Raw genomic sequence first — 72089 nt, 5'->3', positions numbered from 1 at the left:
ACTGGACTATATAATAAATAGGATGTTAAAACAGAAGACCAGAATGTGAAACAGATTACTACTGCTGTTTAGGTACTGAGACAGAAACCGTAGACTTGAAAAGGTAAATACTCCATTTGTGTTTCTTTCTTTCATTAATTTAACTAGTGCAGTGCCCGTGCAAAATCAGTTTTTGTATGTGTTTTTAGTAATTGTTGGTTTGGTGTGTTCGAGTGCTCATTGTTACAATTAAACAGCAAAAGTTCAGTGACATTTTTATTTGTGCATGGTAGAAAGCAAATACTGATACTGACATAATGACATACAATTTATAATGGTGATATTAGGTGACATGTATTTGGGTATCTGTGTACAGGTAGCAGGAGTTTAGATTAGATTAAACATTAGTTTCAACTTTGTCATTGTGCAGATTATTGAGACAATGAAAGGCAGTTAGCGTCTAACCACACTCTAAAAACTAATTCAGAGGACCTTTAGTCATTACTTAAATATATATATATTGTTGTGAAATAAAAAATCAAGTTCTGAGATGCTATTAGACTTTTTACTTGTAATTGTTATTTTATTGAGCTGGGATGACACATAAATTATGCCTATTGATTAAATATACTATCATGACTTGTCAGAGTTTAACATTTTCAGTTAATCAAAAATGTATTTAATTTTAAGTTCTGTTAATGTAAAAAACTATTTGATGATTAAACAGTATAGACAGTATAAACAGTATATGACATATAGTGCAGTGTAGACAGTAATATACAGTTAATGAAGTGGTACAGTAAGGATATGGGGATTTGCCGTCACGATCGGTAAGAGGAGAGTTAACCTCGTTTAAGCCTACATAGGCTATCCTGTTGAATAGGCAGGGCAACTATTTAAGACACCATATTCAACATCACATTATTACAGGCTAACTTCAGCGCACATGACACAGAGTAATAACTTAGCATTGAGACCAGGCTATGCTTGAGCAAACAGTTTGTGAATAGGCTACTACAAATGATGGCCGTGAAAGAGACTGTGAATGCATTGAATAGGATATTTAGTTGGTGAATAGCATAAGCTACTATTACACAGTAGCGATAACGTTAAAGGTTGTATCAGTGATTTCAGGCCTCCCCCAAAAAAAGAGATCACATTCATCTAATCTTTCCTAACGATCCGCTAGCTGCCCGCCCCATAAGCATGCCGTCAAAAAAAAAAAAACGCGTCTCTGTAGGCAGCCTAGGCTTTGAGATCTGCAAACAAAAACAATTGGTTTCACCAACCACTCAAAACCAAAACAAACAGTGTTCCAACCAATCACCGACAGGGGGTGGGTGTTGTGAGGTTTTCTTTTACCAATATATTTAATGATATATTTTCAAACTTGGCACTGCACTTACTCGTGCCTGTAGCAAGACACCTGTCAAGTTTGAAATCCATCGGACTAATGGTTCGAGAAATGTGCGAATAACAGACACACAGACAGACAGACAGACGTTCCTGTAATTTATAGATAGATGGAAACTTTCATTAACTTGCTTTCACCATGTCTTTCCTCTTTAAAAAATTTTTTCTGCATCATTTTTGATAGACATTATTAAGATTTGGGTGCAATAATATTTTCAGCAGGATGGGAAATCAAGCCCAAACCACAAATGTAAAAGAAAATCCAAAATTCTCATAATTTGCAACATTTTCATTGTGTCCTTCTGTTTGGTTAATATATACATTTTCATAGCAGTTATCTGTTGATCGCCCAGTTCGATGTCCATTTGCGGTTCATTTGCGAAACTATAAGGATGGCTTAACCCACCAAGATAAACTGCATCACAGAGCAGCTAAGGTATCTTTAAATTGTAATCAAAATAACTTCATGTTTACAGCATACTTGTGGTGTAGCAATTAAGGATAGATGAGGATTCTGAACAATTTTCTTAAACTTAACACAATAAGTATTATGTGGATGTTATACAGAAGTTAATAAAAATCAAAATGGTAATGAGGTTTTGAGGTTGTGAATGAAATTATTTTGTAAAGCATTTTTTATAGCTTGAAAAATTACTTAAAATTAGGGCTGGGAATCGATTAAAAAATGCACAATTTGCTGTAATTAATTGCATTTGGTATAGTATTTGAATTCAGATTTGCTAATTGAACACAGCATCTTTATTTTGTCAAACGTGCCATCAGGCAACTTTTTAAATGCAAACATTCCTCCTAAAACATCCTTGTACTTCTCCATCATGACAGGATGACTTGGTTTGGGACACTCGCAATAGCAGCCGCAACAGAAAGTCATTAAAATGAGGCAAAAAAAAGTGCTGCGTTAATTGCGTTATATTTTTTTTTACGTGTTAAACATCTCAAATTAATCGCAAAGATTAACGCCTTAATTACCCCAGCCCTACTTAAAATACATCTTAATTCCACCCCCTCCAGAACATGCCCTGCAATTCAAAAACTTGCGAGGGCTCCATAATGAATCCCAAATCTCTGATATGCGGTCATTCCAAAGTCACACCTTCCTCAGATGACATCCTCACACAGGCAGTGGATTTCATCAACCAGTACTACAAATCATTCAAAATGTAGGAGCAATGCATTCTCTAATTAAAATATTATTTAACAGCATTGCAATTCAAGCATTACAGACAAGTATTCTAATACATACATGAATATTATTATTGTCATGGTCACCAGCTCAGTCACCTGTCACTTCAGCTCTACATTTCCCATACTCCCTCCTTGTTCTCACCTGCACTCCTTCAGCTATCACCCGCACCTATTACTCATCACCCTTGTCAGCAGCACCACATAAAAGCATACACCTTGTCTCCCCAGATGGTCAAGTCTCGTTAAGACTAAGGGATACTTACTCTCCAGCGTTAGTACGCTCTGTGCTGTCATTAAAGACCCATTCACTGCATTCCTCTATTTCCAAGTCTGTGTTCCATAACAGAAGACTGGACCAAGACAGCACGCAGCACTATGAGTATTCCACTCCATCCCATTGATCATACTCCCTCTCTCAAAATGGCCGTACCCTTGCCGAATATACTGAGGAGTTCCTGGAGCTATCTTCTGCGGTTGATCTGGACTCTTCCATGAAGGTTTGGACAAACCATTATATTCGCGGATGCCCTGGAATATTAACAACTGCACATTGGATCAATACATTTTACATGCCCTCCTGATGAGCCGGTCCGGAAAGACCGCTCATCCTTCCTGTGATTCCAGAGTCCGCTCCATTCCAGTCCAATCCAGAATCCGCTCCCTTCCAGTCCAATACAGAGTCCGCTCCAGTCCCATCCAGAAAATATTTGGGGTGCACCAGCTCATCCCAAACCTTCCATGGACTCTGCACCAGCAACCATCAGGACCGCCTATTCAACTTCTTCAGCCTTTACCCAGGCCTGAAAGGTGGTGTCCAACAGTGTGGACCTGATGGCAAAGTCAGCGGACCCTGCATCATTTCAGTCAGAACGGCTCTAAGGAAGTTCTCTATTATTCAGTCCTCGCATCCAGAGTCCACTCCTAAGTCCATTTCTCTGTGTAAAATCCCCAAATCCACTCCAGAGAGTGAAATTCCCGAATCCACTCCAGAGAGTGAAATGCCCGGATCCGTTCCAGTGATGGCTCCAGCCCCTGGTCAGAGTCCAGTAATTGCTCCAGCCCCTGAACGGAGTCCAGTGTCAGCTCCAGCCCTTGAGTCCGCACCAGTGTCAGCTCCTGCCCATGAGCCCGCTCCAGAGTCCGCTCCAGTCCCTAAGCCCGCTCCTGCCCTAGAACTTGGCCAGGAGGTCACCCAAGCTCCTCCCAAGAAAAATGTGGATGAGCCAAACACCCATGGAAAGGTCACGGAGACTGATCCTTGCTGGTCTCCTGAGCTGCCAGCGCCTCCCTGGTCCCCTGAACCACCGGCACCTCCTTGGCTCCCTGTACCATCGGTACTTCCCTGGTCACCTGCACTGTCACGGTCACCAGCTCAGTCACCTGTCACTTTGGCACTATATTTCCCATAATCCCTCCTTAATCTCACCTGCACTTCTTCAGCTATCACCCGCACCTGTTACTCATCACCCTTGTCAGCAGCACCACATAAAAGCATACACCTCATCTCCACAGATGGTCCAGTCTCATTAAGACTAAGAGGACTACTTACTCTCCAGCATTATTCTCCAGCGTCTACTCCCCATTGTATCTCAGTGTCCTTCCTGTGTGTTCTCCATCACCCATCAGAGATGTGTGTGTGCACCAACCATCTGTCTGTTCTACCATCCACTATCTCCCTTATCTGAAAAAAAGAAAAAAAGAAATTCCATTATATTCCATCTCCATTCATCAAAAGTCTCATTGTCTTAAAATTCAACACTCAATTTATACCTCTCCGTGCATCCAGCCTGACTGGAAATTGCTAAACACTCTTTATAGGCTAATCCGCTAATGTAATCACGCATGTGTATTGATATGTACTTTTTGTGGGAGGAGAGAAAGAGATCCTGTCAACTGCCTTTCATTTTCACTCTGAGAAATTTTCCTTATGTGAGAGGTTTGAGGTTTCAGGAACCCGTCAAAGTAGAATAATAGATTCATTTTTTTATTAGGCAGATACAATTTTTTATCAGGCTTTGTATTTATTTGTGAAATATTATCTAGGCTCATTTTTTTATATTCGCAAAACACAATGCATAGCCGATGTGTTAGTCCACTGCATTTTCGCTCAAATTGACCTTTGTACTTGCACATTGCTTTCTGTTTGTTTGCGAGTCGAGTTTTCCTTTGTAAAGCAGATCGAGTTTGTTTGCAAAATGCTGTGTTTGTTTGTTTAATTATGGCACAATATTAACTCCATACCGCGGCCGCGGGATGACAGGTGTTCATTTCATACTCTGTGAACAATGGTAGCTTATTTAATGTATAAATTAAGGTATATGTCCAAAACTGTTTGGTTGCAAGATATTACCTGTATAAAATGAAATCGAATGTAGCTCGTTCACAGACAGCATGCAGATGTTCAACTAATAAAGATCTTCATCGCTGGCAAACAATATGCTTTTGCAGATTTGCTTGACTGTAGGTCCACGGCCACTTCATCCATCGCTTAAATTTCTTGTTACAACTCAGAGTGAGAAACCGCAGACGATTCAGTGCGTACAGGGAACTGAACAAATAATTCAAACTGATTTGCAAACCAATTTAGACAGTTTTGCCAACTTGTTTGATGAAGTCTTTTAACAAAATTGACTCAAAAGAGTGATTCATTTGTGAATGAAGCATCGCTCATGCCCAAGAAAAAAAGAGACGGCGCTTGCAATAAACTGCATTTTGTAACATGTATTGTAATACTATGGCGCCCCCAAAGTGACGTGGTGGAAAAAATTTGGGATATTTTAACGCTTGGACCAGATAACTCGAGAGAAATCGAGGGAAGAAAGAGCTTGAAGGCGGAAAAGGCTGTATCACGCACATTTAATGATGTTTTATTAACAAGGTTCGGGAGGAGCACGTTCAGATAATTAACACAAGTGGAGAGCACTCAGCAATCAATGGTAAGAGGTGGATATATACTCAGCAGTCTCACCTCATTCCATTGACAGTTTTGCAGCATCCCTCCACCACCCCTTCTCCACGCTTCTAGTCCTAAGCACTTACATACGGGGGGAGTACTCTGGGTTCGGGCCGAACTCCGAGCTCGGAGCCCTCCCTCCGGAAAGCACGCCAAATATGCATTAAACTTTACCCCCTCAAATTATATGTAAGTGTGAACTCGTGAAGTGATAAGTGCACAGGCAATGCAATCCTCTCATACATGAGAGCTACTCTTTCTTTGCGTCACAAAACTTAGTCAACAAATAAAATATACAGGAAAAGGGTAGAGCAGGTCTAGCATCTACAATGGCCTCTTTGTTTTTTTTGTTTTTTTGGTATACTTTATTGAAGATAATCAACAATACAATCAAAGGAGCAAAAGTGAAAGAAATACACAACAAAAGGAGAGAAAAAAAAATACACTGACACTGAGCAAAACACAAGATTATTAATCAAATAAACACATTAAACATAGTACAATTAACCACAGTTTTAACAGCTTTTTTGTTTTGTATGGAAGAGATGGTAGAAATATATTGTTCCATTTCAGTTTTTAGCACCGAAAAAAGTGCTTTATTACTGAATTTGCATTTATGGATATGGAATTTGGCAACAAATAAGATTAGGTTTACTAGAAAGAGTGCATCATTGTCCTTCCCACAGTCACTAAAACAACCAAAAATTACATTTTTGTAGTACAGGGAGAACTCAGGAAGAATATTGTCAACTAAAAATGAATTAATGTCTTTCCAGAGCTTAAATGTGAATTTACAAGACCAAAATAAATGTGAAATAGTTTCAGGATGTAAGCCACAAAAGGAGCATTTTACATCAATGTCATTCTTAAACTTATTTAAGTATACATTTGTGGGGTAAAAACTGTGTAGTAACTTGAACGAGACTTAACTGTTAGTTAAAAGGAACTTCTGGGGTAGGGACCAGACTTTTTCCCAATCTATGTTAAGGTCAAACTTATTCCAATAGAAGGATGCAGGAGAAATAGAGACTAATTTTGAAGTTCGATGCTTTATAGAAACAGACTTTACCTAACGGAAGCTGAGTTGGATCTGGAGGTGACATTGATAATGGCGGAGAGATATCAATTGACCTGAATAACATACGAAGACCTGAGGGCACAGCATCAAAAACTATAGAAAATTCTTTTGGGCTTACTGGAATCTTATATTTGGCAAGAAATTCTGAATAACTGTATAGTAGTCCTTTCTTATTAAAGAGCTGACTGACTAATAAAATACCATTGTTGAACCAATTATCGTAAAAAAAGCGACTTGTTCTTATAAACAATATTAAAGTTGTTCCATATATAACACCTCTGTGGAGAAAAGTTGCTTGTAAAGCAAAGCCCATGCTGTTGGTGGAAATTGGAGAGTTTAACTGGGATTTTTTGTATTTTATAGTTACAGAGCAGAATAAATTTTAGGCCACCTAACTGTGAAAAGGCATGATGAGAAATAATATTCCAGATGGAAGTAGGGTGTTTGAGATATTGCTTGATCCAATTTATTTTGAATGTGTTGTTGAGAGAGCTAAAGTCTATGAAATTTAAGCCCCCTTTTTTGTAAGAATTCAGAACTACAGACTTACGAATATAGTGAGTTTTATTTTTCCATAGAAATTTAAATAGCATCTTATCGACAGATTTACAAAAGGAGTTATCTACATGTGGTTACCCCGCCCTCGGTGATCTGTACACATTCGCCATTGTTTCAACGACAGCCGGTAATGCCTCCTAAGAAATGTAGGTGCTGTTGTGGGATGTAAGAATGGACATAGTAGTCTTCACTGACATCAGAGCCACTGAAAACACAGCGGATGGATTTTATTTATGAAGAAAAGGCGCCACTTAAACTTCCTAAATACGTTTGCGAGAATCATTTTCTGACTGACTGGTTAGTGAAGGAGGGTCAAAGTTAATCCTCAAGTGTGGATCGTTGCCTACTGTTCGCGATCCAACGTCACCTCCAGAAGAAGTAAGTGTATTATGATTTTTGAGCAAATAGTCATTTCAATCGATGTCAGCCAGTTCAACAACAAATATGCGTCTAAAGCTATTTATTGCCGTCGTCATAGGATGTTTCAACAAACAACATCAGACAGTTTTATGTCACGTATAATTTTTTGCAGCAATTACAAATTTAAATAAATTAATACCTGCTCTATCTCCATAGACAGTATATAAACGTCTATCTCCCTGCAGCATTTGTTTTCTGGTTCTGTATAGCCATCTTCTCACATTTGCCACATAAGCACCTGTAGGCTACGACAAGTAATGTCAACATGACGCAACAGCACCCCTCGCATATAATTTTGTTTGTACTTAGCAAACTTTATCACAGTATTTGTGTGTGTGTAGTTTCAAAAAATTGCGCGAACGTTATCACAATTTGTGTGTGTGTGTTGCACATCCATAATTGCAAAGGGGACGCGATTAACGTGCACTTTGTAAGTAGGCCTACATAATGTCAAATAACCATTCCGAGACGTCTTGGTCCATTCTCATTCGTGTTTATTCTGCCGGAGTCTCTTCATCATCTGGGTCCAGCAGGGCGGGGATATGCAGCTCATTTACATTTAAGGTGGTACACACCAAAACAGCTCTTTTTAAATGGTTATAATAAATTAACTGTGGGGTATTTTGTGCTGAAACTTCACAAATACATTCTGGGGACACCCAAGACCAATATTACATCTTGTAAAAAGGGGCATAATAGGTGCCCTTTAAACTTAAATAACTCCCACTTTTGGACAAAATTTTAATTATTATTTTCAAAAATATTTGCTATCAATTTAACTTGTTCCACAAAACAATTGTCAGAAAGTAGACTGTTGTTAAATTTCCAGTATTCACGAATAATACTACTCTTACACCCATCAAAAAAGATTGATATCAATTTGTGATCTGATAGAGGGGCACAAGTAATTTTTGTTTCTGAAACATAGTTGATTAAGTCATAAGAAATCAACCAGTAATCTAGTCTTGATTTTAAAGAAAAGGTGCTATTATTCCAAGTATAGTCACAGCAGTTTGGATTCAAATATCTCCACACATCAGAAACAAATAAATCTGAAATTCGTGAAAAAAAAAAATTCGTGGGTGGAAAGCGGTCAACAGAATCGTCTGGAGCATCGTTGAATATCCTTCCTTATACTTTTTCTTTAAACCTGTTATTGTATCACAAATCTTCTTAAACATTTCTAAATTGTGCACTCGAGTATTAAATCCATAGACATAGCAAATTATTAAAGTGGAATTGTCCAGTTTAACAGTCAGTATAATCCATCTTCCATTATCTGAACGAATAGACTCCAAAACATTGCCTTTGAATTTGTTAAAGGGGACATATCATGCCAAATGCACTTTTTTAGCCCTTAAATGCATTTTGTTGTATATTTGGAGTGTTTAGAAGTACAGAAAATATGAAATTATTCTCTTCAGGTGCTTCGTTGATATCTTTATATTCTGTTTTGGTCATATTTTTCAACCTGTTCCGATTTTTCTGTTATCTATGACGTTTTTTGAACTATTACGTCACAGTATTTGCAGCGGAACTGCCAAATAAGGACATTGACTTCCGGCCCAACACTTCGAGCAATCCGCCATTTTTATTTCTCGCTGCAATTTTGTAGTCCAAGCTAAAGGATGCAGAAGTTACGAGAGGGTAAGTTAAAATGTTCGGTTGTTGGATGTGGTAACCCACACGCTTCATTACACCGTCTAATGTAGATAAACTGCCGCGCTTGTGACAAGGGCGCATGTTTAACTGAAAGAACGAGCAGAGAGAGAGACCCGGTCGCGCGCGCGCTCACTCTCCCTCTTCTGAGCCAGGCAAAAGTGTAAACAAGACATCACCGTCTCCAAACTAGACGCTGTCTTGCTCTCTCTCCCTCGCACATATTAATCGAAATAAATCGACACGGTGGTAAAAGGTCGGAAGACCAAAGTTTCATGTGTAAATACAGTACACACCAGTGCGATACATCCATATGAAGACGTTGTTCTACAGGTTCGTCGTCTTCATTTTCATCTCGCTCCGGCTCCGACTCTGGCTCGAACATGTAAGGCTGGCTGGACAAGTCTTCCGTTGTAGACATTTTGTTAATAACGTGTGAATAAAAAGTTTCTGTGCCGCTAGATAATCGTATCTCTGCTACACTGTAAAAAATAATTCTGTGGCTTAGTAAATATTACAGAAATTTTTAACTTTATTAACTTAATAAAATCTCTGAATATCGTTTATTTGATTGTTTGAGTTAAACATACCAAAATAATTGAGTAAAAATCCAACAGTTAATTTTATCTAAAATTTACAGATATATTTAAGTTTTTTTCAATAAAATGATTTAGTATTTGACTAACCAATTATTTCTTTATAATATACTTAATATATTTGTGAAATTTCTATCAAAATATTCGAGAATGTTGAATTAAACCGATCTGTTTCAAGAAACAAAAAAATTACTTAATTCAAATCAATATTATTAATATATTTAACACACTCTTAAAATTGAGTAAGTTTACTCAATTAAAACAACGCACCCCTCCCCCGCCCTCTGACCTGAGGACAGCTCGACGGTTGGTTGAGGGAGCGCGCGCTGTTTGAACTCTCCAGTCTCCAGACAACAGCTCTCTTCTCAGCGTCGCAGATTTGGTGCATTTCCTCTGTGAAATTCAGGTTGGTGTATGTTTTATTTTATCTATAAAATCTTTACTGTGCATATTTAATGCAAAACAACATACAGAGGCGTAATTTGACACCTAAACGAGAGTCGCGCCTGTCTTTTTGCGTGATTGAAACGCTTTGCATAAACACACGACTTAATTCCTAATGATGATGAATATAATTATTATCATTTTGATGATAAAATGTCCTCAGAACTGTCACTGTTTGTTTATTGGCAGGTTGTGTCAGTCGCTCGCAGTATCTTTCGGCTGTGACTGAGTGAAACGCAGGACGGCGGTATGAAGTTCGAAGTTCACCCGCAGAGGCGAGTCCGTCTCCGGCGCGAGGACCAGCGCAGATTCGGTGGATATTGGATAACAGACTGGTTGATTACACTTGAATTAGGCTACCTGAATGTTTAAATATTTCATTTTTACTTGTTAAATAAGTTTAAATGCAGGCAAATACATGTTAAAAACAGTCTAAAATGTGCTGTATTGCTGTACTCATTGAAAATAAAGGCCAATGTCATGTATACTGCTGGTTGTCTGGAGTACTATTTTACAAAGGTTTAGAGAAAATAAAAAAATTAATATTACTCATTAATAAAAACAGTTAATATTACTCGTAAATATTGTTTTTTAAATGTTTAAATGTTAAATTATTTCTACTCAATTTTATTTGTTAATGTACCAGATGCAGTTACTCAGATTTACTTAATTTTTGTACTTGCATTTACTCAATTCATACAGTATATTTCATTGATTTCACAGCTTTAAAATTTACTCAATTTTTTTGAGTGTAAAAATGTTTCACCAATAAAATTGAGTAAATAATAGTTAAACTTTTTACAGTGTATCAAACTACAAAAATGGCCGAACGGGGTGGAGTTGAACCTCTGCAACCTGGAGAGGGGGCGGGGTATGAAGTGTCTCAATTGTATTTAAAAAGACCGCACCAAAACGAGTTGCTCTCAGACGCACATCAGAAAAGGGGTAGAAAAGGGGCCTGTGGAGCTATAATAATGAAGAATTCAGACCCAAGCATTGCAGTTCCGCTTTATATAGACTACAAATGTATGATTTATATGTAAAAAGGAACAATTTAAAAGCATGATATGTCTCCTTTAAAGAAAATTGCGACACCTGCTGAGTGATTGGATCCATGACTAAAAATTGCATAATCTCCCCATTGGGTTTTCCAAAAATTCGAATCAGAGTCACAAGAATGAGTCTCTTGAAAAAAAAGTATTTGAGCTTCTGTATGTCTTCCAAAAAGAAATATAGCTTTTCTTTTAACAGCATCACGAATGCCTCGAACATTTAAAGAAATTAACTTGAACTTACCAAACTTGTAATCAGCCGTTACAAAAATGTAACTAATTAACCAGTATAGAACAAGTACCTTTGGAGAAAGTGAAAACTGAGAAAGCATGAAACATTACATCAATCACAACACCTGCGTTGACCCCGATATGTATCCATAACTGCTGACGGGCACCATCCGCTCAGGTAATGTCAGGAACAGTGATGCGCACCCCTTCAATGTATGCAAATCCTCCTCGAAAGCCGGCCTTCTTACCCTCTTCTCTCGCACGTTTCACCAGTGGCCATGCTTTTTTTCTTGCGGCTCGTTCTTCCGAAGACAGATCTTCTTTGATGTGTAGCCCGTTTTCCTTCAGATAGTGGTTGTCTTTGGCATCTCTCCACACTGTATCTCGATAAAGACGCATGGCGAACTGAATAATTATCACTCTGGGGCGACCATCACCTCTTCCCTGTCCCAGTCTATGAACCGAATCCACGACATCTCGAAGTTTGTGCATGATCTTTGGAGACACTTTGGAGAGGATCTTGATAACAATATCTTGTGTGTTACTCTCCTTGTCCGGATTACTTTCCTTTACCCCGTAAATCCTGAGATCCCATCTTCTTTTATAGTTCTGCATCCCCATACACACCTCCTTCAGTTGCTTATTTTCTTGCTGCAACGCAACAAATTTTTTTTCGAGTTTCAGAATCTTCTTTTGTGGGACATGCTCTCACGTAACAGATCACTTACGGTGGTAGAAAGAGAGGTAATAGAAGAAGCCGTACTTTCCAAGACTTTCTCTATGGACTCAACTCTCTGAAATGTGCCGTCACACATCGATGTAAGTTCAGCGACAGCATTAATGAGTGAATCAATTTTCTCATCAATGTTCATCTTTAATTTCCCCTTTTTTCCCGGTGGACTTTTACTCGGAGCGCATGGAAAAGATGTCGCCAATTATTCTTCTGTGTCCATCTCGTCGACACTTTTGCATTTGTCAGTCGCCATGTCTGTATTAAACTGAGTCTTATCTCTGTTTCTTTTCTTACCCATATGGGCCTGACAAACCACACAGTAGAAGAAGAACAACTAAACTAATAATCGATCAAATTTATCGGGGTTTTCAGAAGTAGTTTCATGTTAATCTCTTAGTTGCCTGACGACACGCTTAAAACGTGTCTGTACAGATGAACGCCATCTTGGCCCCCCTCACTAAAAAAGTCTTTTAAAGTCTCTACAATGGTCTCAACTCATTTCCTCTCACCTCTAACAACGTCATCACGCATTGTACACGTCATGAGTGACGTAACCATCTCTCTTAAAGGGCACACTGCACTACAATGTGATAAACATGAATACACAGTAACGATCGCTACAATGGGAGAATTTATTTTTATTATTTTTTATTTCCTCGCAAAAATATTTGCGTTCCTTCGCAAAACCTGTTGTGAGCTCGGAAAAACACTTCCTTGTTTAATGTCCCTCTGGCAGTGTTTCAGACAGCTCCATACAGTGGAGCAGTTCATAGAGTTTGAACTTGGACTCAAGTATAAAGAATTGTGGTCAGTGAGTGCTTAGTTCAAGGAGTTCAGTAAAGTTGGTAATGTATTCACAGATTTGAACTTCCCGATTCAATGACTCATGAGCTAAACGTTGTTAAAACACAAACGACACCTATTTACAATCATAGTAACGTAGACAACGAGCTACAACCAATTTTTTCCTCAGACCGAGGAATAATTTAAATTGATAATATAAATTGATACGAGCAGGGGGCTGAGAGACAAGCTGGAAGGGACTGTCTGCAAAGTGCAAATGACAAATGAAAAATACACACATGAAATACTGGACATGAGTCCATGGTTTTTAATAATATAGTTTTACCAAGATAATATTGCTTTCAGCAGTGACCTTCATGTTTTAGTTATCTTCAATGACAATTTACAGTGACATTGATTTCAGGCCCTTACACAGTTACTGGCATGTGGCAAGCAGAAATGTGCCAGAGCTACATGGCTTATTGGTTTATATATGTCAAGCCATTTCAAAAGCTTTTGTTTAGGTTCGCAAGTTCACACTTACAAATAATCAGATATAGGAAAGACTTTGTGTATTTGGTGTGCTGTCCGAGTGGAGGGCTCCGAGCTCAGAATTTGCCGTGACCTCACAGACACAAAATCGCCAGTTTTGATCTTAGACAGAGGATGCAGGGTTAACTTTTTACCTTCAAGTCGACCAACACATGATTGCCCATAACAAAAAGTGTAATTTTTATAGTCACATTCATACAACTTAAGTCAGTGATAGACAGTTTTCAAAGGGTCCCAGATGATGTTCCCCATACTCTTTATTTATACACCAGGACAGAATGACTGATTGAATGTCTGACTGACTGACTGACTGACTGACTGAATGAATGAATGAATCGATCAATTCCTAATTGGTAAACTCTTTATTATATAAATATTAATTTATGAGCATTCAGAATATCCTGGACACAATGTTTGTGGTAACACCAGACTTCACTTTAATCTACTAGAAATAACAACTTCATAAAAATCCAGAAAATCCAGAATTAACATTTATTTTGCTAAGCAGAATAAAATAAAAAGAATAAATTAGTTACATCCCTGATCAGCATGAAATGGGGCATGTCCATTTAAATAATGATTGTCTATCAGTCTGCTGACGTGAAATGGAACCAGTTGTTCCAATCTGAAGTTATAGGGAGGGAGCTAACTTGACAGGAGCTAACTTTAACTGGTGATAAAGAGATGAGATTGCGGAAACATCAGAAATCTTTGTCAGGCGGTAATTTACTAATGAGCAGATGTCATCGGTTATCTTTAGAAAACTGGGAATGGCACTGCGAAACTGAACATACTGAACATTTCTATGATTCAGTGTCCTGTAATTGTCATAGTCACATCATAATATTTTCATTTCTGCTTGTTTCTAATCTATTTAATTTCTAATATGTTTATTTTCCAGTAAAAGGTTTTACAGTATATGTTGCTGCAAAGCTGGAAATCTGTAGAAAAATCCTATGATTCATTTTTTTTTTTTTTATGTCTTCTCTGTCTTCTCCAATTTTGGGGGTTTTATAGCAGAGGTACAATTGAGCAACTTGGTTAGGAATAATGATCATGTACTGTTTATATTACAGAGGAAAAAGTTAAGCAATTTTAATCAAAATATATTGCTTTCCATCGAGGAAGTTTTTTAACTTTGTGTGGTCCTTCCCTTTTCACATCAAGGACTGCAGTTACTGGTGCTTTTGATTGTTATAGGTTCCATTACAGCTCGGTCACTGTGATTTTGCCAAGTAAGACAGGAACTACATTCCTGTCCAAAATTTTTGTCTTAACCCTATCCCTAGCTCTAGACCTAACCCTACTCAGAGGGATATGGTGAATAAAAATGATGCAGAAGCACCTAACCCTGGTTGTAAGCCTAATCTTAACATAAAGTGTAAACTTGTCCCTACAGACGAGATGTAGGCTATATTAGTTTAAATGCACAACATGGCTTTGGAAGTGCTAGCTATGATCTATGTTAAAAAAAAACCTCAAACCTGTAAATTAGTCCACTGGATCCTGCCAATGCACCTCGGCGCATTTCTCCATGCCTGTTTGGCCCCAAAAGCGAGTTCATCTGTAGTGAGTGAGTACACCCCTTCAATGTATGCAAATCCTCCTCGAAAGCCGGCCTTCTTACCCTCTTCTCTCGCACGTTTCACCAGTGGCCATGCTTTTTTTCTTGCGGCTTGTTCTTCCGAAGACAGATCTTCTTTGATGTGTAGCCCGTTTTCCTTCAGATAGTGGTTGTCTTTGGCATCTCTCCACACTGTATCTCGATAAAGACGCATGGCGAACTGAATAATTATCACTCTGGGGCGACCATCACCTCTTCCCTGTCCCAGTCTATGAACCGAATCCACGACATCTGGAAGTTTGTGCGCGATCTTTGGGGACACTTTGGAGAGGATCTTGATAACAATTTCTCAGGTGGTCTGATCTGTCTGACCCCAGTGCAACTCAAGGCAGGGCCGGAGTGGGACTCATTTTCAGCCCTGGAGTTTCATGCCTTAGACCGGCCCACTTTAGTTCCTGACTGACTAAAATAATGTAATTAAACCCTCAGTATAAGGCCCAATCTTTCAAGGGCTATTTGGCCCTTCCCCTACCCCTAGTGCTGCCCCTCCAACCAAAAGAGAATCGAGACAACCCTACCTAACTATGCAGTAGTTAACACTCGGAGTGCATGGAAAAGATGTCGCCAATTATTCTTCTGTGTCCATCTCGTCGACAGTTTTGCATTTGTCAGTCGCCATGTCTGTATTAAACTGAGTCTTATCTCTGTTTCTTTACTTACCCATATGGGCCTGACAAACCACACAGTAGAAGAAGAACTAAACTAATAATCGATCAAATTTATCGGGGTTTTCAGAAGTAGTTTCATGTTAATCTCTTAGTTGCCTGACGACACGCTTAAAACGTGTCTGTACAGATGAACGCCATCTTGGCCCCCTTCACTAAAAAAGTCTTTTAAAGTCTCTACAATGGTCTCAACTCATTTCCTCTCACCTCTAACAACGTCATCACGCATTGTACACGTCATGAGTGACGTAACCATCTCTCTTAAAGGGCACACTGCACTACAATGTGATAAACATGAATACACAGTAACGATCGTTACAATGGGAGAATTTTTTTTTTTTTTTTTTTTTTTTTTTTAAATCTTTTGCGTTTCCTCGCAAAAATATTTGCGTTCCTTCGCAAAACCTGTTGTGAGCTCGGAAAAACACTTCCTTGTTTAATGTCCCTCTGGCAGTGTTTCAGACAGCTCCATACAGTGGAGCAGTTCATAGAGTTTGAACTTGGACTCAAGTATAAAGAATTGTGGTCAGTGAGTGCTTAGTTCAAGGAGTTCAGTAAAGTTGGTAATGTTAGCATATGTTAGCATAAAGTTAGCATATCTGCAGACTCTGTTGATTTTCTCCTTGATTCTTTTAACTCAAAAGTTAAAGGTGTAATTGATGATATTGCTCCTGTGAAAGTCAGGAAGAAGAGTGGCAGACAAAAAGCACCTTGGAGAAACTCAACAGCAGTGCAAAATATGAAAAGACAATGCAGAAAAGAAGAGCGCATGTGGCGGAAGACAAAACTTGTAGTCCATCATAACATCTACAAAGACAGCCTTCATGCTTTCAATATGGAACTAGGCAAAGCTAGACAGACTTTCTTCTCAAATATTATAAACAGCAATTTAAACAACACACGCACTCTTTTTGCTACTGTAGAGAGATTGACAAACCCCCCAAGCCAGATTCCCAGTGAAATGCTCTCAGACAGCAAGTGCAGTGAGTTTGCTTCTTTCTTCTCTGAGAAAATCAATAATATCAGAAAGGTGATCAGCACATCCTTGAGTTGCACTGGGGTCAGACAGATCAGACCACCTGAGAAAGTAGTTACTATGTCTGACTTCAAAGAAATTAATGGCAACATTTTGGAAGAAACCGTACAGCACCTTAAAACATCAACCTGCGCTCTTGACACACTTCCCACCTCTTTTTTCAAAAGCGTGTTAAACAGTTTAGAAGCAGATCTTCTAGAAGTGGTAAAGGCTTCACTTCTCTCTGGGAGTTTTCCAAACTCCCTGAAAACTGCAGTTGTCAAGCCCCTCCTGAAAAAGAGCAATCTGGATAAGAACATATTAAGCAACTATAGACCAATCTCAAATCTTCCTTTCATAGGCAAGATCATTGAAAAAGTTGTCTTCAATCAGCTGAACAAATTCTTGAGATTGAATGGATCCTTTGACCATTTTCAATCTGGTTTCTGACCGCACCACAGCACAGAGCACAGCTCATAAAGATAATAAACGATATTCGCTTAAATACTGATTCAGGCAAATTATCAGTGCTGGTGCTACTCGACCTCAGTGCTGCATTTGACACTGTCGATCATAACATACTTCTGGACAGGCTGGAAAACTGGGTGGGGCTTTCTGGGATAGTCCTAAAATGGTTCAGGTCATACTTAGATGGGAGAGGTTATTATGTGAGTATAGGAGACCATAAGTCTGAGTGGACATCCATGACATGCGGAGTCCCTCAAGGCTCAATTCTTGCACCACTCCTGTTCAACCTGTATATGCTCCCAATGAGCCAAATAATGAGAAAGAACCAAATCTCTTACCACAGCTATGCAGACGACACACAGATTTACTTAGCCCTATCGCCTAACGACTACAGCCCCATTGACTCCCTGTGCCAATGCATTGATGAAGTAAACAGTTGGATGTGTCAAAACTTTCTTCAATTAAACAAAGACAAAACTGAAGTCATTGCGTTTGGAAACAAAGATGAAGTTCTCAAGGTGAACGCATACCTTCACTCTAGGGGTCAAACAACTAAAAATCAAGTCAGGAATCTTGGTGTGACACTAGAGTCAGACCTTAGTTTCAGTAGTCATGTCAAAGCAATAACTAAATCAGCATACTATCATCTGAAAAATATTGCAAGAATAAGATGCTTTGTTTCCAGACAAGACTTAGAGAAACTTGTGCATGCTTTCATCACCAGCAGGGTGGATTACTGTAATGGACTCCTCACTGGCCTTCCCAAAAAGACCATAAGACAATTGCAGCTCATACAGAACGCTGCCGCCAGGATTCTGAGCAGAACCAGAAAATATGAACATATCACACCAGTCCTCAGGTCTTTACACTGGCTCCCAGTTAAATTTAGGATTGATTTTAAAGTATTATTACTGGTATATAAATCATTCAATGGCCTAGGACCTCAATACATTGCAGATATGCTCACTGAATATAAACCCAACAGATCACTCAGATCATTAGGATCATATCAGCTAGAAATACCAAGGGTTCACTCCAAGCATGGCGAATCTGCTTTTAGCTATTATGCCAGCCGCAGCTGGAACCAGCTTCCAGAGGAGATCAGATGTGCTCCTACAGTAGTCACTTTCAAATCCAGACTCAAAACACATCTGTTTAGCTATGCATTTACTGAATGAGCACTGTGCCAATGTTCGTCCGACTGTTTGTACTGTATTTTATTTTTTATTTTTCTAAACTGTTTTAATTATTCTTATTTCTTTAATTATTTTAATTTCTTCTATGTAAAGCACTTTGAATTGCCATTGTGTATGAAATGTGCTATATAAATAAACTTGCCTTGCCTTGCCTTGCCTTGCCTAATGTATTCACAGATTTGAACTTCCCGATTCAATGACTCATGAGCTAAACGTTGTTAAAACACAAACGACACCTATTTACAATCATAGTAACGTAGACAACGAGCTACAACCAAATTTTTCCTCAGAACGAGCTTTATAATATAAATTGATATGAGCAGGGGGCTGAGAGACAAGCTGGAAGGGACTGTCTGCAAAGTGCAAATGACAAATGAAAAATACACACATGAAATACTGGACATCAGTCCATGGTTTTTAATAATATAGTTTTACCAAGATAATATTGCTTTCAGCAGTGACCTTCATGTTTTAGTTATCTTCAATGACAATTTACAGTGACATTGATTTCAGGCCCTTACACAGTTACTGGCATGTGGCAAGCAGAAATGTGCCAGAGCTACATGGCTTATTGGTTTATATATGTCAAGCCATTTCAAAAGCTTTTGTTTAGGTTCGCAAGTTCACACTTACAAATAATCAGATATAGGAAAGACTTTGTGTATTTGGTGTGCTGTCCGAGTGGAGGGCTCCGAGCTCAGAATTTGCCGTGACCTCACAGACACAAAATCGCCAGTTTTGATCTTAGACAGAGGATGCAGGGTTAACTTTTTACCTTCAAGTCGACCGACACATGATTGCCCATATCAAAAAGTGTAATTTTTATAGTCACATTCATACAACTTAAGTCAGTGATAGACAGTTTTCAAAGGGTCCCAGATGATGTTCCCCATACTCTTTATTTATACACCAGGACAGAATGACTGATTGAATGTCTGACTGACTGACTGACTGAATGAATGAATGAATGAATCGATCAATTCCTAATTGGTAAACTCTTTATTATATAAATATTAATTTATGAGCATTCAGAATATCCTGGACACAATGTTTGTGGTAACACCAGACTTCACTTTAATCTACTAGAAATAACAACTTCATAAAAATCCAGAAAATCCAGAATTAACATTTATTTTGCTAAGCAGAATAAAATAAAAAGAATAAATTAGTTACATCCCTGATCAGCATGAAATGGGGCATGTCCATTTAAATAATGATTGTCTATCAGTCTGCTGACGTGAAATTGAACCAGTTGTTCCAATCTGAAGTTATAGGGAGGGAGCTAACTTGACAGGAGCTAACTTTAACTGGTGATAAAGAGATGAGATTGCGGAAACATCAGAAATCTTTGTCAGACGGTAATTTACTAATGAGCAGATGTCATCGGTTATCTTTAGAAAACTGGGAATGGCACTGCGAAACTGAACATACTGAACATTTCTATGATTCAGTGTCCTGTAATTGTCATAGTCACATCATAATATTTTCATGTCTGCTTGTTTCTAATCTATTTAATTTCTAATATGTTTATTTTCCAGTAAAAGGTTTTACAGTATGTTGCTGCAAAGCTGGAAATCTTTAGAAAAATCCTATGATTCATTTTTTTTTTTTTTTTTATGTCTTCTCTGTCTTCTCCAATTTTGGGGGTTTTATAGCAGAGGTACAATTGAGCAACTTGGTTAGGAATAATGATCATGTACTGTTTATATTACAGAGGAAAAAGTTAAGCAATTTTAATCAAAATATATTGCTTTCCATCAAGGAAGTTTTTTAACTTTGTGTGGTCCTTCCCTTTTCACATCAAGGACTGCAGTTACTGGTGCTTTTGATTGTTATAGGTTCCATTACAGCTCGGTCACTGTGATTTTGCCAAGTAAGACAGGAACTACATTCCTGTCCAAAAATTTTGTCTTAACCCTATCCCTAGCTCTAGACCAAACCCTACTCAGAGGGATATGGTGAATAAAAATGATGCAGAAGCACCTAACCCTGGTTGTAAGCCTAATCTTAACATAAACTGTAAACTTGTCCCTCAAATCTGATTGGTTGATTAAATGTTGTTGTAGGATCAACAAAGATGTTGATCCAGGAACATGTTGTACTTGTTAAAATTACACCATTACAGCTCACACCCTATACAATCCGCCACGTGTGGCATCCTTATATAGGATGTTAAAACAGAGGACCAGAATGTGAAACAGATTACTACTGCTGTTTAGGTACTGAGACATAAACCTCACACTTGAACAAGGTAAATACTACATTTGTGTTTCTTTCTTTCATTAATTTAATGACAACTTTCATTAACTTGTATATTCACCATGTCTTTCCTCTTTGACGTAATTATTCTAGATCTTTTTTGATGTTCGGGTATAGCAACACTGTAACTGAAAATTATACAGTAAATCTCTGTTGGGGATTGCCCCACTGAAAACTGGTGGATTATATTATTGACCGCTGCAGAACTCTGGTCAGGGAGTCGGAGTCATCAGATAGAGTTTAGTCGTTTATTGCACAAGAGTGACCATATACACATAACTGTACTTGAGGTAGTTTCTGAAATAAATAATATAACAGAAATAAATATTCACTGTCTAAAAATTATTCAACAACTTAAGAGATTGCAAACTCAAATATGAACATCTTTGTAAAGTGCACTGATACATGAAATATAAATCGAGAAATATATTAGTATGAGCCTGTAATAACAAACTGCATAATGCAATGAAATTGACAAACACCAAAATGGATTATAGAAATTGGACTACAGGCAGTAATACAACCAGTGAAAGATATTATCCACGGAGAAGTTCACTTCAAGGTAATAACTAGTAAACATGAACAATACGAGCCGTGATGCTAGCGGGATAATCCGCTCGTTAAGCAGGATCAAATTAAGAAAGATCGCTAAACGTCAACTACACCACAAACTTGTTATAACTTAGCACTGTTGGATACAGTCTTCTTCTTCTTCTTTGGTGTTTATTGGCGGTTGGCAACCTATCTTATTGGTGCATTACCGCCACCAACTGGAATGGAATATGGATCAAGTTATTTGCTTTTCTACAAAATATAAATAAACATAACAACCAAGCAAAACAAATAAACAAACTGGAAATAAAACATAACAAATAAACAAAAAACAAAACAAAACCGCTATATTCTTATATATAAATTACTTTCTTTCACAAATTTAATGATTTCATCATACAACTTACTATCTGTTTCCCTTCTGTTTCATGATGTTTTACTTTCTTCAATGCTTGAATAAGGTGACATCTCTCATTATTATATTTCCTACAATGGATTAATACATGCTCAACTGTTTCTTGTTGGCTACAGTGTATGCATTCCCCAGTTGGGTGTTTTCCAATTTTATATAGTGTAGGGATACAGTGACAATCTGTTATTAACAATATACATAGAAGGAAAACTTACTTTGTCATAAACTTTCTCTTGCACATAAACACTGCACATGAATGCGTGCAAGCGATATGTTAGCTCAACTGGAGTAGCTTAGTGAATAGGCAATTAAGCTGAGTCCGTACGTGCTGAGAACGCTTCACTACGTTATTTGCGTACAACGCAACTTAAAATATCACACACGTAACCAACTTAATATTTAAAGGGACAGAATTCACAACAATCTCAAAGACATTATTAAGATTTGGCTGCAATAATATTTTCAGCAGGATGGGAAAACAAGTCCAAACCACAACCATTGTAAAAGACAGTCCGACTGTGCAGTCTAAGGTCAGTAACGCATCTCATATTTCATAAAATATTTATTGTGTCCTTCTTTTTGAATAATATATACATTTTTCACACTAACAGTTGTCAGTCGATCGCCCAGTTCGATGTCCATTCGCTGTTCATTTGCGAAACTATAAGGATGGCTCGACCCACCAAGATAAACTGCATCACACAGCAGCTAAGGTATCTTTAAATTGTAATCAAAATAACTTCATGTTTACTGCAGATTTGTGGTGTAGTAATGAAGGATTGATGAGGACTTTGAACAATTTTCTTTAACTTAAAGGAACACTCCACCGTTTTTTGAAATAGGGCTTATTCACCTTCTTTCCTACATTTAGATAGGTGGGCAAATGCATTTTTGTCTCAGTGCATGCATTGTTTTAGTTTGACAGGGTCAGCGCTAGCTTAGCTTAGCATAATGAATGGAATCCTTTGTTGCCAGCTAGCATGTCCTGAGTAAAAGTGATATATATAAAAAAAAAAAAAAACTAATTACTTCCTGTGGCCTGCGTATTCACAACGAGTACAAATAGTGATGCAGATTAGGTGGTTTTTATTTTTATTTTATATATTACTTTTACTCATGACATGCTAGCTGGCAACAAAGGATTCCATTCATTATGCTAAGCTAAGCTAGGGCCGACCCTGTCAAACTAAAACAATGCATGCACTGAGACAAAAATGCATTTGCCCACCTATCTAAATGTAGGAAAGAAGGTGAATAAGCCCTATTTCAAAAAACGGTGGAGTGTTCCTTTAACACAATAAGTATTATGTGTTATGCAAAAGTTAAAAATCAAAATTGTAATAAAGTTTTGAGGTTGTGAATGAAATAATTTTGTACAATTTCTAATTAAAATAACCCCCCCCCCCCCCCCCCCCCCCTCCCCAGAACATGCTCTGCAATTCAAAAACTTGTGAGGGCTCCATAATGAATCCCAAATCTCTGATACGCGGTCATTCCAAAATCACACCTTCCTCAGATGACATCCTCACACAGGCAGTGGATTTCATCAACCAGTACTACACATCATTTAAAATGTAGGAGCAATGTATTATCTAATAACACGTTTATTTAACTTTTAACTTTTAATTTAAGCATTACAGACAAGTATTCTAATACATTTATGAATAATATTATAGGCCAGCCTTAAAATTCAACACTCAATTTATTCCATAAGTAGAGTGACACTCTCTTCATGCAACCAGCCTGAAATTGCTAAACACTCTTGATAGGCTATTGGCTAATGTAATCACGCATGTGTATTGATATGTGATTGTGTGGGAGGAGAGGTAGAGATCCTGTCAACTGTCTTACTTTCATTTTCCTTATGTGAGAGGTGTGAGGTTTCAGGAACCCATCAAAGTCGAATAAGGTTTTTTTTTTATTAAGTTACTGAAAAAAATAAAAATTATATTTCTTTCAACTTGACAAACAGGGATGGAAATGTAACAGTCGGTTTACTTTACAAAGTGAATAACCCATTCTTACCTTTTGTGCAGCCCCAATCCAATGGAGCACCAGGCTCGGATTGAAACGGTCACACTGGAGATCACCCTGACTGGGTCCTACTCACTCACTACAGATGAACTCGCTTTTGGGGCCAAACAGGCATGGAGAAATGCGCCGAGGTGCATTGGCAGGATCCAGTGGACTAATTTACAGGTTTGAGTTTTTTTTTTAACATAGATCATAGCTAGCACTTCCAAAGCCATGTTGTGCATTTATACTAATATAGCCTACATCTCGTCTGCAGCTTTTCGATGCGCGTAAGTGCAAGACCGCCGAGGACATGTTTCATGCCTTGTGTACTCATCTTAAGCATGCCACCAATGGAGGAAACTTGAGGTGAGTTGATTGTATTTATTGCAATATGGTCATTATCATCAGATTTACCAAGGCAGAAATCTTGCAATGCAAGTGAAACACCAGGACAGAATGACTGACTGAATGAATTAATGAATTAATCAATTCCTAATTGGTAAATCTTTGCAAATCAATTTTTAAGGTTTTTAGAACATTGCATTGATGTTTTTGATACAATATCAGACAATACTTCAGTATTTTATTAAATGTCATAAGAAAGGTAAAAATATAATAGGCTTAGTGCTGGGTAGTAATTGATTACATGTAATCTGGATTACTCAATCCGATTCCAAAAATGAAATACTTTTAAAATACTCACTATCAGAATACAGTTACTTTTTTATTTATTACATGATTACATGTTATTCTAACAATGGCAGTACATTATGTCATTTCTAAAAAAAAAAGGTGCACACACAGACCAGCCATTAATGTGCCTATCACTGAAAACTGAGACCCACACAGCATTTGATCACTCAATTTACAGAAATCATTTCACTCTTAAGAAGTGTTTTATTAACATTGCAACATTGCATATCTACTGACTCCTGACAACACATTAATTATTGTTTGAATTATCACTCAGTGAGTAATTTAACCGTGTATTACTGTTTTTGGAAGGCTTCTGTCTTTCAAACACATTAAAATGTACAAATTCACATAATTTTATGTTTACATGCCATGCAGGGATTCCCCAACTTTGAACCTCATTGATGAACATCATTTACCTAATATATTTACTTGAAGTACCCCCTGAGATTTTAAGTTAATAAGTTAGGTCATAATAAAATTAAGTCAATAATAATAATAATAATAAAAAAAATAATAATAATAATAATACAATTAGGTTCTCTGACATTGGTTGATGATCAACATGCAGGTAAACAAATACAATCTTTTTTTTAAATCTTTTGTAGTAAGTGTATTATTTTGATTGTTTTTATTTTTTAATTATTTATTAAATTTGTATGATTTAATCACTTACAGTAATAGCTTTTCATTAAACTCAAAAAACCCCTGTAGTTCCATCAGAAACCGAAGTCAAGGAAACCCTGATATAATATAATATTAATGCACTTCACATTGTCGATAACAAAAAATGAAATATATTTTCTTTCTCTTTGAGAAAAAAGTTAATGAAAATGTTAATCCAGGGTTGTCGGTGTGAAAAGCGTACAGGTAGCGCTACTGCATGCGTCTGATATCCCGTGCGCTCTCCAGTCCTCAACAGAAATCTGTGCACTTGCGCAGTTTACAGGTAAATGCAACTGCGCCAAAAACACAACTACACAGTGGTAAATACCTAAATATATGTTTCACTAAATATAAAGTAAAAAATAAATAAAAAAAAATCATGCCAGTATGCTCATGTAAAAAACATAAATTCTTAAAAATACAAAAACAAATAATGATTGCAATAAAGAAACCACTAAATATAAACCACCTAGGAAACATATATTAATGGGAACATTTTTGCATATTAATGGAAATAGAAATGCCTTCTTTAATCCGTCATAATATAAATTAACTAAGTCAAAATGTTTTGTAAATCTAAAAATGCACTTAATGTGGGAACATCTTTTGTTTTTATCCAACTAAATCAGCTTATACGACTTAATTGTATTACACAAGTTAATGTAATTTTAAAAACGTCAGATGATGTGAAAACTCTGAAACTGGGTTTTGATTAAGACTCTGACTTTGATTAACTGAGGAACTCATCTTATCCTTATGGTTCTGTCAGGACCACTATCGTCAAATACGATTGACAGTTAGCAGACAGTTAGGATTGGCGGTATGGTTCTGTTCTGGGCAAGAGCTCCCTGTGCATCCATGCAGCCTAGCATGGATAAGAGCAGGGAGAGCAGCGATAACCCCCCTTAGGGTAAACAGAACAGAACAATAGGTTACTATCGTAACCCCGGTTCTCTGAAACATCGAGTGGAGAGATCCACCTATGGGAAGGGCATCCGTACCTGACCTCTGCAGAAGCATCCAATTGCACCAAGTCTGGCTAGACAGACAGAAGCGCGCAGCCAATGCCAGGTAAGGCCACACCCCCTTACCTAGGCATATAACTTCTCTGCGCGCTGCTATTCCTCAGTAAGTATATTCGCTTCTCGTGCGGCAAGCGGGGCAAAGCTGGTGGATTTCTCCACTCGATGTTTCAGAGAACCGGGGTTACGATAGTAACCTATTGTTCTCTTTTATCATCTCGTGTTCGAGATCCACCTATGGGAGAGACATGGACAGCTCCCCGATTGCCCAATACACTCACAGTGAGGTTCTGAAGCCAGAGAAGGATGGTCGCCTCAGGAAAGCGGTGCCTGACACGACCCATAATCATGAACCTGCAAAGGTGACGCCACACCTAACTGCTGTGGACAAGCAGAACATGAAACATGCATGTGACACATACATGATAATAACCCCAGCAACACCAATGCATATAAATACACCAATGAATGAATAAAAAATGCTTGGTGACAGGAATGAGCATGGCCAACCGGCCCATTTATTCCTTATTGGTTTTACCTAACGAGGTTACAGGGAAAGGTTAAGAAGACCCCACCCCTAAAACCGAATGTGCTACCGAGGTTCTGGTGACATCCAGCCGGTAGTAACGCACAAAGGTATGAAGGGAGGCCCAACTAGCAGCGGAGCAGATGTCCTGCAGTGACACTCCCCTAAACAAAGCCCAAGAGGCGGCTAAGCCCCTTGTGGAATGAGCCCTGATGCCCCTAGGGTGCTGCACTCCCTTTGCTTCATAAGCCATAGTTATAGCGCCCACAAGCCAATGTGAGAGGCGTTGCTTCGATATGGGACTCCCTCTGTGCGGGGAGGCCCATGAAACAAAGAGCTGGTCGCTCTTCTGGAAAGCACTGGTCCTGGTCACATATGTCTGTAGAGCACGGACGGGACACAGAGCATTCAGCCTCTGATCCTCCGAGGAGGCAAAGGGTGGAGGGTGAAAAGCGGACAGCTCCAACACCTCCGAAATGAACGCAGGGAAGCACTTCGGCATGAAGGCCGGGTTAGGCTTAAGGGAAACCTTAATAGTGCACGAGGGATGAACCAAGAGTGCATGCAGCTCACTGACACGTTTAGCAGATGCCAATGCCAAGAGCAAAGCTGTCTTGAAGGACAGCGACTTAAGGGAAATACTCCCCAGAGGCTCAAAAGGATGTTGAGACAGAGCTTCCAGCACCATGGAGAGGTCCCACTCCGGAACAGTTCTCCTGATGACTGACAGAGAGCGGCGCGCACCCTTCATAAATCTGCGGATTAGAGGGTGCTGCCCGACAGTAGAGCCCTCAAAACCCACATGACAGGCTGAAATAGCAGCTGGGCAGACCTTAATAGTGGAAAAAGACCTCCCTTTTTCCATGAGGTCTTGAAGGAAACACAAAATATCAGGCACCGAGCACTGATAAGATGTAAGACTGCGCCCATCGCACCACCCTTCGAACACTTGCCACTTACAGCCATATAAGGACCATGTAGAAACGGCCCTGGCATTCTGAATAGTGGCAACGACACTCAGCGAAAGCCCCAGTGCATTCAGGTTCGTCCTCTCACGGGCCAGGCCCAGAGAGCCACCCTGTCCGGGTAGGGGTGGAAAATCTCCCCGTTGGCTTGGGACAGTAGGTCCGTGCGAGGGGGGAGACGCCACGGCTCGGCGTGTAACAGAGTGATTATCTCCGCCAGCCATGGAGCTTTGGGCCACCTGGGTGCTATCAGAATGAGAGACAGGCCCTGCTCTCTCACCCTGGCCAGTGTGGGCATTATCAGGCACAGGGGAGGAAAGGCATACAGGAGCACTCTGGGCCATGGGTGGGCCAGTGCATCTATCCCGAGGGGCGCGTCCACGACTCTTAGCGAGAAAAACACAGGACACTGGTAGTTTTCGCGCGAGGCGAATAGATCTACGGTCACCTGTCCGAATCTCATCCATAGCATCTCCACTATCTGCGGGTGAAGACGCCAATCTCCGTAGATTGGGTTTCCCCTCAATAGAAGATCCGCACCTCTGTTCAGAATGCCCGGAACATGATTTGCGCGTAACGACAGGAAAACTCGTCTGCTCCACACCAAAAGCTTGTTGGCTAGAGTGTGAAGTTTCGACGAGCGTACACCGCCCTGACGGTTGATATAAGCCACAGCCGTGATATTGTCGCACCGTACGAGAACATGATGTCCCTGCAGGCGAGGCAGAAAATGATTCAGAGCTTTCCAGATGGTCAAGAGCTCTAAATAATTTATGTGTGCTGAACGCAGTCCGCTTGGCTACAAACCGTTCACTATTCTGCCCTCTTGGGTAGCACCCCAGCCTGTTAAGGACGCATCTGTCGTCACAACTTTCCGCATTGTAACCGCCCCCCAGAGGGGTTCCCCGTGCGTAAAAGTCTTCTCTCCCAGTAGCGCACGGCTGCCGCGCATTGAACTTTCGCCCCTTCTCTGAACTGTGACAGGCAGTTCATCAGAGAGCGAACGCGCTCTTGAGAGAGACGCGCTCGCATGGAGACTGAGTTCAACTCCAAGCCCAGGAAAATTACATTCTGACTGGGCGTAAGATTGCTCTTGCTCACATTCACTCTGAATCCGAGAGATGTGATGTGCGCGAGCACTCGACCGGTGTCCTGCAACACCTTCTCCTTTGATACGGCTGTGATAAGCCAATCGTCTATGTACGTCAGAATTCTCAGACCTGATATTGTCAGCGGTGCCAAGCCCGCCTCCACACACAGACAGAAGGACCGGGGGCTTAGACTGAGCCCAAACGGAAGAACTGTGAATTCGTAACATATGCCTTGGTAGGCAAAACGAAGATATTTCCTGTGTGGAGGGTAAATGCTTATGTGAAAAAAAGCATCTTTCAGATCGACTGATGTGAACCAGTCGTTCTGTTTTATGGTACGGGCGAGTGAGCCTTGTGTCAGCATTCTGTAATTGTATTTCCTCAAATGTTTGTTCAACACTCAAAGGTCCATGATAGGGCGGAGTGAGCTGCATTTCTTTGGGACTAGGAAATAACGGGAATAAAAACCCTGATTCATCAGATTGGGGGACACCACCTGAATCGCTCCCTTGTTTAGGAGAGAGGATATCTCCTCTTTCAGAATGTGTGAGGCGTTCTCTTCCGTGTGAGAAAAGAGAACGCCGTTGAAAAGCGGGGGTTTCATTGCAAACTGCAGCCTGTAACCCTTGAGATCTCTTTGCGGAGAGAGGACTTCTCTCCGAAACAAATTCATTTGATTCGTATTTTTTAGTGTTTTGTGTTTTTGTGAGAACACTGGGGCCGAAGCCTTTATAGACAGAGTGAGGGGAACAGAGTGAGAGCGGTGTGGTTCCACTGTACTTAAACATTCCCTCACAACGGGCCCCCTGAACATGGGGGAAAACACACATTTCTTGAACACATAAACTGGGTAGTCTCGAGAGGCGGTGAGCTGACCCAGCCGCAGGAGCCCCTGAGTCTCTTGGACGGGGGTCCTGAGCGAGGAGGGGAGTCCGAGGGGCTCGTGGCCCGTGAACATGGACTCAATGCCCCCATCGGCCGAACATCAGGCAGGCCGCTTACGTTTCGCGTCGGTGGGGGTGGGATTAGCTGGTCTCCCGGCCGCGGCCGTGGCGGGAGTGGATTTCCCCCAGTGCTTGTTAGTAGGCGCTGGGTTGTTGTGCCGTGGGGGGGGGGTTTGTTGCGGGGCCTTTCTTTGCCCTGACGAAACTGTCGTCCCATGGCAGGTGGGTTAGGCAAACGCGCAGGGGGTGCCTGGCGTGGGGCCACCTTCCTGGGAAGGCACAGCTTGAAAGCCTCATCCTCCTTTTTCTTGTCATCACACCTTTGTTGCATCAGTGCGACGGCGGGGCCAAAGAGAGCCCGGTCGGGCTCTACCGGCGTGCCCGCGATGCGCCTCTTCTCACTGTCAGGGAGTCCCGACAGGTTAAGCCAAAGCGTGCGTTCTCCCACTACGGAGAGCGCCATAGAGCGCCCGCAAGCTTGGCCGGCCTGCCGGGCGTTGCGGAGGACGAGGTTGTTCACCGTGAGGATCTCCTTCCACAGTATTTCGGAAGGATTTCCCTTCTTTAGCTGTTGCCCTAATTCGTCCAGGATCTCCGCCTGGTAGGCGGAGAGGAGAGAAGAGACATTTAGGGCCCTGACGGCTAAAGCCGAAGACTTGTACGCTGCCTGGTGAACGGAGGCAGCAAACCGGTCCATTTTGTTAGGCTAGACCGGCTTCGGGGGAGCGAGCAGCCCACCCTGAGCGGGGTTAAGGTGCCTGGCGATGGAAGGCTCAACAGCGGGGGGGTCACCCATACCGTGAACTGCCATATCCTTAACCTCGAGTCCCGTGAGGCCGTGTCTGAAGTCGAGCGCGTCGTCGTCATCACCGTGTCCCCCGTCCGAGTCAGAAGGGCTGAGCTTGGTGCACTGAGTGACTGCCACCTTAAGACGGCGTTTTAGCAACTTCCTAGGCAGCATGAGACAGAAGCTGCAATTCTCCGGGTTCTCCAGGGCTTCCTGAGCATGCTTAAGACCCAAGCAGACCACGCAGAACTTGTGAAGGTCCTTAGCGGCGATAAGTGCACCACATGCGGCCTTGCAGGCCCGTGATAGGTTGTCCCCTGGAGAGGCGGTAGGCTTAGACAGCAACATTCCGGAGAAGAAGTCGGAGAAATCCGTGGCGGGCAGTTTCCGTGAGAGGAGGAACGGTGAAATAGCGAGAGCGTGGGCAGCTCCGATGCAACACAGCAGTGGTTGAAAAAGACGACTGTCACGTCTGGCGGAGGCTGATCTGGCTGATATTTCCTCCTGAAGACACGAGGTGAGCAGTGAAAAAAACAACCAAGCTGTAAGACGCAGAGATCGCGAGAAGCGAATGTCAACTGAGGAATAGCAGCGCGCAGAGAAGTTATAAGCCTAGGTAAGGGGGTGAGGCCTTACCTGGCATTGGCTGCGCGCTTCTGTCTGTCTAGCCAGACTTGGTGCAATTGGATGCTTCTGCAGAGGTCAGGTACGGATGCCCTTCCCATAGGTGGATCTCGAACACGAGATGATGAAAGAGAACCAACATGAATGTATTGCAGATATCATTAATTCAAGATTTTAAAGTACAACATAATTCAAGAATTTATTCAGATTCAGGGGAATCAGAATGCCAAATCCTGACTGGACGAGAGGAGGAGCTGGGGATGGAGGACGGTTATTAGCTCCTGAGAAACGCGATAGCTGCTGATTATACTGAAGGAACCAGGGCTCTCAAGTGTCACGCTCAGTCACTCATTTCTGTCTTTTGTTACGCACTCCCGCCACACATTGTATTTCTCACGCGGAAAAACTATTTATAATATATTTAATATGCCGCAGCGGCCAAAATTTCTCTGGCCGCGCCGCTCTCACTACGGAACCGGCAGGAATCAAACGCGTCTCCCCTGGAGTTCTTAGTCGAGCCTGCCACTTATCAGCCAATCAAAAAAAAGAAAGGGGCTACACAATAGCCAATCAGAAAATAGCACAATTGTATCTGGGTAAGATTTAACGCAACAACCAATGAAAAAAAGCATATCCTGGAATTGTTCAAGTGATTCTGCTACAACGTCTTCCGAAAGTTTCGTTCACCCACAGAGGAAACCACTCCGAGCTCCGAGCATCACTTTGAGCACAGAGTAAGTCATGATCTCCTGTTTTAATGTTACAACAAATTCACAACTTGTTTGACACAAACAGTGACAACTTGACTGCTTTTAGAGAATGTTTCCCAGATAATTAGCATCAGTTTTTCATGAGTGTCTGTAACTTAGCCAACAGTTTTACAGCCTGTTCACTGACAACACCTGCTCAGAACAAGTAGTCTAGGCCTAGTCATATTTTCGTTATCACACGATGACTGACATATTGTCACATTATAAACATCTCTCTCTCCAAATAGGCTTAATAATTTTATTAGCACTAAATAAATTAAAGTGTATTGCATAGTCGATGTTATAGGTCACTTTTAAAATCATGTCATATTTTATAATTATATCCTTGCCATGGATGCATTAATCATTGCATCTGTCTTTCAAAGATGTCAGGTAAAAAGCAATTAAGCATCCTCTCATTCGCCTTGAGAGGAAAGTCCCCTAAAAAGGCCAGGTTAGAGGATGCTGACCCAGAGAAAGTGGCGAAAAGGGTAGGCCCATTAGAGGAGGAGACAGAGGAAGAGACAGTGCAGGTGGAAGGCAACAAGTCCAAAAAGGCACCAAACACTTACAATAAACAATACCAGTCATAATCTCTCTCTCTCTCTCTCTCTCTCTCTCTCTCTCTCTCTCTCTCTCTCTCTCTCTCTCTCTCTCTCTCTCTCTCTCACACACACACACACACACACACACACACACACATGCGGAAATTGAATAAATACTTTGTATTTGAGCAATTATTAATAACAACAAAAACACTAATAATAATATTATTAATGAAACACCCTCATTCCCGCGACCCGTCCAAACCGCCTGCCCTTTGAGGGGGGGAATGTCACTCTTGCCTGTCTTCAAACCTTGAGAGCCCTGAGGAGCTTATATTGTGGCGTCGTATTCCTAGAGGTAGACGTGTATCAGCTGATGCGAGCTTGACTAACGTGACCTGCCAGAACCTAGTATGGATAAGAGCAGCGAAAAACCCCCAAAACATAACCATTTGCTACTATTCCCCAAACACAAAGTGACAATGAAAATCTGGATGTTTTTTTTTTTTTTTTTACACACTGCACCCAACACGACTGATGCTGATAGAATGGTTAATATATCCTGATGTTAGTGGCATATGTTGAGTACTATAGATCTAATATTATGGGGGAAGCATCACCCCAAGCTGGAGCAAGCAAGGACACATTGCAACAAGCATGTTGCTGTAGCCAAATTAACAGTTGTATGGGATCTATTGGGGAAAGCTTACACCTCTAGTAGCAGCAAAATCTGATACAACAAGCATGTTGTATAATCACAGAACTATTGCTAAACCAACCTCACAAAACGAAAGAAAATGCTGTATCTTCCCCACCAAAAGATATGTGTAACAAAAATAGTTAATTTACCAAAAAGAAATAAACTGCAAGGCTAAAGCTTACCTTAGGGGTGGCAAACTAGCTGTGCTCTCAACCACATATGTGTGCACAGCAAACAATAGGAAGAGGTGCTCACACCCTGGTGCTCCAAACTCTAAGCAATGTGCTTCACCCAGGTGACTAGCCTGCCTCCCCCTCAGCACACTCAGCCTTGGCTCAAACTAGAGAGAAAAAGAAAGGAGAAATTTAGTGGGTCCGGTACAAATACAAAATAATCAAATCATTCACATAAGAAATAAAATATAATGTGAATCAGCTGGTACATGAATAACACCTCCTACCTTGCTGGCAAACCCCCCAGATTAATCAATGAGAGTGACTGCATTTATATGCAGGTGGCCCTGCCCGCGCTGCATGCGTCATTCCCTTTGTTCAGTCCAGCTCTTCACCGAGCCTCCGACTGTGCGGGGCCCAGAGGTGTTGTACCTCGTTTCCCTCCTTCTGGGAACAGTAGTTATATGCATAACTCAACGTTCCAATTCAGTCGGTCAACTCGGTACAACACATGACTATGGGACATATATTCACGACCTGCCAAGTCGCTGAACTAAACGTAAGGGATGAACGCACTGCTTGCGTCTGCTAGATATACCTGCGTAAAATTCGTACAGGGCATAACGCATGGAGTTTCCTGTCTTCCTCCGAGTCAATCGAGAGGTTTGACAGAGCTGACAGCGCATGGAGATCACCATTGCGCTTTGCTGACGCCAGCGCCTGCAATAGGGCTGTTTTATGAGACCGCATCTTTAGATTCAATGATTCTAAGGGCTCAAATGGAGGTTCACACATAGCCTCTAAAACCACAGTTAGGTCCCATGATGGAACCATCGACTTTGTAACGGGCTTCAGCCGCCTCGCTCCTTTAAGGAACCGAACGGCCAGCGGGTGCGTGCTCAGCGCAGCCCCATTAAGTATTCGTGTATACATTAAGTATTAACCCTCGTGACAGGCCGAAATGGCCGCTAAGTAAACTTTTAGTGTGGGATGTGAACAACCTCCCTCGAACAATTCCTGCAGAAAAGTTAATATTCCTGCAATCGGGCAATGACTTTTGTCCGCACCACTGTTCAAATATGTGCCTTTTCGATGCGTAAAGCCCCTTTGTTGATGGTGCCCTAGCACTCTGTATTGTGGCCCTAATTGGGAGCCCTGCTGCCGCTAGATTCTCCCTCTCAGCAGGTAGGCCCATAGATGCCACAGTTCCGGCCGGGGGTGTAGAATCTGTCCTCCTGCCTGGGACAGCAGGTCCCTGCATTGGGGAAGACACCACGGTGTCCCTGACAGCAACGTCATGATACATGCGTACCATGTTTTCGTTGGCTAGCGCGGGGACACTAAAATTAGTGACAGACCCTCCTGACGCACTCTGTCCAGAGTGGGCTGTATCAGGTCTACCGGCAGAAACACGTACAGTAGAGTTTTGGGCCATACATGAGACAGCGCATCCACCCCCGCTGCTGTTCATTATTGAGAAAAACAGAGTGCAGTGCGTGTTTTTCTTGGACGCAAAAAGATCGACCTCAGCCCTGCCGAACGCTCCCAAATCTGCGCCACTATTCTCGGGTGCAAACGCCATTCCCTGACCTGTGGTCCTCCCCGGGATAGCAGGTCTGCTCTGCCATTCAGGCGGCCCGGGACATGCACTGCCCTGAGCGACGCTAAGTTAGGGCCCATATTAGGAGTGTCTGTGTTAGTTGCAGCAGTGGAGGAGAGCGGGTACCCTTACTGGGTAAAGCGTCCTTACCACAGTTTGAACCTGAGATAAATAGAACCCGCCGAAGCGCTAGCTTTTTTGAATGGGGGGAGGGGCAGGCCACTCTACCGACAGCTTTGCTGCCGCCCTTCCATATGAAGAGCTCCTCCATAAACTCACTTCCACCCGTCGCCGGAGGGGGAAGCCGTGACCTGCTCCAGCTGAAAATGATCATCGAAGAACAGCGAGACAGAGTCCTCCTCCTGACACTCCAATGGAGCCATCAGGGGAACATTAAAATCATCCATAACCTCCCCGGCTTCCATATGGTCGCCCCAAGTCCCCGTGGCTTCCTAAAAATGGCTAGTGCCGTATCTGGAACAGCAGCTGAGGACAGAAGCGGACCATGTCTGTCCACTGTACCATCGAGCACCCGCTCAGCAAACGCTACACGCCGCTCGGGTGTCGAATGACGAAGCTGTCGGCAGTGAATACATGCTCCGGGGTGTGATGGCGTTCTAGCAGCACGGTGAAGAGCTGAAGAACAAAAGGAATGACGCATACGACTGCATTTATATGCTGTGGGCTGGTGGCCCCACCCACGTCATCATGCATCATTTGCCTTTCAGGTGTAAATAAAGGTGTCTTCAGCAGATGGCGCTAGAGTGCGATATCCCAGTCATGTGTTGTACCGAGTTGACCGACTGAATGGGAACAGGCAACTTAGGATCAATGCGGCGAATCTCGTGTTCAAGTTCACGAACTTGAATGAATCTGAGGTGAAATCCTTGTGGGGAACGAATTCCTTTCGCTAAATTCCCGATTGCAGGATTCCTTGTGAGATGATGTGGTTTGCCTACTGAATTTCGCCATTTAATTAGCTCCTGAGAAATGCAATAGCTGCTGATAATAATGAAGGAGCTTATATATGTATACAGTTATAGGCGTCGTATTGCTATAGGTCAGGGTTCCTCAATAGGCGGCCCGTGAGGTGAAAATGTTTGGCCCGCGCTTATTTCAAGGTTGTCATGGTAACATCAGCGTAAGCACGTCACTGGCATAAAAATTCAAACGCAGTATCTGACAGCATTCGCGCACATCGAAAATGGCAAGTGTTAAGAAAAGAAAAATGGACACAGAAAATAGACGATTCAAATCTGAATGGACTGAACAATTTTATTTTATTTTGCCTGACCACAACAACGCAAAGCCAACGTGTTTGATATGCACGCAGACCGTGGCTGTCTGTAAGGCTGATAATATCAAACGCCATTTCAACTCATTGCACTGCAATTTTAACAGCAATTTTCCTGAACATTCTGCGAGTCGCAAACAGAAGGTAACACAATTGGTAGCAGCTTACAAGCAATCAGTTGCTGTTATTCATAAAACCACATCCATACAGGAGAATGCCACCGCAGCATCCTTACGTGTGGCTTGGAACCTGGCAAAGGCCAAAAAGCCGTTCACGGATGCCGAATTAATTAAAACCTGTGCGATTGACATGGTGGATGAAGTTTGAAGTCACGATGAGAAAACGTAAAAAATGGTTGTGGAGCTATTACAGAAGGTACCATTATCCGATTGCACGGCAACAAGAAGAGTAGAGGCATTGGCGGGTGAGTGTCTGTCCAATCTTTTATCCGACATAAAGAAAGCCAACGTCATGTCACTTGCAATAGACTTGTCTTGCGACCGAACCGACATTGAACAGCTGTCAGTGTTCGTCAGATTTTTTGATGGGAAGGTTTTCCGCGAAGAGCTGCTTTGTTTGCTGCCAATACAGCGAAGTACAACCGGAGAAATTATTTTTAACGGACTGATGCAATTCTTTGAAAAGAATGGATTAGATTTAAGCAAAGTTGTGTCAGTTGTCACTGATGGGGCTCCGTCAATGGTCGGACATCACAGAGGCCTAATAAGCAGGCTAGCTGCTGTCAATCCAAAACTCATAGCATTTCACTGTATTATTCATAAATCGGTGTTATGCGCCAAATTGTCTGGAAAAATAAAAGAGACAATGGATACTGTGATGAGGCTGGTAAACTTTATTCGCGCGAGTTCTGGTCTGCAACATCGCCTTTTCCGAGCCTTGCTGGAGGAAATGTCCGCAGAACGGCACGATCTATTGCTGCACAATGATGTCCGATGGTTGAGCAAGGGCCGTGTGCTGGAAAGAGTGTGTGAACTTCAAAATGAACTTTGTTCATTTTTAAGCAGCCTTCAAAGCCAAAAGGCAGAGACATTTCTGAAGTTTTTGACCGACAACACAGAAATGGCATTCGTGCATTTTTTGTGCGATATCATGTCTCACCTAAATCAGCTTAATTTGCAATTCCAAGGCAAGAACCACACTATTGCTGACATGTACGAAGCGGTTGAAGCTTTTCGTTTAAAGCTGACCCTTTTTGAGCGGGATCTTCAAGGGAGAAAGCTGCACTTTCCGTATTTACAACAGCACTGCGAAAAACACCAGGTGCAAGAGGACCCGTTAATGCGCGACTTTGTGATGAGACTGTATTTGTATTGTGGCCCTAATTGGGAGCCCTGCTGCCGCTAGATTCTCCCTCTCAGCAGGTAGGCCCATAGATGCCACAGTTCCGGCCGGGGGTGTAGAATCATTCCCTGACCTGTGGTCCTCCCCGGGATAGCAGGTCTGCTCTGCCATTCAGGCGGCCCGGGACATGCACTGCCCTGAGCGACGCTAAGTTAGGGCCCATATTAGGAGTGTCTGTGTTAGTTGCAGCAGTGGAGGAGAGCGGGTACCCTTACTGGGTAAAGCGTCCTTACCACAGTTTGAACCTGAGATAAATAGAACCCGCCGAAGCGCTAGCTTTTTTGAATGGGGGGAGGGGCAGGCCACTCTACCGACAGCTTTGCTGCCGCCCTTCCATATGAAGAGCTCCTCCATAAACTCACTTCCACCCGTCGCCGGAGGGGGAAGCCGTGACCTGCTCCAGCTGAAAATGATCATCGAAGAACAGCGAGACAGAGTCCTCCTCCTGACACTCCAATGGAGCCATCAGGGGAACATTAAAATCATCCATAACCTCCCCGGCTTCCATATGGTCGCCCCAAGTCCCCGTGGCTTCCTAAAAATGGCTAGTGCCGTATCTGGAACAGCAGCTGAGGACAGAAGCGGACCATGTCTGTCCACTGTACCATCGAGCACAAAACTTTGTTCATTTTTAAGCAGCCTTCAAAGCCAAAAGGCAGAGACATTTCTGAAGTTTTTGACCGACAACACAGAAATGGCATTCGTGCATTTTTTGTGCGATATCATGTCTCACCTAAATCAGCTTAATTTGCAATTCCAAGGCAAGAACCACACTATTGCTGACATGTACGAAGCGGTTGAAGCTTTTCGTTTAAAGCTGACCCTTTTTGAGCGGGATCTTCAAGGGAGAAAGCTGCACTTTCCGTATTTACAACAGCACTGCGAAAAACACCAGGTGCAAGAGGACCCGTTAATGCGCGACTTTGTGATGAGACTGGCAGAGAATTTCAAAGAGCGATTTCAGAGCTTTAACCTGCCAAGTGAACTCCTTCTCTTCCTAAGACAGCCATTTTCAGTCCCAGCAGATGGACAATGGACTGCTGAGGCCAAACGCCTGGTTTCATCCTTGGATGAAGCATCTTTGCAGCTGGAGATTTTGGAAATGTCAAAGTCTCACTTGATCAGAGAGCAACACAAGGAGGCTAGTGTGAGCAACTTTTGGACAAAAGTGGTTTCTCAAGCTAAATTCAAGAACAGCAGAATTATTGCAATGTTCCTTCTTTCAATGTTCCCATCCACTTACATCTGTGAGTCATCGTTTTCTATAATGAACAACATCAAGAACCATCAAGTGCATCTTGATCAGTGTCTCAGAATTGCTACAACAGAATATAGCCATAACATCAGAGCTATTGCTTCAGCCTCTCGCTGTCACTTCTCTCATTGAATGGTGAGTACATGACAGTTAATACTTTTAGTTTGGACCAAGTAAGAACAATAAAATATTAATGCTGATAGGTCTAATAATTGAATCTGCTTAGGGAAATTGATGAGAAGAGATCCAGTGTGGTGATGAGCAGGATCAGTCGACTCCCATGCAGACATGGAGATCCAGAGTTGTTGTTTGTTCATTTGTTTTTAATATCCACCATGCAAAGTTCTTTAGTTTTCTTTATCTGAATACAAAAATGCTCATAATTGCTTGAATAAAGCAGACTAATGAGAAAAATAAATTAATAAATAAAATCAGAATAAAATCAGAATAATTATATTGTGATTTGTGACTCTTTTAACAAAACAACAACAACAATAATAGCAGAAGAGCAAACATTAAGGTCATAACATTTTGGTCGGTGGCCCTTGGCTTTGTATTGTCGGCAGAATTTGGCCCTTGGTAAAAACCAATTGAGGAACCCTGCTATAGGTAGACGTGTATCAGCTGAGAGTCAGCTGATGCGAGCTTGACTAACGTGACCTGCCAGAACTGACGCTACGCTTAATTTTTGGCAGGTCTGTCATCACTGTGTTTCCTCAAAGAACGGCTGGAGATCATGATTTCCGTGTTTGGAACGGTCAGCTTATAAAGTACGCAGGATATCAGATGGAAGATGGCAGCGTGATCGGAGACCCAGCAGGTGTGGAGTTTACACAGGTAATTAAAATAGAAGCTTTGAGGAGGACAAATATATGTCCTCTGCTTTATATGATATCTTATCTTTTTTTTAAATAGCATTTGCCAACCATTTGCCTCTGTTAAGAAATAATCACATGATAATTGCTGGATATTGTGCACTCTTTTTATAGGTGTGTATGCAGCTTGGATGGAAACCAAAGTATGGTCACTTTGATGTGCTGCCACTAGTCCTGCAGGCGAATGGAGAGGATCCTGAACTTTTTGATATTCCTTCAGAACTGATTCTGGAGGTCCCAATAGAGCACCCAGAGTAAGTCATTTGGGTCATTTCAGAGAAAAGGAGGAGATATTTGATTTCTAAATTTGAAGAATTAAAGAATTATAGTTTGAGAAAAGTGTCTTCACAGCTTATTCTCTGATTAAACAGTGTGCTCTGCTTTTGTCCAGATATGAATGGTTCAAAGATCTAAACCTCAAGTGGTATGCAATTCCTGCAGTAGCCAACATGCTAATGGAAATCGGTGGTCTGGAATTCACAGCATGTCCTTTCAACGGCTGGTACATGGGCACAGAGATTGGAGTGAGGGATTTCTGTGACAACCAGCGTTACAACGTTTTGGAGGTAGTTTGTCCTCACTATCTCATGGCGGTAGCTAAGCACACCTTGATCATTTTGATATTTATGTTTTGCTTTTACTGATTTATATCCTGTAGCGCGTTGGACAGCTAATGGGCTTAGAGACACGCAAGCTGTCTTCACTGTGGAAAGACCAGGCACTCGTGGCTATTAATGTTGCAGTAATTCATAGTTACCAGGTAAAGTGTCCTTCCACTTTTGTACTGTTGAAATATTGATATGCAAATTGATTTAAGATTATCTCACTGTTATTGTAACTAAAATAATATGTATTAAAAACAGAGTTAGGAAAGAAGATAAAGCCATCTATATATTTATTGGACTTTATGTTGCTATATTGCTGTGCAGAAAAATAAGGTCACCATCACGGACCACCATTCAGCAAGCGAGTCCTTCATGCAGCACATGGAGACAGAAGTTCGTGTGCGTGGAGGCTGTCCAGCTGATTGGGTGTGGCTGGTCCCACCCATGTCTGGCTCTATCACCCCTGTGTACCATCAGGAGATGCTCAACTACATCCTTTCTCCCTTTTTCTATTATCAGGTATCAAACTTTCTGAAACAAAATCAAACATATGGTTAGAATGGGTGGAAAATTGTAGACCCCACTAGAGATGTAACGTATTAACGAGCACAACTGTTTTCATCATTGATAAAAATAAATGTTTTCTGGTTACCAAATCAGCATATTAGAATGATTTCTGAAGGATCACGTGACACTGAAGACATTAGGAAATCTTACCAATCCCTAACTTTTGAACAGCAGTGTTAATAAAGAAAACTTTGACATTAAGACATTAGCAGTGTGTAAATGTGCTGTTTTTGTGTTTTTTGAAGGCTGATGCATGGCTAACACACAAGTGGAAAGATGAGAAGAAAGGACTTCGGAGATGTAAGGTCAGCTTCAAAGGACTGATAAGGTACTAACAGACCAGCAGCTTCTCCAAACAAAACAACACTGTACTTCATTAATGCCAACGACCAACGCCATTTACATCAAAATATTTGTGTTCTTTCTTCTTAGAGCAGTGTTTTTTTCTCAAATGCTCATCAATACAATCATGGCCAAAAGAGTGCGCTGCACTGTTCTCTATGCCACTGAAACAGGGAAGTCACTGACCTTTGCCAAAAAACTGAAAACCATGCTCAACTGTGCCTTCGACACCAGGGTAAGAAATGCTGTCTTTGTAAAATGATTCCAAATGTTGTATTATTAACAGTGCAGTATATGAACAAACAACCAAAATGTGATCCAAAACTAATATTAACTCTTGTTTTCTAATACAGCTGGTATGCATGGAGGACTATGATTTCAGTGAGTTTGAGACAGAGAGCCTTCTGATGGTGGTCACCAGTACTTTTGGCAATGGGGAAAGTCCGGGAAATGGAGTGGTATGGGCATAAATTTGTGAATGCATATATCAGAATTATAATATATAGAAATATATAATATAAATACTGTATACCATTCAAATGTTTGGCGTCATTAAGTTTTTTATGTTTTTGAAAGAAGTCTCTTATGGCTGCATTTATTTGATCAAAAATAAAAATTGTGAAATATTGTCATTTTAACTGTTTTCTATTTGGATATATATATATATATATATATATATATATATATATATATATATATATATATATATATATATATATATATTAAAATGTAATATTCAGCAGCTATTACTGTAGAAATCATTCTAATATGTTGATTTGCTGCTGAACAAACATTTCTTATTATTATCAGTGTTGAAAACAGTTCTGCTGCTTAATATTTTTTGTGGAAACTGTGATACATTATTTGATCTGATATTTGATTCAAAAGAACTGCATTTATTTGACTTAGAAATCTTTTGTAACGTTACTTCTTCACTGTCACTTTTAATCAATTTAAAGCCTCCTGAATCAAAGATTTTTTTTTTTTTTACCTGAATTTTCCACATGAATTCAAAATTTGATTTTGACATTAATATTTTCTTTCCCTCAGAGCTTCAGGAAGCAGCTTTTCAGCTTGCAAAACCTGAAAAACAATGTCAGGTTTGTAGCCTAGTAATGCTAAGATTTTCACTTTTATCACCTGTCAATATGCTCTTGTAAACAGGAGCCCTGATATCCTCTTCTCAATACAGGTACAGTGTGTTTGGCCTTGGCTCACGTGTGTACCCACAATTCTGTGCTTTTGCCCATGCTGTGGATGACAAGCTTGCTGAGCTGGGGGCCAAGCGTCTGACTGCCACAGGGGAGGGAGATGAACTTAATGGGCAGGACGAGGCCTTCTCTGCCTGGGCTTGCACTGCTTTTAAGGTTGGTGAGGTTTCTATTATTTCCTCTGTGCTTGGATGATTCAATATTTAAAATAAATCTTATACTACTAATACAGTAGTGTACAACAAATTAATGACATATCTCTGTTTTTTAAGGATGCGTGTGAGGAGTTTAACATTAAAAAACAGCTGAAGGGTGTTGAGCAACAGTTGGACGGCTGGGACCCACAGAGATACAGAGTTCAGCATGACAGTTGCGCTCTGGACCGAATTACAGGTACACCCTTAAAAAAAAAAAAAGTAGTTTAATAAAAGTCACTATCTATCTAAACTCAATAATCACCAGGTTGTATATTATTTTGACCCATAATACAGTATTTACACATATGAATCTTCTGTTTTTACAGCACTGTCTGCTCTACACTCCAAAACTGTGTTTCCTATGACGTTGAAAAGAAGGCAGAAACTGCAGAGCGCTCAGTCAAGGTTTGAATCCACAATTTCATTACCTAACTCCCAGCTAACAAAAATATGTTCTAAGAACATTTTGCTAATGGTTTTGCAATTATTATGGGAATGTTACTTTTGAATATTTCCTGAACATTCTGCAACTATTAACATTTTTAAAAATGTTAGACGAACATCCAACTAAAATGTTTCAGAATTTTTTTCCCCATCAATAATGTATAATTCACGAGTTCACACTTACATACAATTTGAGGGGGTAAAGTTAAATGCGTATTTGGTATGCTGTCCGGGGGGATGGCTCCGAGCTCCGAGCTCGGCCTGAACCCAGAGTACTCCCCCCGTATGTAAGTGTTTAGGACTAGAAGCGTGGAGAAGGGGTGGTGGGGGGATGCTGCAAAACTGTCAATGGATTGAGGTGAGACTACTGAATGTATATATACCTCTTACCATTGATTGCTGAGTGCTCTCCACTTGTGTTAATTATCTGAACATGCTCCTCCCGAACTTTGTAAATAAAACATCATATAATGTTTATATGTTAATGTTTTGAGAACATTATTAAAGACCAGACAAGTTTGAATAAACATTCTCTTAAAGTTACTGGAAGAACATTTTGCCAGAACATTAAATAAAGTTCTGAGAACATTCACTGTCAGCTGAGCTTTTACACATTTGACAGTGCTGTTTTTCTACTTATTTTTTCTATTTTCAGTCGTTCTACTATCCTGGTTGAGCTGAAGACGGATGGAAACACAGAGGTCTTGAACTTTGCCCCTGGGGATCATGTGGGGATTTTTCCAGAGAATTCTGCAGAGTTGGTGGATGGTATTGTGAAGCATCTCCCAGATGCCCCTCCTTTTAACCAGAGCCTTCACCTGGAGTCCCTCTCTGACTCTAGCCCTGGTAACAATCACTAATGGCTGTAATAATAAACTATATGCAAGTAAATTTGAGAAGAGGCCCAAAATCCAAGCTTATTTTTATGACTCTGTCCTGTGTTGTCTTTCAGTAGAAATGAGATGGCAGAAAGATGAGTGTATCCCTGCTTGCACTCTAGTCCAGGCTCTTACATACTTCCTTGATGTCACAACTCCACCTTCACAAAGCCTCCTGCGCAAACTCTCTTCAGTGGCTGGTCAGGAAGAGGATCGCAAACGACTTGAGGCACTTGCATCGGTAATTGCGTTACATTCATTCTTTATAAGAATTTAAATGGGACCGTTGTTTGATTTTATTCTAAATTACACATATTACCAATAGATGCATTTACAGCATTCTACCATTTCTCCATAGGATTTCCAGGAATATTCTACATGGAAAGATTTCTACAGGCCCACCTTCTTGGAGGTGCTTGTAGAATTTCCTTCTCTAAAAGTCCCTACCGCCTTCCTTCTCAGCCAGCTTCCTCTGCTCAAACCCCGCCTGTACTCTGTCAGCTCCTCATTGGACCGTCATCCAAACGAGCTGCACCTCACAGTGTCTGTGGTGGAGTACCACACCCAGGGTATGATACTAAACATGTAGAAAACATACAAAACAAAGACATTGGATAATTCTTTTATAATCAAACACCACGTGAGATGTAAGGATAACGTTGTGTTCTGTTGTATCGTAGATGGAGAAGGCCCAATGCGTTATGGCACCTGCAGCACATGGCTGAACACCATCAAACGAGGACACACAGTTCCCTGCTTCGTTCACCGGTACTGATGACAGATAGTTAAATGCTGAATATGAATATCTCATTTAAATACTTAAAAAGGCATTTTAACATTATGTTCTCAATATCTTAATAACATAGAAAACTTTGTTTACTGCTTATTATTTCAGCTCAGGTGGGTTCCACCTCCCAGAAGACCCCATCACTCCAGTTATTCTGATAGGGGCTGGCAGTGGTATTGCTCCTTTCCGCAGCTTCTGGCAACAGCGCATTCAAGACATGAAAAAGACAGGTAATACATGTGAGCTCTGAATTTAAGGTCATGAAGTTTAGACACAAAAACATTTTATGACTCTTGCCTTGAGACATAGAGGGTCTATCGATCCAAACCATTTATCTCAATATCCAGAATTTTATTTGACCAGTAATGCACTGTTCAAAGGTTTGGGGTCAGTAAGTAAGTAAAAAAAAAAGATTATACAGTATCTTAAGTGATTTTAGTTTGATTTGTTGAAAACTATTTTTTTTTCACATTTATAAATATCACATTTCCACAAACCTAATAAGCATCATAACTGTTCACAAAATTGATAATAATAAATGTTTCTTGAGCAGCAAATAAGCATATTAGAATGATTTCTGAAGGATCATGTGACACTGAAGACTGGAGTAATGATGCTGAAAATTCAGCTCTGCCATCACGGCAATAAATTACCTTTTAACGATATATTAAAAGAGAAAACAATCATTTTAAATTGTAATATCATTATACAATATTACTGTTTTTACTGTATTTTTGATTGAATAAATACAGCCTTGGTGAGCATTAGATTTCTTACTGACCCCAAACTTTTAAACAGTACTGTTGTATATTGTATTTAAGTTCAAATAAAACTGTCTGTAGTTATTTGTATTTTAAATCCTCCAAGTTTTAATCCTAATTTAATTGCCTTATTTAATTGACAAATTTTTAGGTCTGCAAATGACTCCTATGACACTGCTATTTGGATGTCGTGATTCACAAACAGACCATCTGTATAAAGTAGAAACTCTGAAGTTGAGACTTGATGGCATTCTGGACAATATCAATACAGCTTATTCTCGCAAACCTGGTAAACCAAAGGTACATCTCTAAAGTTCTGTTCATCCAGTACTATACTCAAAATAATTAAGGTTCTCTCAGTCTATTCTCGCTGTTCATCAGATGCGTTTACACTGGTATCAGTTTGTGTCTTCTGTCTGTAACCAAGCTTGTGTTGTTTGGAACAGATGTATGTGCAGGATGTCTTGAAGGAGCAGCTATCTGAAAAAGCCTTGGAGGTTCTACACAAGAACGCAGGTCATCTGTACGTCTGTGGTGGCATGAACATGGCCCGTGATGTTGCTAGCACTTTGCAAGATATCTTGGCGAATAAAACAGGCATGACCATCACAGAAGCTGGAGAATTTCTAGAGAGGTTGAAGGTGTGATTCACTGTTTCAATCCTGATGTCCTTGTATGAACTGCTATGTGATCAGTGAACTCATGCAATCATGATCTTTTTGTTGGCAGGTGGAGAAGAGATACCATGAAGACATTTTTGGAGCCTAATAACAGAGATCTGCTGCATCATATAAAGTTAATTCACAGTTTTACCACAAGCTGGGATACTGGGAACCAAATTTAACTAATGCGATTCTAATGTTTTTCCACTATTTATGTTCTTTAATTTAAAATGCTCTATTTTAAGAGGAAAATCTATGGCTTTAATTTATTGAGGGCATTTCTTTTGTTTTTATTTCATTTCTGAATGATACTTCTGATTTGTTCTAATGTCTTCTATGTACTGTATGACTTTTTCTTCAAATGAATTGTTCTAAGCCACAATTAGTCACCAGCATTTGATAATTTATACTCTTTTTGTATTAATGATCTTTTCTAAATAATTTATGGTTAAATGGAATGTTTCTTCATCCCTGCTAAAATGTGTATGTATAATGTGTTAAACTCTCAATGAAACTAATAAATTAAAACATTATATAAATAATAAACATTTAATAACATCTAAATAAGTAATCAAACATGAAATGTCTTTTATTTATTTAAATTCTTTTAAGACACACCATGTGTTCCAAAGGCACACCCATAGCAACAGTAACCAAGCAAAACTAAACAAATGGTTATGAACATTCTATATACTGTTGTGACATCATAATGAGTGGAATTAGTAAGGAAACGCAACTGAAATGGACCAGGATGAGGTAGAAGCAGACAAGCAGAAAGAGAGAAGAATGATAATGAACGAGAATGAAAAGAAAACATAGAGAACCAGTATACTTTGAAAATGATTCCTGTCTGGTAAAACTTTGCAAGATAAACTTATTCAATGAAAAAACAAATGGAGACCAAAAAAGAAACCTTGGTGGATAAAGTGGATGTGGCAGCAGAAAGAGAGGAGGAACAGAACAAGAAAACGGAGGTTCTGTCAGGACCACTATCGTCAAATACGATTGACAATTAGCAGACAGTAAGGATTGGCGGTATGGTTCTGTTCTGGGCAAGAACTCCCTGTGCATCCATGCAGCCTAGCATGGATAAGAGCAGGGAGAGCAGCGATAACCCCCCTTAGGGTAAACAGAACAGAACCAACATGAATATATTGCAGATATCATTAATGTCAATATTTTAAAGTAAAACATAATTCGAGAATTTATTCTGATTCAAGGGGAATCAGAATGCCAAATACTGACTGGACACGAGGAGGAGCTGGGGATGGAAGAGGGTTATTATCTCCCAAGAAACGCGATAGCTGCTGATTATACTGAAGGAGCTTATATATGTATAGTGATAGGCATCGTATTCCTATAGGTAGACGTGTATCAGCTGAGAGTCAGCAGATGCAAGCTTGACTAACGTGACCTGCCAGAACTGACGCTATGCTTAATTTCTGTCAGGACCACGTGTTGCTGTAGTCAAGTCAAGTCACCTTTATTTATATAGCGCTTTTTACAATACAGATTTTCAAAGCAGGTTCACAGTGATAACATGACAATAATACAACAAAGTTTGTTTCTAGAAGAAAATTGCATCATCGTCCACCTTAAGAAAGGCAGATCAATAATATTGTTGAATATTAAATGTCCCCAACTTAGCAAGCCAAAAGCCAAGGCAACAGTGGCAAGGAACCTAAACTCCCATCAGGTGACAGAATGAAATAAAAATTATCTTGGGAGAAACCAGGCTCAGTCGGGGCCAGTTCTCCTCTGGCCAAGGCGCGAACAGTGTATTATGATTCAGGCAGCATTACAGGTCAGAAGTCAGATTGGATCAGAACATTCCGAATTTTTATCCAGTTCCATCTGGTTGGAAGTCGGAGTCATCACGTCGGTATGGAGACGAGTTTGTTGAGGATCAGTGCCGATGGCTGTCGTGTCGATGAGGCCTTCACAGGACTGATGAGGCTGGCACCTCAGGGATGGGTCATGGATGCTTATTTGAAAAATAGAGATTTATAATGTTCTTGAATGCTAGGTAAAAGAGATGTGTTTTTAGTCTGGATTTAAACTTACAGAGTGTGTCTGCTTCCCGGACAATGTTAGGAAGACTGTTCCAAAGTTTAGGTGCTAAATAGGAGAAGGATCTATCGCCTGCCGTTGATTTTGATATTCTAGGTATTATCAACTGGCCAGAATTTTGAGATCGCAGTAGACGTGAAGGACTATAATGCGTTAAGAGCTCGCTCAAGTACTGGGGAGCTAAACCATTTAGTGCTTTGTAAGTAGTCAGCAATATTTTACAATTTATACAATGTTTAATAGGGAGCCAATGCAGTGTTGACAGAACGGGGCAAATACGGTCATACTTTCTGGTTCTAGTGAGAACTCTAGCTGCATTTTGGACCAACTGGACTTTGTTTATTAAGCGTGCAGGGCAACCACCCAGTAGAGCATTACAAAAATCTAGCCTTGAGGTCATGAACGTATGAACTAACGGTTCCTCTTTTTTTATTGAAAGCATATGTTGTAATTTAGATATATTTTTAAGATGGAAGAATGCAGTTTTACAGATGCTAGAAACGTGGCTTTCAAATGAAAGATTGGTATCAAAGAGCACACCCAGGTTCCTAACCGACGACGAAGACTTGACCGAGCAGCCATCAATTGTTAGACAGTATTCTGGGTTAATACGTGCAGAGGTTTTTTGCCCAATAATTAGGAACTCTGTTTTTTCAGAATTAAGTAGTAGGAAATTACCAGTCATCCAAGTTTTTACAGCAGATATGCATTCTGTTAATTTTGTGAATTGGTGCGTTTCGTCGGGGCACATAGAAATATAGAGCTGAGTATCATCAGCATAACAGTGAAAACTAATTCCATGCTTCCGAATGATATCTCCCAAGGGTAGCATGTACACGGTGAACCGCAACGGTCCTAGTACTGTACATGGTGAACCGCAACGGTCCTAGTACTGAGCCTTGTAGTACTCCATTCGGAACTTTTGATCGATATGACATCTCTTAATTTACTGCTACAAACTGATAACGGTCAGATAAGTATGATTTGAACCATGCTAGTGCAATTCCACTAATGCCAACATAATTTTCGAGTCTATTCAAAAGAATGTTGTGGCCGATGGTATCAAATGCAGCACTAAGATCGAGAGATACAACCACGATCGGATGATAAGAGCAAATCGGATGATAAGAGCAAATGATAAGATTGTGACTCTAATGAGAGCTGTCTCATACTATGATATGGTCTAAATCCTGACTGGAAATCCTTGCAGATACCATTTCTTTCTAAAAAAGGAACATAGTTGTGAGGATACTGCCTTTTCTATTAATTTGGACAGAAAAGGTAGATTCGAGATCAACCTCTAATTGACTCATTCTGTAGGATCAAGCTGCGTTTTTTTAATAAGAGGTTTAATAATAGCCAGCTTAAAAGTTTTCAGTACATATCCTAGTGACAAAGATAAATGAATGATATTAAGAAGAGGATCTATGACCTCTGGAAGCATCTGTTTCAATAGCTTAGTCGGTATAGGGTCTAACATGATGATTTAACGAGTTTAGACGATTCTTCCTCTCCTGTAGCAATGAATGAATCAAAATTTTCCTCAGGGAGACTACAATGCACTGTCTGATGCGATACTGTAGTAGACGGTTGCATAATTATAATTTTCTCTCTAATATTATCAATCTTGTAAGTATAGAAGTTCATAAAGTCATTACTGCTGTGCTGTTTGGAAACGTCCTGTGTTGAAGCTTTATTTTTCGTTAATTTAGCCACTGTTTCGAATAAATACCTAGGGTTGTGTTAGTTTTCTTCTAAAAGTGTTGAAAAGTAAGCAGATCTAGCAGTTTTTAAGGCCTTTCTGTACACAATCGTGCTCTCTCTCCACGAAATGCGAAAAACTTCTAATTTTGTTTTCTTTCAGCTACGCTCCATTTTTCTGGCTGCTCTCTTAAGGGCCTGAGTGTGCTCGTTGTCCCAGGGTGTTGGACTATTTCCTTTAATATTCTTTAAGCGCAATGGATCAACTGTGTCTAAAGTGTCACGGTTCATCGATCCGTGTGTTCATTTTGTGTTTCTGTTGGTTGTTATGGGTGTGGGATCTGTGTGTGTTGTCTTGTTTGTTGCTTAGTAACTAGCTGATCAGTTAATCAGGTTGGCATCCACCCAGAATTATTCATATCACTCATCCTCTCCGCTGAATTTATATCCTGGTCGCCCGCCTGCTATACGTGGTGTTTTGAGTGTTTCATCTGTTCAACCTGTCTTCAATAAACTGTTTGCTTGCATTTGGATCTACGACTCTCATTCTGACAGAACGAACCGACCAACAATGGATCCAGCAAGCACAGCGGAATTGCAGAATGTATTGGCCAGAAGCGATGCTCGTCTCCAGCAACAGGAGGAACAGACTATGGCCACGGGTCGTGCAATACAGACGCTAGTGACCCGAGTCAGTGCCAACATTACATCTACAACTAATCCTACTTTTAGAATAGAATAGAATAGAATCGGGCATTTATATAGCGCTTTCATATGTACTACTGTGCACCCAAAGCGCTTTACAATCATGTCAGGGGATCTCTCCTCAACCACCACCAGTGTGCAGCATCCACTTGGATGATGCGACGGCAGCCACAGTACAACGGCGCCAGTGCGCTCACCACACACCGGATATAGGAGAGAGAGTGATAGAGCCAATTCAATGTAAGGGGATTATTAGGAGGCCATGATTGGTAAGGGCCAATGGTGTGTGGCCATGACACCGGGGTTACACCCCTACTCTTTACGAGAAATGCCACACTACACTGGGGTGTTAGGACCCACACAGACCACAGGGTGAGCGCCCCCTGCTGGCCTCACTAACACCTCTTCCAGCAGCAACCTGGTTTTCTCAGGAGGTCTCCCATCCAGGTACTAACCAGGCTCAGCCCTGCTTAGCTTCAGTGGGCAACCAGTCTTGGGCTACAGGGAGATATGGCTGCTGGCCATATTTTTTAATTCTCCCGACGACACTACAACATTTCTTCCAGATCCTGAGCCCATGCAACTGGGCAGGTCTCGTTTATCATCACAGGAGAAACAGAGGAGGAGAAAGTGGGGATTATGTTTGTATTGTGGAAATGCCGGTCACATTGCACTGCCCAGTAAAAGCCAGCACCCGTTAGTAGGTAAGAGGTTACTGACGGGTGGGATTGCACGGACTGAATCCTCTTTTTCTGCCACTCTTCTTCCAGTAAGTTTAAGACTGCAGACTCTGAATTTCGACTGCGAGGCTCTAGTAGATTCAGGAGCTGAGGGTAATTTTTTGGATATTGATCTGGTACACAGACTCCAGATACCAGTGGTGGCGCTCTCCAAGCCCATTTCTGTGGTTGCACTTAATGGTCAACTTTTACCCTCCGTCACACACTCTACTGTCACCTTAAGACTGGTCACTTCTGGTAATCATTCAGAGAACATTGACTTTCTTTTGAATGACACTCCTTCTACTCCTGTGGTGCTTGGTCATCCCTGGCTGGCACTCCATAACCCGCATATTAACTGGGGCGGGAATTCTGTTCTCTCCTGGAGTGAATTTTGTCATGCTTCTTGTTTAATGTCTGCGTGTTCTTCTGTGTCTTGTTCTGTGTTTCAGGATGAACACGTGGATTTATCTAGCGTGCCACGTGAGTATCTTGACCTGAAGGAAGTGTTCAGTAAGTCCCGGGCTGCTTCTCTCCCTTCGCATCGTCCCTATGACTGTGCTATAGATTTACTGCCAGGTATGTCTCCGCACAAGGGCAAGTTATTCTCACTTTCTGCTCCAGAAAGGGAGGCAATGGAGAAATACATTTCTGATTCTCTGGCATCCGGGTTCATTCGCCCTTCCTCTTCTCCATCGGGGGCAGTGTTCTTTTTTGTGGGGAAGAAGGATGGTTCTCTACGACCATGTATTGACTACCGAGGGTTGAACAACATCACGGTAAAGAATACTTATCCTTTGCCGTTGATGTCTTCAGCCTTCGAGCGGTTGCAGGGAGCATCCGTCTTCACAAAATTGGACTTATGTAATGCTTATCATTTGGTTCGCATAAGGAAGGTTGATGAATGGAAAACTGCTTTTAACACCCCCAGGGGGCACTTTGAATATTTGGTCATGCCTTTCGGGCTGTCTAACTCCCCTGCAGTTTTCCAGGCACTCGTGAATGATGTGCTGAGAGATATGGTAGATCAGTTCATATATGTTTACCTGGATGACATATTGATATTTTCTTCTTCTCTCCAGGAACACGTTCAGCACGTCAGATGAGTGCTCCAGAGACTGTTAGAGAATGGGCTTTTTGTCAAGGCGGAGAAATGTTCGTTCCATGTACAGTCGGTTCCTTTTCTGGGTTATATCATCTCCTCCGAGGGTGTGCGCATGGATCCTGACAAGGTTAAGGCTGTGGTGGATTAGCCAACTCCAGATTCCCGTAAGGCCCTACAGAGGTTTTTGGGGTTCGCCAATTTTTACCGGCATTTCATTCGCAATTTCAGCCAACTAGCCGCTCCTCCTCTGACTGCCTTGACCTCCACCAAAGCGACGTTCAGGTGGTCTGGTGTAGCTGAGGCTGCATTTACCAACCTCAAGAGCCGCTTCGTTTCAGCTCCCATTCTTGTAGCCCCTGATCCATCACGTCAGTTTGTGGTGGAGGTCGACGCATCAGAGGTGGGGGTAGGAGTGGTTCTTTCCCAGCGCTCACCCACGGATAAGATGCACCCTTGCGCATTTTTTTCTCATCGTTTATCGTCTGCTGAGTGTAATTATGACATAGGTAACAGAGTTACTGGCAGTCAAGCTAGTGTTGGAAGAGTGGCGCCATTGGCTAGAGGGTTCGGGGGTTAAGAACATCAAACCCTATGCTTTATCTCAAATTTTTGACCGTTCCGTTCGCCCGTCCACTCCCGAGTGCATTTTTCCTGAGAGACTCATTGTCTCCACACTCGTATGGGAGATCGAGTCGAAGGTCCGTTCGGCCTTAGAAGGGGTAACGCCTCCGCCTGTGTGTCCACCGAGTCGTTTATTCGTGCCGGAGCGATTACGGTCCGACGTGATTCAGTGGGGTCATTGTTCCAACATATGTCATCCAGGAGTCAATTGCACCAGTTTTTTGGTCAAGCAACGATTCTGGTGGCCTTCCATGGCTCGCGACATTCAAAGTTTTGTTTTGGCATGTTCAGTCTGTGCTCGTGGTAAGACTTCCAATCGCCCACCGGATGGGTTACTCCAACCGCTGTCTGTCCCTTCGAGACACTGGTCCCACATCGCGCTAGATTTTGTTACTGCCCTTCCGCCCTTCCAGGGCAATACGTTGTTTTGATCGTAGTGGACCGGTTCTCGAAGGCGACTCATTTCATGCCCTTGCCCAAATTACCATCTGCCAAGGAGACAGCGGTTGCTGTCATAGATCACGTCTTTCGTTTACATGGCCTCCCGATGGACGTGGTCTCTGACAGGGGTCCCCAATATATTTCCAAATTTTGGAGTGTTTTGTCGGTTATTGGGGGCGAGTGTCAGTCTTTCTTCTGGTTTTCATCCTCAGAGCAAAAGCCAGACCGAGCGTGCCAACCAAGACTTAGAGAGAGTGTTGCGATGTTTTGGTTTCTCAGAATCCTTCCTCCTGGAGCCAGAAACTCTCATGGGTTGAGTACGCACATAACTCCTCGTAGATGGGGAACTCACCTATTCGGTCAATCGTATTCTGGACTCGAGAAGGAAGGGACGTGGATTTCAGTACTTGGTGGACTGGGAAGGTTACGGTCCAGAGGAGAGAAGTTGGGTTCCTTCTAGGGACATACTGGATCACTCCCTTATCGATGATTACAGTCGCCAGGTAGGCTCTCCTGGGAGTGCCAGGAGGCACTCTTACTGTGCGTTCACACCGGACGCGAATAGCGCGTCAAATTCGCGCCTGCCGCGTCTAGTTACACGCTTGACCACTTTGTGTTAATTTGCGCGTCAAGAGCGAAATTGACGCGCGTAAAAACAAAAGTTTGAAGCGAAATTTACGAGCGCGCGAAAGTTTCGAAACCCGTTGGCGGCCATCTTTTTTAGATGTTTATAGAGCATTAGCATTAGCATTATTCGAGAGAGTCACCGCTCGTATATGCTCTGGAGAGCAGAAACAGCTGCGTAGGGGACATTGTCGCTGTACTCGGGTCCACCAGACCCTCCGGAGGGTTTCAGGAGTTTCACAATTTGCTCCAGGAGCTAGGTTTGGTGGACCTAACGGTGAGGACGCTGACGAGGACAGCGTAGGCCGTATAAGGCCTCGGCCTCGAGTGGTCGCTGCCTGACGAGCCCGCGCTCTACAGCCCGGCGCGAGGTTCACCGTCGCCCGCACCCACCTAATCTGTCATTTATTTTTGCTTTGATAATAAATGGAGCCAGCCTCCTAAAGTGAAACCTGTCCTGTGATTTTTGTTTTTGTTTTTATACACTAAATTGTGTTTGTTGTCTTTACATTAGATTAATAATGTTTCATAATAATCTAGAATAGATATGGAATAAATAGCATTCAATACAAAATGAGTATCTCTCATATATTGAAATCGAGATTTTATGTGAAAGATTTGCTTGTTGTGCATTTTAGTCATATTACAAAATAATTTATTGAGGCCAAACATAAAATAACATTATAAAATGTCACTTCACCACGTGACAGCAGCAAGCAGGCTCCTGATTGGTTAAAGGTGAACTAAGTAACTTTTTTACCTTAACTGAACAGCTTCGGAGTCATTGGAATGGTTATATTACTTATTTCGGGTTGAATGGTGGTCGTTTCGCACCCCCCTGGTGCCCGTGAGCGGAAAATTCGCACTTGCAACTTTGAGACGGCGGGCCGCCGGCCGCCGCGGCAGGAAGTATCGCGTGATATCAGGTCTCGCGATGTAAACAATTGCTTTACGGCCAAAAGAAATCTGCTCAAATACTGTCATTATTGCGCTCCCTCACGCTGTTCGAACCCGAATGAAGAACATGTTTTAAAGAATGTCCCATCTGCTTTGATGTCGTTGATCTACTAGCCTCTGGTGTCTGAGAATCACCAAAGAGTTTTTACAACAGTGTTGTCAAATATCTATTCCGAAGCTGTGGGGGGAGCTCTAGAGAGAAACCTGCAAGCAAAAAGCGAGAATACAGCGAAGAAATCCCGAAGCTACTGAGTGCTGCTTTAACGCAGCGCGAATTGACACAGATGTTCAGATTTTTCAACTCGGGCGGCAGACGTGAATTCGCGTCAAACGCGTGAATGCACAAAAAGCACTAATAAAATAATTCGCACTTAACGCGCCAGACGCTCAATTTGCGGCATTCGCGCATCAAGCGTATTCGCGTCTACCGCACCGCGCTCTACGCCTCATTCGCCCCACAGAATTTTTTTTACGCATTAACATTGAAATCAAACATAAACTGTTTGCTTGCATTTGGATCTACGACTCTCATTCTGACATAAAGTGCTGGAAAAGAGAGAGTCAATCATTTCTGTTCTCTAAGTTCAGCATCGAGTTCTTCTAAGCTATCTGGGATGCAGACGAGATAAAAATTATCAGGAAGTTTATTTATAAAACAGTCTTTAGTGGCAGAAGTGATAGTTCTACCATCTTTATAACACATAGTCGGCTTTGCAACCTTGGCTAAAATAAGTATACATGAGATTAAATAATGATCTGAGATGTCATCACTCTGCTGCAGAATTTCAACGGCATCAGCATTGATTTCATAGACTTCTGAGTAATACTGAAGATATTGCTATAAATTACAGCAATACCTCCCCCTTTTCCTTTTAAACGAGCCTCGTGTTTATAGCAGTAATCTTGCAGGGTGGACTCATTTTAAGTAATGTAATTGTCTGGTTTAGTTTCTGTCAAATACAGACCATCTACACTCACCTAAAGGATTATTAGGAACACCATACTAATACTGTGTTTGACCCCCTTTCGCCTTCAGAACTGCCTTAATTCTACGTGGCATTGATTCAACAAGGTGCTGAAAGCATTCTTTAGAAATGTTGGCCCATATTGATAGGATAGCATGTTGCAGTTGATGGAGATTTGTGTGCACCAGGGCACGAAGCTCCCGTTCCACCACATCCCAAAGATGCTCTATTGGGTTGAGATCTGGTGACTGTGGGGGCCATTTTAGTACAGTGAACTCATTGTCATGTTCATGCTTTGTGACATGGTGCATTATCCTGCTGGAAGTAGCCATCAGAGGATGGGTACATGGTGGTCATAAAGGGATGGACATGGTCAGAAACAATGCTCAGGTAGGCCGTGGCATTTAAACGATGCCCAATTAGCACTAAGGGGCCTAAAGTGTGCCAAGAAAACATCCCCCACACCATTACACCACCACCACCAGCCTGCACAGTGGTAACAAGGCATGATGGATCCATGTTCTCATTCTGTTTATGCCAAATTCTGACTCTACCATCTGAATGTCTCAACAGAAATCGAGACTCATCAGACCAGGCAACATTTTTCCAGTCTTTAACTGTCCAATTTTGGTGAGCTCGTGCAAATTGTAGCCTCTTTTTCCTATTTGTAGTGGAGATGAGTGGTACCCGGTGGGGTCTTCTGCTGTTGTAGCCCATCCGCCTCAACGTTGTGCGTGTTGTGGCTTCACAAATGCGTTGCTGCATACCTCGGTTGTAACGAGTGGTTATTTCAGTCAAAGTTGCTCTTCTATCAGCTTGAATCAGTCGGCCCATTCTCCTCTGACCTAGCATCAACAAGGCATTTTCGCCCTCAGGACTACCGCATACTGGATGTTTTTCCCTTTTCACACCATTCTTTGTAAACCCTAGAAATGGTTGTTCGTGAAAATCCCAGTAACTGAGCAGATTGTGAAATACTCAGACCGGCCCGTCTGGCACCAACAACCATGCTACGCTCCAAATTGCTTAAATCACCTTTCTTTCCCATTCTGACATTCAGTTTGGAGTTCAGGAGATTGTCTTGACCAGGACCACACCCCTAAATGCATTGAAGCAACTGCCATGTGATTGGTTGATTAGATAATTGCATTAATGAGAAATTGAACAGGTGTTCCTAATAATCCTTTAGGTGAGTGTACATACCGAAAGTGCCTTCAAAACAACTTAAATAAAGGAGCAATAGTAGCCATGACCGCATGCTTTTCTTTGCTCCTGGGCTCACATTTGTGATGTCATCATATAAAGACTTTAACAATATTATATGCAATACCCAACTTTGAACAGAAGGGGTCACTTTACTACAACTTTTATATCAAATAAATGCAGAATGTTCATATAGAACAGCACAGCAATTATAACAAATGGCAATTTTAATGGCAACAAGATGATTTATTATACTTTTTTATATGGACTAATAAGCTGTATATAAAAAAAAAATTACACAATTTTTTTCTTCGTTTATTTCATACAAGCATAATTGTATGTAAACTGTAAATAATGTAATAGATTATGATTTATTGTTATTTTAATGTACTACCAGGCTTAATAGTGTCCTACCTTTACCCTAGTCATTCCAGGGGAATCTAGACGGCGTTGCTCCTTTCTTAATCCTGGTTCGTCCACTGGCTGATGTACATATATCCTCTGGGGTAAAGTCAAGTCAAGTCAAGTATATTTGTACAGCGCTTTTCACAATACAGATTGTATCAAAGCAGCTTCACAGTATTAAATTAAAATAATACAACAAGGTTTGTTTCTAGTGGAATTTATTGATTGATAAAATCAAATTAAATATCCCCAGAATATCCCCAACTGAGCAAGCCAAAGGCAACAGTGGCAAGGAACCGAAAAACTCCATCAAGTGACCTAATGGTGTCCTAAAACTCCATCAGGTGACGCAATGGAGAAAAAAAAAAACCTTGGGAGAACCCAGGCTCAGTCGGGGGCCAGTTCTCCTCTGGCGTTTATTAACTAGAGGCCGGATTGTAATTTGAACTGTAAGATTAAAAATATTATATGAATGCCTGGCTGAAGAGATGCGACTTTAATCTAGTTTTAAACTGGGAGAGCGAGTCTGAGCAACGAACACTATCAGGAAGGCTATTCCAGAGTTTTGGAGCTAAATGTGAAAATGCTCTCCCTCCTTTGGTGGATCTGGATATCCTACGAATGACCAAAAGCCTTGAATTTAGTGATCTTTAGAAGAGCGCAATGGATTATAGTGCGATAGAAGATCCGTTAAATAGACTGGAGCTAAGCCGTTTAGGGCTTTATAAGTCAGTAGCAATACCTTGTAATTAATACGGAACTTTATAGGTAACCAGTGCAGTGATGATAAAATCGGTGTTATATGATCATATTTTCTTGATCTAGTAAGAACTCTAGTGGCGGCATTTTGGACTAACTGTAGCTTGTTTATTGAGGATGCAGGACAACCAGCTAATAAAGCATTACTTTAATCTAGTCTCGAGGTCATGAATGCATGAACTAACTTTTCTGCATCAGAAACAGATAGCATATTACGTAGCTTAGCAATGTTTCTAAGGTGGAAAAAGGCAGTTTTTGTAACATATGAAATATGATTTTCGAAAGACAGGTTGCAGTCGAGTATAACACCCAGGTCTTTTACTGTAGAGGATAAAGTAACAGGACATCCTACGATGTTAAAGTTGTATTGCGAGAGGTTTTGTGGGCGGTTTTTTGAGCCGATGATTAGTACCTCTGTTTTGTCTGGATTTAATAAAAGAAAATTACGCGTCATCCAATCTTTTATATCTTTAACACACTCTGTCAATTTGGATAATTTAGCGTTTTCATCTGGCCGTGATGAAATATATATTTGAGTGTCATCAGCATAACAATGGAAACTAATTCCATGTTTCCTTATAATATTTCCAAGTGGCATCATATATACTGAGAATAACAGAGGGCCTAACACAGATCCCTGCGGCACTCCATAGTTTACTGGAGTTATGATCGATTTTTCTCCATTTAAATAGACAAAATGGTAGCGGTCAGATAGGTATGATCTGAACCAGCTTAATGCTTGTCCTTGAACACCAGTATAATTTTGTAGTCGATCTAAGAGTATTGTGTGATCTATAGTATCGAACGCAGCACTAAGATCAAGTAAAACTAGTATTGAGATACAGCCTTGGTCAGAAGCTAAAAGTAAATCATTTGTGATTTTAAAGAGCGCAGTTTCAGTGCTATGGTGCGGCCTGAAACCAGACTGAAACTTTTCATAGATATCATTTTCTTGCAAGAAAGAACACAATTGAGCGGACACCACTTTTTCTAACATTTTAGACATAAATGGAAGATTTGAAATGGGTCTATAATTTGCTAGGTTATTATGATCTAATTGTGGTTTCTTAATGAGAGGTTTTATAACTGCCAGTTTAAATGTTCTTGGAACATGACCTAAAGATAAAGACGAGTTAATAATATTGAGGAGAGGCTCTTCCACTACAGGTAACACTTCTTTCAGTAGCTTAGTTGGTATAGGATCTAATAAACATGTTGTTGTTTTAGATGAAGTGATAAGTTTATTTAACTCTTTTTGTTCTATAGTTGTAAAGCACTGTAATTGTTCTTGCGGGGTGATAATTGAGGCTGAATTACAGTAAAGTAAAGTGCTGACTACACACGTAGGTGCTCCCACGGAGGATTTTAAAACTCGGTCCCTCGTCTCTTCTGATCACCCTAACCCAACGGGCATGTATTTCAGAGTCCACTGGAAAAATCGTGGAAACTTAAATAGGGAAATTTATGTTTGTTGTTTGAACAACAAGGAACACTACAATAACATCTACAAGATGACTGTGCCATGTTATTGGATGGAAAACTGTTGAAAAATTGACAAGAAGAAATAAATGATAAATCATAGAAATGAATGATAAATCACATCAGTATATGGAAATGGTTTGACATTTAGCTTTGAAAAAAAAATTAACACTTAACACAAGTTTACTTGCCAACACAGGCTGACCGTGATTTATCTTGTTGCTATAGCCTGGGAAAACCCAGACAAACTTACGGCAAATTTAGATTTGCTCTGCAAGTAGTCTGGCAAAGAGTCCATTCAAGCTGATTTCTAATCCGTCCAAATCGAGGCACCAATCAGAAACGTTGAGGCAGGCTTTACACGATGACGATCACTCGATCTGATTAGTTTTAGGTCTATCCAATTGCGCCCAGAGGCATTTGAGCTACGTCTGTTGGTGAAGCACACCAACTTTTAATTGCATTATTATATTCAAATTGCAAACAAATGAGGACAGTCTCCATGAAAGACCCACTGGCAGATGAACGTGCTACTACATTTCTCTCCGAAGCGGTAGAAAATTAAATTAGATTTAATAGAGGATTTTAACTGTGACAAGATGATTGACAGGGCAGTTTAAGTGACAGGATTATGGAGGTAAAATAATGCCAAATGTTTTTGAAATAAAAAAGCCTGTTGAATTGCACTACTTGAAAAAAAGAGGCATTGCATTAACCATGCTTGCATTTTAATGCATTGTATTTTTAGGGCTTGCATTTTTATGTGCTGAAATTCAACATGGTTGAATATTTAAGCTGTGAATATTTCAATTAAAAACATTTCAAACACATTTTCATTATTAAAAATTCAATAATCCATATTCACCTTTCATATTTCACTTCCAAAATATTCAAACTGTTTAAAAATCCAACCTATAATATTCAACAGGCAATTTTCCGTCCATTTAATCATTTAGCAGATTCTTTTATCCAATGCCACTTACAAATGAAGAGAGCGATAGAAGCAATCAAACCAACAATGTGCAATTTAGGTAAAATGCACTATATATGATGACATTAGAAATCAAATATCTTGGGGATAGGGCACGAGTCTAATCCAACCATAGACAGTATATTCCAACCCTACAGTATCATGCATCTGCAAGCAACTAGAAATTTCTGCGCGTACCTGAATTATTCCATGCGCACTGATTAGTCCACATTATTGACCCCTGGGGGGTCCGTAGGCTTAGGCTAACCATGCCACTTTAGCTAAAAACGTTAGCAAACACTAATTCAGTCTGTTGATTTGTAGTGCTGTCATCAGCCATGTCAAAACATGATTAAAACAGTTGTTTTATGTATTTCAAACTGCAACAGGCATACAGTAGAAGTTAGCTTAGGCTAATGTCAATGGTAGGATACCATCTGTGCTAACGGAGCAGCCCACAGTTCCACTAACAACTAATTTTAACGCATTACGCTGCCATTTTGACACATGGCCCCATGTAACAGAAACACTGAAATAATTTAAATAACAGTTAACACCGTGATCATAAAAAAAAAGAAAAAAAAAGGTTTGGTGCCCTTACTTACCTGTTTGAAGGTGTAACGTAACGGTACGCGCATCAGGTGCAGGCGAACTGGTCGAACTGAGCCTCGCTGGTGACGTCATTGCCGTTGAAGGTGATGCGTGGTATTTAGACGCATCTGCTCTCCACCGAAGTTAATGGGAAGGATTGGCGTATCATATGCACGCAAAATTGGACTTTGGCGTATGCATTACACGCAATTTGAAAGTGTAAAGTCGTGTTATTTATACGCAGATTGATGAGAACGGGTTGCGTGACCTGCCAGAACTGAGGCTACACTTAATTTCTGCAAGTTATTGGTGAAGATATTGGTGAAAAGCTGTTTCTCACAACCTAGTACATCATCTCATCATTTGCAGCAACATACATCTTCAAGACCCAGGATAACTGCTTCATGGTGGAAGGTTTGATTTTACACAGAATATGCTTCAAAAACATCAAGAAATAACAGAGTTGCTAATACAGCAGCAAAAGTCTAAACATTTGCCACCACGTGAGATTCCAGTGTTTAAAGGGGATCCATTGCAATTCAGTTTGTTCACCAAAGCTTTTAAACACTGTGTGGAGGAAAAAACAAATGTAACCCTTTTCACCATAGACTCGTGATGAGGCAAGTACGTTATACAGCAGCGTATATTAAACCCTCTTAATCCTAATGCTTGGTAAAATGGTTAAAGAGACATTCCATTGTATAATAACCCTGTCTAAGAACACTATGATTCTCACTATCTCTCTGCTTATCAATGGGTACCTGAAAGAATATTCTTGGTTTTAAAACAGAATATTACCACAGAAAACACTGAGCTACACAAATACAATGGCTGGTGAAAGAATAAACAACAAGAACGCCATAGCTCAATTTCCTCCTTTTGTATTATGCAAAACACACATAACAGTTGAACAGCAAAGAGCAAATATGAAAATAAAAACCCAATTTGAAGGAAAAAAAAACCGCGGGTAATAAAGTCAATGGTCTGTGATAACCTGAGTGCACTCTTATTTTTCAGTTGTTTTAGCAGGCCTGCATTAAAGAGCATCTTGCAGGTTAGAAGACCCAACAAGTCAATGTATAGAAAAATAATGTAGGAACTAGATTTTCTTTAAAAAATTTTTTATAAATACGCTACAGTGGCTTCTGGAGTCGTTTTTGTGAGAAAATTTTACTTCCGCATCTGAAAATGGGCGTGACGGGCGTGACGTAGCGCGAGGGAGAGCGGCCGATTCAAACAACAGGGAAACATGGATTGCAATGACATTTCGGACGCTGAGGAAATTGTTGACGGACCACAGCCATACAATTATGAGCCTGCTAGGCTGCCAAGAGAGCAGGGACAGGCCAGGATTAATGTTAGACAGAACATATTGGAACTTACAATAACAGAAACTAAGATTTGATCAGGCGTTTGTCATGCTCATTAATATCCGCCCAGACTAACATTACGTGATATAAATTTCTCATCGAGAGACAGAGAGATATTTATTCCTGATAATTTTTTTGTTCCATAGGTGCTTGTGTGGGAAATGCGAGGCAATGTTTACAGCTGAGGAAAGTCAGTGTTGCAGGGAGGTGGATGCATACTGGGCCTTAGTGGAATGCCAAACTTCCATGGTTGCAGTTAGTGTTACTACAGTAAAGCCATGGTGAATGTTGCTGATCTGTGGACACTGGATAGTTCGTTCATTCATTGCACAATGTTTATTCCTGGTTTCCACGTCAGCGCTGTTTGATCCGTTAATAACGGAGAAATGTGAATATTTCTCAGTAGATCTTGCAGCGATGTTATTACTTCAGTGGCGAATTCAAATGCTTTATTTACTGCATCTCGCAGTTACAGTGTTGCTTGATCAGGCTCGCGCTGCACTGGTCCAAACTGATAAACGGTCCACACAAACACAACAAGGAGTAGCTCAGTTTCATTCCGCTTACATTGCGTTTGCCAGTTGATGTTGTGCTCGCGCCTACATCCGGCGGGAGAACCCGAAAATGCGTGCACTGAAGGAACCGCACCAGCTCTGAGTCATCCGGTTCTTACTTAGGTATCCCATGTTGAACTCCATCATATCGCCGGGACGATAATCCTCCGATCTGAAGTGAACGCTACACACGACCGCGTTTTCCGAAGCCGACGCGGAAGAGAAATCCCGTCTCTTCACCTGCACAAACCGCACCCAGGCACGAAAGATAGCACCGTCCTTTTTCTTGTTAGGAAACCGGTGGACTCGATGTCCTGACAGGCTGGAGTTTTTGCAAGCTCCACAAACACAAAAATTTACCATGACGATGATAAATTGAAATACAAAAACTACTGAAAACACACTGACTCACGACCGCGCTCTTACTGAATACCAACCTACTCTGCACTGAGCTGCGGCAGAGCACAGCACACGTCTCCCTCGTGTGACGTAAAATGACGCGATGTTGGAAAAAAAAAAAGCGGTTTGTACGAGCAGGCAAAGAAACGCTCACTTTATCTACTAAATTGGTGTCCTTATGTCGTTTTAAAACATTTTAAATCCTGCATTATCTTTTCATATGGTATTTTCATACACGGTTATATATTCATTTAGATTTTTTTTTTTACATGCAAGATGCTCTTTAAGTTAGTTCGTTGGCGCGCTTAAGGTTGGAGCTCATAAAGTGAAGAAAGCAACAATACCTCCTGGCGTGTAGTGAAAAGCTCAGATCCTACCGCGTCTGTAATGGTGCGTTCACACCGAATGCGAATAGAGCGTCAAATTCGCGTCTATCGCGTCTAGTTAGACGCTTGTGTAGCACCCTAACCACCTGATTAGGGGAGATAAAGAGTCAATAAAAGACACAGGACACGGAGCTGCTGCAATATCTTCTGAGTCTCTGTATTGTCTGACATTAATGCAAATATTTCTGCATTCTCATATATCAATGAAAAGTATAACAACATATCTCTTTTAGAGAAAAACAATACAAAAAAATATAGAATTACTCACATATAGTTTCTCAGATACTGTTTCCATCAATTAAACAAATAATTTCAATACAAACTTGAATCACAATGCATATTAATAATACGTACTGCATATTACATACAATGTTCACATCTGATACTCTACATTTTAAACATATGTGCCGTTTACCATATCTTCAACTCATTTAAACTTCTTAAATTAGCTCAGGAATTATAGCATATTAGCAAAACTAATTATCTCTTTACACACCATTAGCATGAACACATATTACACTTTCTCTTATGAACCAACAGATTCCTTTTCTTTAAGCACTATCACCTGTAACTTAACTGTTAAATTAGTTCACAATAACACCAATATTATGGTATTAATTCACTCCGTTTTCACATTTCTATGACCGCATGGTCTCTGCCATCAGTTTAGCATTCACCAGTTGTACATGTGATACACACGCGGGAAACTTGAACCGAACTTTTAGACATATATATATACACAATGAATACACTTCAAACAATGACACTTGCCATTTTTCACAGCCTTGACTTATATAAAGTGTATTTTCACTACAATTTAGTAATATCATACCTGATTAGGGGAGATAAAGAGTCAATAAAAGACACAGGACACGGAGCTGCTGCAATATCTTCTGAGTCTCTGTATTGTCTGAGCAGCGCGCCCCTCCCCCAGCAGGTGAAAATCCCCAAGGCAAAAATAATCAAATGATCAATCATCCATACTAGGCAAGGAATACCAATCGCCATCATCCAAAATCATATACTGTGCATTAATGACATTCAGTTTATTTTTCAATGACGACATATTGATGACACTAATTATTACTAGTTTTATATATTTTTATAACCACCACACTCTCCCCTTCGAAAATACATGTCGTCCCGACATTACTTTGTTTTCACTTTCTTTCTTTAAGTGGTGCTGTTTTATATGCAAATGTTCTAATTTATGTATGCACTCCCGGTTAACTGTATGTTCAGTTCATCAATAAAGGTATGTGTATCTCTTGTCCTCCTAATACTGCTTTTTTTTTTTCTAATCCATTCTTTTCAGTGTGCATACAAGTCTTTGTATGGGTAAAAGTATACTGGCTGATACTGTGATGCTGGGTAAGTCCATGGGGTCATGCTGTGTATTTCATATGGCGTGGGCTGAAACGCTATTGTGTTCATATGCTCTACATTATAGCATGCCGGGGTACCCAGGTAATCATAGGTGAATGTCTTTGGTGGTCTCCTCTCTCTCTTAGGCAATCTACACTCCTGTTCCTCTTCACTGTTTGTTTCCCACAGGACTCGATGTCCATCTGCTGTGTCGTCAGATTTTTCTCCAAGTTGTTCCTCCTCCATCACATCAGCTTCCTGTTGAGGTATCTCCTTATTTTCCTTTTGAACTTCTGTTTCCTGTTCCTCCACGACCTTTTGACCAATTTCTTCCCTTTCCTTTTCAGGTTCACTGGGCCAGATAACTGGTAAGTTTCCACTTGCTAACTCACTTTTTCCCTCCACAGGTTGCTGAGACTGGACCGCAGGTAAGTACCACTGACTACATCCTTCATCGTCTTCCTCTGAGCTAGAATCATCTCTTTCTACAGAGGTAGGTTTATCCACTTTTTTCTTTGTTTTTGGCTGTGTTCTGAGCTCCAATTCCATTGGCAGGTAATCACACGGTAACAAGAGATTTCGATGTAGGACTCTTGATCTTCCCTTCCCTCGTTCCGGCTTGACTTCATAAACAGGGCCTTCTTCTCCCACTCGACGAATAACTGTGTGTATATCATCTTCCCAGTGATTGCGAAGCTTTCCTGTACCTCCTCTAGGTGTGAGATTTCGCACCAGAACACGATCTCCCGGGTGCAACACTGAGTTCCTCACTTTACTCTCATGGTTCCTTTTGTTTCTTTCTGCTGTCTTCTTGCTGTTCTCTTTGGCAATCTCGAAAGCTTCCTGCATTCCTTGCCTCCATCTCTTAACGTATTCCTTATGGTTGTTAGTCCCTTCCGCTGCCGTTAATCCAAAGAGCAAGTCAATGGGTAGTCTCGGCGATCTCCCAAACAAGAGATAGAATGGCGAAAATCCAGTAACCTCACATCGCGTACTGTTGTAGGCAAAAGTAAGTTTGTTCAATGACTCCTTCCAGTTGGACTTCTGCGTTTCCGTCAAGGTTTTTAACATCTGGAGCAACGTCCGGTTGAAACGTTCAACCTGTCCGTTTCCTTGCGGGTGATATGGGGTTGTTCGCGATCCTGCAATTCCACAATTCTTTTTTAACTGGTGAAGCAACTGATTCTCGAATTCTGCTCCCTGGTCATGATGAATCCTTTGGGGAAATCCGAATTTTAGTGCATAGTCATTGAATATTCGATCAGCGACAGTTTTTGCAGATTTTGATGTGGTGGCGTACACTTGTGCAAATCTTGTGAAGTGATCAATTATCACCAGGATATATTCATACCCTCCTTTACTCCTGTCCAGGTGCAAAAAGTCAATGGAAATGAGTTCAAATGGGTGAGTGGTGACAATATTCATGAGTGGTGCTCTGGTTTCTCTACTTGGTTTCTTTTGTTTCAGACAGTTACAACTCTTGGTCACAAAATGTTCAATTTCACCCTGCATTTTTGGCCAGAAGAATCTGTCTCCAATCAATGACGTCGTCCTCTCCACTCCTTGATGCCCCATTTTACTATGTAACTCCTGAAGGACCCGTTGTTTATATATTTCAGGCAGCACAAGCTGAGATCGGGTAGCTGTCTTCCGGCGGAGTATTCCATCTTCTCCAATGCACAGTTTGTCCCATTGACGCAGCAAACTTCTACCCTGTGCACTGAATGTCCTTAATAAGTGTCTGGAGGGTTTTTCGCCAGCCATCTTACATTGTACTACAGGTCCAATGTGGGTGTCACTACTCTGCGCTTGACGTATATCATCGGTGGAAAAAGACTGGCCGGACTCAGCACACTCCGTAGGGTCATATGGCGAACTCATGGCTGTCCATGACATGGCAAGATCTTGAACTTCTACAGCCTGTATGGTTGCTTCGACACAATCGGATGAGAGTTCCTCCGTACATTGCTCCATCATTGTTCCAACTTCCAGTGGCATCCTGGATAAACTGTCCGCATCAATGTTTTCTTTGCCAGGGCGGTATTTTATGGTGAAATGGAAATCCGCGAGCTCCGCAACCCACCTGGATCCAGTCGCATTGAGCTTGGCACTGGTCAATACATAAGTCAGCGGATTGTTGTCGCTGTACACAGTGAAGGTAGGTGCGTAGTACAGATAATCACGGAACTTCTCTGTGATGGACCACTTCAAAGCTAAAAACTCCAATTTCCCAGAGTGAAGATGATAGTTTCTTTCAGAGGCTGTCAGTGTACGGGATCCATAAGCAATTACTCTAAGTTTCCCATCTTGCCTTTGGTACAGAACAGCACCAAGTCCCTGGTTTGAGGAGTCCGTATGGAGTATAAACGGCTGTGAGAAATCAGGAAATCCAAGGACCGGAGGTTCCGCCAAGCAGTCTATTAGTGTCTCCAATCTCTGCTGATGTTTTTCTGTCCATAAAATGAGCTTCTGGGAAGGCACTCCTCTCTTTTTGTTTTTTGTACACTTGGTGGTGGTTCTATTGTGTCCTTCGCCCTTTGTCTCCACTTCTCCTTTCAGCAAGTCATAGAGCGGCCCGGCGATCTTGGAGAAATCTTTGATGTATTGCCTATAGTAACTTAACAGGCCAAGTACGGCTCTCAACTGACCCACCGTGCTAGGTCTTTTCTCTCTCAGGGCTCTCACAGCCTCGGTGTCAGCAGGGTCAATTTTACTTCCTTCCGCGGACACAATCCTCCCCAGGTAACGAACTTCCCGCTTGAACACCTCACATTTACTAGGCTTGAGCTTGATCCCATATCGCCTTAAATGCTGCAGGACTCTTCTCACATCATTGACATGGTCTTCAAAGGATTTGCTGAACACTAGCGTGTCATCAAGGTAGGGGACACAGCAATCGTCTCGGAGATCTTTCAGGCACTCTTCCATGCAGCGTTGGAAAGCCGCGGGAGCGTTCATCAGACCAAAAGGGATACGAATCCATTCATACAATCCCCATGGCGTTACAAAAGCTGTCATGGGTCTACTCTCTTTGGCCATGAAACCCTGATGGTATGCTTTTCCTTGGTCAAGTAGTGAGAACCAGCTGTTTCCTCCGAGACTGTCCATGATATCTTGAACACGTGGAATGGGCTGTCGGTCGGGGGTTGTTTTCCGATTTAATTCTCTGTAGTCAATACACAATCGCAAGCTACCATCCTTTTTCCGGACGCAGACCACTGGTGAGGAATACGACGAGTTTGACTGTTTAACCCATCCTTGGGCAATGAGATCGTGTAGGTAATCCTTCATCTCTTTGTACAGGGGACGCGGTACTGACTGGTAAGTGCGTGCGACTGGGATCGTGTCTGTTAGTTTGATAGTCAACTGCAGCCCATCTATACAGCCAATGTCATCATCGGATTTTGAAAAGGAAGCTGCTTCCTCTCTCAGCATCTGTCTTACAATTTGTCTTCTAGACTCACTGAGATGACTTAAGTTCAGCGGTGGTTCCCATGCGATGTCAGAGGTATGGCTGGTTTCATTTGTTATTTGATTGACCCTCACAGAAGTTAAGTCAGGTCCCTCACAAGTAGCAGTTGGATACACTGCCTGTACAGGTTGCACTGTGCCTATGACCATCTTGCCTGCTAACAGTAGGTCATGATCCGTAGGGTTCTGTACACTGACAATTATGTGGGGAGATGTATGTTGTCGCAGTGTTACAATCGTCTCACAGAACTCCAACCCCTCCACCCACTGTGGGTTAACGTCAGGCTCAAAAATTAGCAATGTATTTCCTTTTGGTCGGTGTGACTGCACTCTGCATTCAATTTGTACTGATGTGTGTTTGGGCACATGAACATTTTCTTTTTTTGTTTTGACTAAATATTCACATGTCGCGTCTGCATGAACTTGCTCAATGAAAGCTTGAACTTTTTCTCTTTCCACTGATTCATTGGTGATTGGCTGAGTTAATTCCTTGTTGTTCATCATTTGCTCAATCACGTTGTATCCGATGATAGGATGACGAAGCTCTCTGCCCTTCATTACCAACACAGGTATGACCAGTTCTTTGGTTCTCACTTCATTTGATGCCAACCCAAAAGTCACTTCCATCCACCCTGCATAAGGTATGTCCTGTCCGTTTGCCGCCACAAGGCAGAGTCCTTCAGGCGCATCAATTACCTCTTCAACATTTCTCAGTCTGATATTCGGTAAGTGCTTGTCTTTCCACAGTTCATCCACTATACACACTTGAGATCCTGTATCCCATAATACATCAACAAGCTGGCCTTGGATGTAACACTGTACAAGACATTGCTTCCCTACAAAAGCAGTACCCATAGACCGTTTTTCTTTCGATTTCCTTTTTGGCATAGCAGAATTTATAATAACATTGGAGGACTGATTGCATTGTTTCTTACTTTCTGTCCAGTGATTAGCTTGACATGCTTTCTCACAGTGTCTCAATATGAGGTCAGGGTGGATGGTGTCACAACATGAACAGCTTTGAGGGGACCCTTCCATCGCACTGGTCACTGCCTGTCCCGCGGCCGTGACCCGTCCTCGTTTAAAGAACCATCTCTATGTGTCATGGGCATCCGTGCTCGACAGCCAGCTGAGAAATGGTCGCTACCACCACACTTGTAACAGTGACTACAGTAGACATCCAATCCACTTTGTTGACATGCAAAGCATTTCCTTACTCGAGTCGCAGGAGGGTGATAGCGTTGTGCTGGGAGCCACTGTGGTCGTGGACCTGTCTCTCTCCTCTGGTCGTAAGGCTGCCAATAATATTGAGGTGGGTATTGAGTCTGTGCAGGGTATTGAGTCTGTGCAGGGTATTGAGTCTGTGGCGGGGACACGCTAGGTAGAGGAGGGCACTGAGTGGACATGACCTGAGGTTGCTTGATTGACTCTTTAATTTGAGATACCTCCGCACTGAGGTCTTTCAACAGTGCCATGCCTGAACGCATTTCTCTCAGCTCACTTAAGATCTGAAGTTCGGTCTTCTCTGGATTGTGCTGAGGTGGTGTTTTTCCCTTTTTCTCCATGGTGGTATCACTGGATTGAACTGTGTGTACTTTAGTGGTGCATGGCTGGACGAGTTTCTTTTTACTTTGGCGCTCAGCTTCGTGGGCGCACGCCAGATTGACTTTATCAAAGAGTAGTTCGTCACTTACATCAGTTTGTGTCAAATAGGGTCGCAGATCACCTCTAATGCTGTCATTCTGTAGGCCTGTCAGGATAGTGTGGAGAAACATGCTTTGGACTAGCTTTGGGTCATACTTCAAACTGGATTCGGCCTCCTGTGAAGCAAACAGAATCTTTTGTCTTAAATCCAGACAGCGGACAAGAAAGCTTTGCGGGGTCTCTCTGCTGCTCTGTACCTCTGAGGTAAGTTGTTTATACAGCTCAGTTGCACCCTTTTCTTGGAAATGAGCTCTGAGAATCCGTCTTAATGTGGGCAGTGTAAGGTTTGTCTTTCCCTCTAGGTAGCTACGAAGCTGCATGCCTGGTGCAATTGCTCGGATTACAGCATCAACAATTTCAAGCTCAGAGAAACCTCTGCTCCGTCCATGTTCAATTTGGTGAGCTAGACTTGAGAAGGAGAGTTTATCTTTTTGCCCAGGTTCACCTATCTGTCCAGATATTTTAAACTCTCTGCTCCATGTTGACATAACTGGTCGTGTCGACGCTGAGGGCCAATTTAGGTTGGTAGTTTGTGTTTTTGAGCTTTGCTGTGTGTCATAGCTTAGCTGAATGTTTGTGTTTGTGTGGTGTGGGACACTAACATTTTGCTGTGTGCTTGTAACAGTGTTATGTTTTTGTTCAATTAGTTTTTGCAAGGCTAACTGCAATGTATCAATTTCTTTTTGTAGCTTTTCTTGCTCTGTGACCTGCACTACTGAGTCTACAGTCACGCTCTGAACCACCTGTGCTGTCTGTTGCTCAGAGATATTTTCACCCCCCTGTTGAAGTTCACAAATTTTGTCTCTTACACACAAAAGTTCTGACATGCCCTCATCTTCCAGTTCTTCTAACCCCTCCCTTTCAAGATGTCTCACAAGCACAGAAATTACAAATGAGCGGCTTTTGTCGATATCATGTTCAATATGCAGAAAATCACACAATTTCACAATGTTTTCTCTTGATAGTGAATACAATGCTCCTATCACTTCAAGTCTTAAGTCCTCTAACTGATCCATGGTTCACTTGGGCTGTGGGTGTGTGCAGTGTGTGATGCAGAAAAGCAGTCTTAGCTGGTCGGAAAATGGCAATGTTCCGGGTATCAACGATCAACCTCAGACAGCACGCACAGTTCTTCCGGACTCAACGTGGACGCCAGACGTTCTCACTCTGTTCTCCTCAGCCGCAAGTCAGAATGAATGACACTGGAGGTAGACCATCATCTATGGACGCCGACCTTCACTGCATTTCATCCTCGCTGGGGCCTCCAAAATGTAGCACCCTAACCACCTGATTAGGGGAGATAAAGAGTCAATAAAAGACACAGGACACGGAGCTG

At 41.3% G+C, this 72089-nt stretch overlaps 1 protein-coding gene across 1 annotated transcript; it reads left to right on the top strand.

Annotated features, from left to right (window-relative positions):
- Positions 1 to 23312: 23312 nt before the first annotated feature.
- Positions 23313 to 46407, top strand: LOC311293752 (nitric oxide synthase, inducible-like; the record flags this gene model as incomplete). The annotated part of the gene is made up of 23 exons (XM_084414244.1): positions 23313 to 23422; positions 23885 to 24047; positions 24139 to 24230; positions 39556 to 39697; positions 39850 to 39989; positions 40127 to 40301; positions 40394 to 40495; positions 40665 to 40859; positions 41153 to 41235; positions 41340 to 41484; positions 41603 to 41707; positions 42300 to 42349; positions 42442 to 42616; positions 42733 to 42853; positions 42984 to 43062; positions 43757 to 43947; positions 44054 to 44220; positions 44338 to 44548; positions 44660 to 44747; positions 44875 to 44996; positions 45679 to 45827; positions 45974 to 46168; positions 46257 to 46407. The coding sequence occupies 23 exons, from the start codon at positions 23313 to 23315 to the stop codon at positions 46293 to 46295; spliced, it is 3039 nt and encodes a 1012-aa protein (XP_084270370.1). The 3' UTR covers positions 46296 to 46407.
- Positions 46408 to 72089: the final 25682 nt, after the last annotated feature.

This window comes from Rutilus rutilus, assembly GCF_951802725.1.
Source record: "Rutilus rutilus genome assembly, chromosome: 7".
Lineage (NCBI taxonomy): Eukaryota > Metazoa > Chordata > Actinopteri > Cypriniformes > Leuciscidae > Rutilus > Rutilus rutilus.
Note: the sequence above shows the minus strand (reverse complement) of the source record. Positions and strands in the feature narration are given on the sequence as shown.